Here is a 72089-nt window from a genome sequence, read left to right as displayed (position 1 = left end):
TACTCAGGGGCAGCGGCAGCTGTGCCAGGCCTGGGAGAAGAAGGGGGCATGGCCTAATTGCAGGAGGCATGGCCATGCCCATTCAAATAAATAAACAAAACATTTTTTCAGTGCCACAAAGGGGGGTGCTGTGAGCCCCTCAGCCCAGCGCATAACCAGTGGGGGCATTATCAGTGTGATTGCTCTCCCCACAGGCACAGGAGACTGCTGCAAGCAGTCTCCCAGTGCAGTCCAGCACACAGCAGCATGTGCTGGGCTGCTTTGATGTAAGAGGGAGGGGGGCAGCACCAGACCCAGGCCCCCGCCAGGCCCCTCCATCAAGCCCACACCCGGGTAATTACCCTCTCGGCACCCCTGGCCATACTCTATCCATCCACTGCTGTATTATTAACCGCTGTAGTGGAGCACTGGCCACCCAGTGGTGAAGCTGTGTATTGCATGCCATGGATGTTGTCAAATCTCACTGCTCCTTACCACGTCATTCTCATGCCGTGACTAAGATGCCTGTATGGCATGCTATGAACAAAGATGTAGCCAGACACATCTCTACTCCTGTTTCCAGATCTACCTATTAAACACCTAAATCTAAACCTAACTGCTCCTAACCTAATGCTAATGGCACCCTAAGGATTTTTTTTAACAAAGTGGGATTGCCTCACAGTGCTCCAGCCCACAGTCCTACGGCCTCTCCCTCCACTCTCCTATGTGAAATGGTGCCTGATCACAAGAGAGGGACTTTTATATGTAATCAAAAACATGTGAGATCCGATGCTGGGAAAATGATGTTTTGGGATCTGAACTTGGTGGGAAGACCCAAGCTAGGACTCAGAACTTCTAAGTTTGGTTGTGTTCAGTCTTTAGGAAATTGAATCCATACATCTCTAAAAATATTTTTTATACACACAATGATAAGAAAATGTCTTCTGTGCAATAATAATTTTAGTAAAAATGGAATCAGTATGGTATACTGATGGATGAGATGCCGGTGGTCAAAACACCGATGCTGGCATCCTGATTGTGAAGGTGCCGGTGGTCAAAACACAGATGCTGGCATCCTGATTGTGAAGAATCCCAACAAGGGCCGGTGAGTACTCTAATCAGTGGCATCACAAGGGGGGTGCGGGGGGTGTGGGCCACACGCAGGTGTCACCCGCAGAAGGGTGACACCAAGGTGCAGACTGACACTCCCCCACAGTGACAGGAGCCAGGTGCTGCACTGTAGTATGAAGTGCAGCACCCAGCTCCTGACACTGTGAGGTAGCCAGCACACGCATCCCCTGCATCTCCCAATAAAGAGCAGGTCCACAGGGAATCGGGCCATGAGACCACGCCCCCATACCACAAGGCCACACCCCTGGCCAGCAAGATCATGCCCCTTTTCAGGATGCACGCTGCTTCACCGCACTTACGTCCCTCCATGCACTGGGTGACACCGCAGGGAGGGACGCCACTGATCCTAATACTCACCTCTTCCTCCCTAACCCTCCCTTAGTGGTGCCTAACTCTAGCCTCCCCCCACTGGTGCCTAACCCTAACCTCCCCCTTCCTGCACCCTAAACTTAGGGTGCTGGTGGGGTGCCTAACCTTAACCTCCCCCCAGTGGTGCCTAACCCTATCCCCCCTCCTCGTAGCCTAACCCTAATCCTCCTTGAGGGGTGCCTAACCCTAATCTCCCCCAGGGTGCCTAAAGCTAACCCTCTCCCCGCAGCTAAAACCTAACAGCACCCGCTAACCTTCATTCGGCATGGCAGCTGTCAGGATTTTGGCATCAGGATAAAGAAAGGCATTAGGATTTTGATGCCTTTCTTTAGCCCCGTGTTGGGCTTCTGACATCAGGATTATGACAGCCGGCATTCCAGCTGACTGTAACGTGACTGCATCCCAGTAAAAATTACAGGCATACCACTGCACACAGTAAGAACAGTAATAAATGCGGCATCTCAAAAACACACTGTACAAATTATAAAATTATTTTAGAAAAGACTGGAATTACTTACAACGATAATAAAATGGATTCTATGCAATCATTATTTTGGGGTAAAGATGACATGGATACTACCACACACAGTAAGAACAGTAATATGTTGCGTCTTGAAAACATACTTCTTGAAAAATTTTAATTAAATTAAAAAAGACTGTAGGGATTTTTATAACAGGAAAATATGTCTTGTTTGTGTTGTAGCTCACTCAGACAGACACAACACAGTATTTTTTGGACAAATAATCCTTACTGAAACTACACTGTCACATCCCTTATACACAGTAGCAGAATATACCGTAATATACTGTAGTGTAGATAGATACTAGATACCCTTGTGAAAAAAAGTGCAAGTTCACTTTTTAACAAATTATCATGCACAAAAGCCCATTTGCAGCACCACACAGTAGCCTGATTGTAGTTTATAGAGAACTGGATTGCAGTTGCTAGCTAGTGTGTCTGAAAAACACACATACTGTACAAAGATGCCTTCAGTCATTCTTACTACCCACCTATAGTTTTATTTATATATATATATATGTATATATATATATATATATATAATAGGGGTGTGCACCGGCCACTTTTCGTGTTTTGTGTTTTGGTTTTGGATCTGGATCATTCTTCGTGTTTTGGATCTGAATTGGTTTGCCAAAACCACCATTCTGTTTTGGGTTTTGTGTTTTGGATCTGCATTTTTTTTTAAAAACAGCTAAAATCACAGAATTTGTGGGTTTTTCTGCTCCTATGCTATTATTAGCCTCAATAACATTAATTTCCACTCATTTCCAGTCTATTATGAACACCTCACAATATTGTTTTTAGCCCAAAAGGTTGCACTGAGGTAGCTGGATGACTATGCTAAGCGACACGAGTGGGCAGCACAAACATATGGCCCATCTAGGAGTGACACTGCAGTGGCGGACAGGATGGAAGTTTGAAAATCTAGGCTCCAAACAGTACATAATGCAAAGAAAAAAAAAGAAGTGCTAGATGGAATTGTCCTTGGGCCCTCCCATCCACCCTTATGTTGTATAAAAAGAACATGCACGCTTTATCAAACCAATTATTTCAGCGCCAGGGTCTGCCACATGACTGTGGCTGAAATGATTGGTTCATTTGGGCCCCCACAAAACAAGCTGGCAATTAATCTGTCCCTGCACAAACTGGCTCTATGGAGGCAAGATGTCATCCTCATACACCGATTCCTCACCCTCTTCAGTGTTGTGTACATCTTCATCCTCACAGAGTATTAATTCATCCCCGCTGGAATCCACCACCACAGGTCCCTCTGTACGTTCTGGAGGCTGGTCTCCCTGGAAGAGTTAATAATTCATTTTTATGAACATCATAACATTATGAAGCAACCTCCTACGCCTTTCGCTGACAAGGTTCCCGGCTGCACTAAACACTCTTTCGGAGTACACACTGAAGGGGAGGGGGGAAACTCAGGTAAAATAGAGCCAGTTTGTACAGGGACCTCCAAATTGCCTCTTTTTCCTGCCAGTACAGGTACGGACTGTCTGACATGCCTACTTGGATGCTGTCACCAATGTAATCCTCCACCATTCTGTCAGTGATGACTGTATCATATGCAGTGACAGTAGACTTGTCAGAAATTGTTGCCAGGTCCTTCAGTCCAGACCATATGTCCCAACTTGGTCCTGCCTGCCCTGCATCACTGCCAGCAGGTTGCTTAGGATACCTAAGTTGTTTCCTGGCAGCCCCAGTTGCGGGAGAAAATGAAGAAGGAGCTGTTGACATGTCACGTTCCACTTCAGCTGACAGTGTTTTCACCAGCAGGTCTTTGCACCTCTGCAGGCTTGTGTCGGCCGGAAAGAGAGACACCACATAGGCTTTAAACCTAGGATAGAGCACTGTGGCCAAAATGTAGTGGTCTGATTTCAACAGATTGACCACCCTGGAATCCTGGCAAAGCAAATGAAGGGCTTCATCCACAAGTCCCACATGCCAAGTGGAATTGCTCCGCCTTAGCTCCGCCTTAGCTCCTCCTTCACTTTTCTCCAGCTGCTTCTGCAAAAGCCTGATGAGGGGAATGACCTGACTCAAGCTGGCAGCATCTGAACTGACTTCACATGTGGCAAGTTCGAAGGGCTGCAGAACCTTGCACAACATGGAAATCATTCTCCACTGCACTTGAGTCCCTCCTTTTGCCTATGTCATAGGTGGATGTATAGGCTTGAATGGCCTTTTGCTACTCCTCCATCATCTGAAGCATATAGAGGGTTGAGTTCCAACGCGACACAACCTCTTGCTTCAGGTGATGGTGGGGCAGGTTCAAGAGTGTTTGCTGGAGATCTTGTCTTCGGCATGTAGTCGCTGAATGGCGAAAGTGGCCAGAAATTTTTCGGCGTCTCCTGCACGCACCTGTCATTTTCTAGAAAATTCTGCACCACCAAATTTATTGTGTGAGGAAAACATGGGATGAGCTGGAATTTGCCCAGATGTAATGCCCGCACAATATTGGTGGCATTGTCAGATATCACAAATCCTCAGGAGAGTCTAAGTGGGGTAAGCCACTGGGCTATGATTTCCCTCAGTTTCTCTAAGAGGTTGTTGGCGGTGTGCCTCTTACTGAAACTGGTGATACACCATGCAGGGAATGAGCTGGCGTTTCTGAGATGCTGCTACTGGTGACGCTGCTGTTGTTGCTGCGTAAGGTGATACATCTACCCAGTGGGCTGTCAGTCATATATTCCTTAGTCTGACCTGTTCCACTTGTCCACATGTCCATGGTTAAGTGGACATTGGGTGCAACCACATTTTTTAGGACACTGAGGACACTTTTTCTGACTTTTCTGTACAGTCTCGGTATCGCCTGCCTAGTGAAGTGGAATCTAGATGGGATTTGGAACCAGGGACACACTACATCCATCAATTGTCTAAATCCCACTGCACTAATGGTGGATACCGGATGCACGTCTAACACCAACATAGCAGTCAAGGCCTCAGTTATATGTTTTGCTTCAGGATGACTGCTGTCGTACTTCATCCTCCTCGCTAAGGACTGTTGGAGGGTCAATTGTTTAGTAAAAGTAGTGGTGTTCCTACTTCCTCTCTGGGATGATGAACGACTCCCAGCAGCAACAGCAGCAGTAGGCGTAGCAATGCAGGATCCTCTGGAGGAATCCCGGATAGGTGAGTCAGTCATGCCAGTGACATGGCCTGCAGGACTACTTCCGATCCTGACTAAGGAGGAAATTGACAAGAATGGAGTTGATGGTGTGGTTTGCAGGCGCTTGGATACAACAGGACAAAGGGATTTAGGTGTCCCTGGACTTCTTATGGTCTTAGCCAAAGTTTCTGAACTTGACAGTAACTTTTTATGAACGCGCTGCAGGTGATGTATAAGGGAGGATGTTCCTAGGTGGTTAATGTCCCTACCCCTACTTATTTCACCTTTACATATGGTACATATGGCAAGACAGTTGTTGTCTGGATTTGGATAGAAATATTGCCAGACCAAAGAGGTGGAATGTTTGGTCTTCTGCCCAGGCATGACTGTGATGGGCTTTTTCATCCCACAGACAGCAACTGTCTCCCACGGAGCCTGATTTAAACAAACCACATTACCATCAGAATCCTCCTCGCCAACTTCCTCCTCAGCGCCAGCTACACCAGTATCCTCATCCTGTTGTACTTCAACAGTGACATCTTCAATTTGCATATCAGCAAGTGGACTGTGCGTGCTCCTTCCAGCACTTGCAGAGGGCATGCAAATGGTGGAAAGAGCCTCTTCCCATCCAGTGCTGGGAAGGTCAGGCATCGCAACCGCCACCATACTTGGACTCTCCTTGGGGATTTGTGATATCTTCTTAGAACACACAGTTCTTCGCTGTGCTTTTGCCAGCTTAACTCGTTTGATTTTTGTAGTGGGAGGAGGGCTTCCATCATCATGTGAGGCTGAACCACTAGTCATGAATATAGGGAAAGACCTTAGCTGTTCCTTGCCACTCCATGTCTTAAATGGCATATTGGCAAGTTTATGTTTCTCCTCAGATGATTTAAATGTTTTTTTAAAGGTCATTCTCCTGAACATTGTCATTTGGGATTTTATGTGCCCTCTACTATGACATTGGGCATTGACCTTGGCAGACAATGTTGATGGCATTTTATCGTCTATGTCATGACTAGTGGCAGCAGCTTATGCACTAGGAGGAAGTGGTTCTTGATCTTTCCCTATTTTATTTTTATCAGAGAAAGTTTTGTCCTCCATTTATGTTATATTGATATATACGTGCAGCTAAGGCACACACAAACGCAGAAAAGAAGAATTTTTCATATTTTTGGGAGTGCACTTTGAAGGTTACACCACCCTTTAACAAACTTATGACACACACGCACACTTGGCGCAGATCCTTTGTTGATGCACGTGCAGCTACTGCGCATACATTTCACACACAAACACAGAAAAAAAGAACTGTTTATTTTTTGTGGAACGCACTTTGGGGGTTACACCACCCTTTAACAGACTTATGACACAGGCGCACGCTTGGCACTGCTCCTTTGTTGATGCACGTGTGGCTACAGTGCACACAATTCACAACACTGAAATTAAGAATTTTTTAATTTTTTTTAAGGGCACTTTGGGGAGATGAGCCAGCTGGTACTTTACTTATGACACAGGCACACGCTTGGCGCTGTTCCTTTGTTGATGCTTGTGCAGCTACAGTGCACACAATTCACAAACAGATATAATTGTTTTTTTTGCACTTTGGGGGAGCACCCCTGATGGACAGATCACCCCCTGGCCAACACTACAGCACCCCTTTTAGGACTACAGCCTTTATGAGACACTGCACAGCCCAGCCAGCCCCTATAGACTTTGGAGGAGTGGACACAGCCCCTATGGACAACAGCAGCACAACACAGCCCAGCCAGCCCCTATGGACTTTGGAGGAGTGGACACAGCCCCTATGGACAACAGCAACACAACACAGCCCAGCCAGCCCTAACTCCCACCCTCCCTCTTCACTGTCCACAGCCGGAGTGAGAAATGGCACCGACGCGGGGACCTTTTAAAGAATCCAAAACCCGAGAGTTCCGGAAAGGCGGGATGATGATGTTTTGCCTCGATTTCAGTTTCAAGTCAGGCGGGAAAATCCGAGCTGGACTCGGTTCCCTACTCTGATCGGGGGAGTTCGGATTTCAGAGATTCGAACCTGCTCATCCCTAATATAGATATAGATATATATATGTAGCTTTATGCTATGAGCACCAACAGTCCACACCCTTCCTCTACACTCTCCTGTGTGAAATGGTGCCTAATCATGAGGGAGGGACTCTTATATGCAGTCTAAAACATGTGATATCCTATTTTTGGGAAAATTATGTTTTGCATCGTTCTGAGATCTGAACTTGGCAGGAAGACCCTAGTCGGGAATTGTATTCACTCAGAAACCTCAAGTTACAATAATCAATGAGGGTATCCATACTACAAGCCTCAACAAACTGTGCCAGCTGAATGTAGTAGGGAGAGTCTAATATATGAAATGCTTTGTCAGCATGTCAAGATAATGTAGGGTGTGTGTGTGATATATATATATATATGTGTCACATTTTCATCTAGAAGAAAATAATTCCTTAAAGTGCACTAGGATCAAAAATATTGCTAAAAGAATTTATCTTTATTGGTATACATTAAAAGATATTTATTTGATATCATGATTAGGTGAAATATATATTTTTTAAAATTATGGAGTGTGAATAAAGTTAGAGTAATTGTGTTTTAAAAAATAATACATTTAAATCTTTCGATACTGTGGCTACTGTCTTTAATTGTTCTTTCTTCTCATTGTATTAAGTTGTGCTCAATGGCCTTGTTCCATTATAAGAATCTCAGGGCCTGATTCAGAGCCAGACGCAGTGACAGAGGGCTCGCTCTGAATCAGGGCCGGCCCTCTGGTTTTTCTGAACGGCCTCCTGGCCACTTGCAAAGCTGTGGGTGACCACCCACAACTTATGCGAGCGGCCATGATAATGGTTGCAATGGTCAAGACCATCACAACCATCGGGCTTGCGAAGAGACCCTTGTGGTAGGGTCTCGTTGCCGCAAGCCCAAGAGTCCTTTCGGCTCTACCAGAGCCGAAAGCACTCCCACTGACATCACTTGTGATGTCAGTGGGGCCGGCCCAAGACGGTAGGCGTTCCCATGGGAACGAATCCGACTTCTCAGCCACGCTTCTGGCCCGCCCACCAAAGGGGGCGTGCTGTCACTCAACATCGACAGCACCCCCCCTTTGGTACGAGACCTGGAGCGACGGTTTACCCGTCGCTATCTGGGTCTCGCGCATGCACACGAAGGAGCCGGCTCCATCGTGCGCATGCACACTGGGCCACCATCCGCTCACGAGCGCATAGCGCTCGCTAGCGGGTCTGAATCAGGTCCTCAGTGTGTATTATCCCTATATATTCAGTATACTTAGCTCTCATACTACAAATGTGTGTCTCAGTATATTTAGTTCCTTTAACCTATGGGAAAGGATGACCCATTTATTTAGTGTCATATACTGTGTGTGTATATGTGTGTGTGTGTATATGTATATGTATATATATATATGTATATATATATATATATCTGACCCGGACGCTAAGAAGCATTCGCTTGTAGCTGGCCGATGTTTGCATTCTGCGCATACATCGCAGTGCATGTGCGCGAACCAGTGCGAAAGGTCGGGATGCATTTGCTCAACTTTGCGTAGACAGCCCAGCAGAGTGACTGACAGGAGAAGCCGTTTGTGGGTGGTGACAGGGGCAGGCCACTAGAAACAGGGGAGTGGAGGTGCAAACGCAGGCATGCCTGAGCATCTCAACGCTGTTTCAGAGGCGTAAAAGGAGAAGTAAAAGGAAGCGTCATTGTACATGTCACCTGGCTGTTTTTTACACTCAAGTGATCGCAGTCCTTGTGGTAGGGTATAGTCTACCTCAAGCGCTGCGTTTGCTTCAGATGGTACCGATGGTTGTATACACTTTCGGGAGATGATGTGCATTAGTGGGTGTCTTAAGACAGGCTCGTGTGCATCTGCATACACAAAGTGATCGCACACCAAGACATAGTGCCGTGTGATCGCCTGCCGTGACATCACTTTGCCAAATCTGCATATTCTAAGTGCAAAAGAATGCATCTAGTGAGCGGGTCTGAATGATCTCCTGGGTGTTCTAGCCACACATTCTTTCACCTCATATTAAGATACCTGTCTCTACTTACCGACAGTTGGTGTCTGGTCTCTCTGGCTTGGTTCTTGATTTCTCAGATCCACATATACATGCATTATACCTGGTAGAAGAAGCTGCTGCCACTGGGCATGTGCATCAATTCCGTTCGAACCGTTATATTGTCTGTTTTGGTGGAGCTATTATAAAATAATTTACATATGTACTACTACTATAATTGTCATGATTTGAGCTGCTGGCCATACCAGTGGTGTTTCTGGGCAACTGAACCCCCACATATGTTTGCGAATGCAAACCGTACCTGATATTACAGTAAGACAGCAGCAGGAAGTGAATCCTGAAATGATTCTGGTGAGGGAAATCCTATCAGTATTGCATGCAACATTCTCTGTGTATTTCAGAATGGGAAGGCTTTGGAAATAAGCTTAACACTGGCTAAATTGAGAGCTGTGCTCCTTGCAAGTTACTGTATATATAAAACTGGCTAAAATCAGAGCTATTCTCCTTACCTCCTTACTATATATTATAAGGGCATGGTCATGTACTTATATTAAGGCTGAATAGAAAAAAACAGAAAACTCCATATAGAATTCTGAAGGGGGGGGGGTGGGGGGCAGGGTATTTAAGGGGATACACCTCTAATGCTATTGGTACCAGGCTGAAATTTGGCACGGACAGTTGCTCGGCCGCTCGGTGCTGCATGCAAAATCTCAGCGCAAAAACATAAAAAAATAGGATTTGGGAGTAATCTAGAGCTCCAACTGTCACTTTTTTCTGACATTCTTAATTAGTACAACTTTTCTGCTTTTTCTATGGGGGATTTTTGGGAAGGCATAACTCAAGGTAGGTGGGAAATTTTGAGGGTTTGTTTTATTAGGTAGCTATTGTTCCAGAATAGGTCCTTTTGGGGTTCAGTTAATTGAGAAAGTTACAGTTTTAAACAATTACCTCACAAATCCGCCATTATACAGATAGGAAGTTCCAATTCCTTGCGTAGCCGCAGTAGAAGCCTTCAGCAGGTGTATTCACTGTGGCTTCACTTGGGTGCAGCAAGATGGCTGCCTTTTGCAGGCAGTAGTGGGAGCCGGGTCCGGAGTAAGGAAACCAGCATTTGCTGTGGCCAGAATGTGGGGGAGAGGGGGTGGGATTTAATGGGTGCTAGCTGCGGCCGGGAACCAGAGATGGTAGTGTGTGTTAGTGGCAGTGGTGCAGCGGCAGTGCAGGCAGTGGTGCAGCAGGCGTTAGGACCCGGGGGAAGTAGCAGCACACAGATGCAGGCTCAGATCTGTAATATCCATAATACCTGCATCTGTGTTTAAAAAAACAAATACAGAAGCATGGATGGGTCAGTGAGACCCATCTGTGCTTCTTTGTTTAATTAGAAAAAAAAACTGTTTAAAAAACAAAATGGCGTGGCCCCCTTTTCAAAATAACCAGCACCAGGCTTTGGAAAGCCAGTACTGGTTGTGCTAAATACAGGGGACAAATGATGTAGGGGTCCCCATATGAAGCACAACCAGCACCAGGCTTTTCAGAACCAGTCCTGGTTGCCAAAATACGGTGGACAAATGACGTCCCCCGTATTCATTGCAACCAGCACTGAGCTCTCAGCCAGCCCTGGTTCTGGAAATACAGGGGGAAAAATGCATAGGGTCCCCCTGTATTTACCAGAACCAGCACCAGACTCTTTCTAGCTGGAGGGGTGATGCCACAGCCAGGGGCCCTTTCACCAGGCCCCCCAGTTGAAGCATAACCCCTCACCACTAGTCAGCCCAGTCCGGGGAGCCCTGGGGAGCTGGGGACCCCCCTATAAAGGGGTCCCCTCTTCAGGGCACCCCAGGCCCAGGCTGATAGCCCGGGGCTATCCCCGGCACCCCTGGGTGGTGTGTGCCAAGTTGATTGTGTAAAGTGTGGTGCAAGTACAGTTAAAATATAGGCTTTTGCTGTGGAACTACAGTTCCCAGCAAGCCTCCCCCACATGCTGGTATTGGAGAACCACAAGTATCAGCATGTGGGGCATTATGGGCCTGCTGTTACCTGCAGTTCCACAGCAAAAGTAATATTAAAAAACACATAACACACACACTGTAGAAATGTACAATTTTATTAAAACATACATGCACTTACACATGTACTCACACATGCATACACTATCTCACATACTCATCTAGTATTCCTATAGCCAATCTGTCCTCTTCTCCAAGTAGATAATCCAATGGAGTACCTGTAATAAAAATTCCATACTCACCTCCTCCTATGCGTGGATCTGTCCTCTTCAGACAATCCAGGGATTTGGCAAAAAATAAAGGAAATATGCGGTCCTTCGTACATTAGTAGTATTCTTAGAGAACAACACTACCCAATTATCAGCTCCGCCCGGGATTCAAAGATGGCCGCCATGAGCCAATCATGGCTCGTGACATCATCGCCCTGCCCCCTCAGCTATATACAGCCAGCACGAGGCGCCATGCTGTCAGTCATCAGCCGGAGAGCTGGAAAGAAAACCAGCTGAAGCTAGAAGATGCCAGGTAGTCCTGGATGGGCGGCAGCCATGAAAAAGAGCTGAAGGGCTGCCGCCCTCCAGGTGAAGAAGCCATAGAAGTCCTGGGGGAAGCGACAGCCATGTAAAATAGCTTAAAGGGTGGCTCCCCCAGGTGAAGGTGTGGCTAAATAAAATACTTTAAAAATGTCTTTTTTTATTTTAATATTTATTTTGCAGGGGTACTATAGTTGCCAGCAGGCTAGTACTTGTGGTTCTCCAACTGCCAGTATACGGGCATGCCTGCTGGGACCTGTAGTACTACTGCAAAAGACAATATTTATATTTTCATATGCACCACACAATACAATCAACCCAGCACCTACCAGCCTGGGCCTGGGGTGCCCTGGAGAGGGGGACCTCTTTATTGGGGGAGTCCCCAGCTCCCCAGGGATCCTCGGCCTGGGTTGACTAGTGGTCAGAGGTGATGCTTCAGTTGGGGGGCCCAGTGAAAGGGCTCCCATGGCTGTGGCATCACCCCCCTGCTAGAAAGACCCCGGTGCTGGTTCTGGTAAATACAGCGGGGGGCCCTATGCATTTTTCCCCCTGTATTTCCAGAACCAGGGCCAACTCAGAGCCCAGTGCTGGTTGCACTGAATACGGGGGACCCCTACATCATTTGTCCCCCATATTTTGGAAACCAGGACTGGTTCTGAAAAGCCTGGTGCTGGTTGTGCTTCATACAGGGGACCCCTATGTCATTTGTCCCCTGTATTTAGCACAATCAGTACTGACTTTCCAAAGCCCGGTGCTGGTTGTTGTTTTTGGGGAGGGGGCCAAGAATTTATTTTTTTTTACACAGGAGCATAGATGGGTCTCACTGACCTATCCCTGCTTCTGTGTTTATTTAAATACAGGTATCACAGATCATTTAGATCCAAGCCTGCATCAGTCTGCTGCTACCTCCCATGGGTCCTAACACCTGCACCACCGCCACCACTAACACCCATTGGTCCCAGCCGCAGCTAACACCTGCTATCCCTCAGGTCCAGCAGCAGCTTACGGCTGCTTCCTTCCCCTGAGCCCACCACCACTACCACCCACACTCACCTGCCATTTTGGTACACCCAAGTGAATCCACAGTGAGTACACGTGATGGAGGCTCCTACTGAGGCTGCGTTTCAAGTTGAAACTTAAAATCTCTACAATTGCGGATTCGTGAGGTAATAGTTTAAAAACTATAACTTTCTCAATTACCTAACCCCCAAAAGTACCTACCCTGGAACAATATCTACCTAATAAAACAAACACAAAGTGTAAATTTACCCCCTACCCTGAGTGTCAGAAAATACTGACAGTTGGAAATTAATATTACTCCCAAGTCTTAATTTTTTATGTTTTTGCCCTGAAATTTGGAAAGCAGCACCGAGTGACAGTTCTACCAGCCCATGCCAAATTTCAGCACCATACCTGAAATAGGCTTTGAGGTGTATCCCCTTAAACACCATGCCCTCTCTATGGGAAAATTTCATTTTTATTTTAGCGGACCCCTACGTCACTCATCCCCTTTATTTTGCCAACCAAGACTGGTTCTGATTAGCCTGGTGCTGGTTGTGCTTAATACAGGGAACCCCTACATCATTTGTCCCCTGTGCTTAGCACAACCAGCACTGGGGCTCCAGTGCTGTGGAGGCATATATATATTTTTTATATTACACATTCATGTTTTAAAACAATACATGGATGGATCTCACTGATACGTCCATGCATCTGTGTCTTATTGATTTGATTTTCTCAGGTGCATGCCCAGCACCAGTGAGTCCCTCTGTCACCTGCTGATGCTTCTGTGCATAACCGTTGCTGCCACTGCTCAGCACCTCCACTGCTGCCACTGCCCCATATACCTGCAGCCGGCCCCCACAGCCATCTCTCCCTCTGCACCCTTAAAACACCTCCTGTGTGCTGTCTGCTCCTCCACCCGTGTTAGTGTACCTATTTGTTATCATTCTGCCCTGCAGGTGGCCCGGTTTGCTTGTCAAAACCCTGATGGTTAATAAATTATAAAAAATGCAATGAAATTCCATAGACAAAAAACCTTACAGTTTTACATGTCCCAGTAAGGCTTCTTAGACATGATCTGAAATTTAACAAAACATACTGAATTTGTGCCACTCAAACTAAAAAAAGCAATGAAATTATGATCATTAAGGCTGACTTCTTAATGGACGTGTTCCTTACGCAATACAGATATGGAATGCCATCACACCCTGTGGTTAACTGCAGATTAAGCACTCTCACAGAATGAGACTGCTGGCACTCACAAAGTGGTGGTGCTGCTAATTCACAGAATTGTCTATTCTCAAAATGAATGCCCATGATAATCGGAAGACCCTTGTCCTACATAGACAAACCTCAAATAGTGATATGAAAATGCAATAATATGCTAATAAAGAACAGGTTAATAAGGGCTCATATACATATTGTCACACAGGAAATATGTGCTCTACAATCAAAGGGAGAGAGACATAGAAGTAACAATATTAAAAAAAATTACCATGTTCAAAATGGTTATTCTACAAACACCAATAATGTAGCAACTACAGTATTAATATATCACAGCAATGCTGAAAAGGTGAGATGAACATTTAAACCTTACGGTTTAACTGTATCTAGTAGAAAAATCCTCTTAGTTTCCAATTGTAGGAGTGGTTTATGTCTATCACACTCCTCGTGGGGGTGATGCTCCTCCTGGAGGTGATAATATGTATATGAGCCCATATTGACCTGTTCCTTATTAGCATATTATTGTATTTTCGTATCACTATATTTGATATTTGTCTATGTAGTACTAGTGTCTTCCGATTATCATGAGCATTATTTTTGAGACTAGAATATACTGCAAACTCTAAATGCATAATTGTACTATTATTACATAAGTATATTGAGACATTATATTGATGTATCAAAATAGTACGTTTTTAATTCACTTTCTATTTATATGTATGGGTTAGGTAATGGAAATTTGCAAGTACTCATGCTTCTCCATTTCACTGGTGCTGTGCATCCAGTTGCCTGGGCAACACGGTGACTCCCATGACATCATAAGCAGTAGCTGTGCCGTGTGGGAGCCGGAAGCTGAGCCAGCATGCAACGGACACCCGGGGGGAGATTTGGGGTATATAAGGTAAGATCAGTTTTGTACATCTTTATGTCCTGATGACAAGTGTTCTATAAACTCGAAATGATGATTTAGATGTGATATTGATTTTGTGCTACTAAAGACCGGAGAGTGACACCATTCTGCTAATAAATATATATATATGTATATATATATATATATATATATATATATATATATATATAAAAACTATATAACCATTATCATTACTAACTGTACTTATATAGTGGCTGCATATTCCCTTGTGCTTCACAATTGGAAAATATATAAGTAGAATATATAAAGCTATCTATCTGTCTATCTATCTATCTATCTATCTATCTATCTATCTATCTATCTATCTATCTATCTATCTATCTGATACCAATAAGAATATTTCAATATTAATCTGTTTTTATCATGACATTTATCTTTTTTATTTATACTTGCCTTAATGTAATGTTTACTTAGTGTCAGAGGGTTGTATTTATATATTGATGGGGAGTGGTTAGAAAAATGCAGGCATGTCGGGTCCAGTGAGCTTCTGTGCTTTAGTGAGCTTCTGTGAAATCAATCACAGCTGTAGAGGTCCCGATGTCTGAGACAGCATAGGCTTACTCAGAGGTTTGATGTGTGGCCGATGTTTCTGATGTTCCTGATTTTGTACGTGAGTGGCGGATGTCAGATGTCAGAGGAGGACAAGGCGGCAGCTGAGACATTAGCATATTTTCTCAAGTCCACTGTATATGGAATCACAAACGCGTCTGGATTTGCGTCCATCTCTGATCAGACCCAGAATGCAGAGTGCTTGAGATTAGACAACATACTATACTGTAGCTTCTTTAATTGGAGATTCTCTACCTTGACACAGACGACTGTACATTTCTAGGTTAAAATACTAGTGCCGAGATATTTTATAGTACATATACTAGTGCATAGATAATATATAGATAATATATAGTACATTAATATCTGTAAAGTTTTTCTTTTATCAAGAAAAATGTGACATTATTTATATAAATACACTAGTATTACAGATTTTGCCCAGGTAATTTAGAGCCCTCTGGTGGTGCTTGTAAATTATATCATTCAATGTTAGAAGAAATGGGTGATGAGAAGGAGGAAAGGAGGAGTCAGAAGCTCAGTACCAGTGCTGTTGCTGCAAGAAGGTATAAAACTAACAGCTGCACGCTGTGTATCTACAGATAAGGCTCAGTGGATTAAAACATGTGACATCCATCATCTGTTCATTCTGAAAACCAGACATTTGTCTGATCTGAGCCAGCTCCTCACTGCTATACTGTACAACTAGAATGATGGAACATTCTGCAAAAAGTGTGAAAGCAGCAAGATCAAGAATTTGACATCAATACCATCAAATGTCATGAGGATTCCTACAGAGCTCCAGGTAAAGGAGGGAGAGATTGTAACATTTAGCTGGAAAAGTAATGAAGTAACGTTGCAATTTGTTATTCAGTGCATTTACCAATATCAGCAACACTTAACCTTTTTGTTACATAATTACATGTAAACTGAAAACACTTTAACAGTTTATTGATTACTAAGTACTATGCACACTTTGCATTAAATCAAGCTGTGAAATAGTGTGTGTGTGTGCTGGGAAAACAAAGCTATCTCATTATATTCTATTTGCTTGAATGATAGGTAATTAAAAATCTGTATTACAACAAATACTACTTAAATACATATCTGTGTCTCTTTCACACATTTACTGCAACTTTAAGGGGCAATGATTTTTTTAAAAAGAGATTATTAATTTATTTAGCATACACAGTATTTTCACAAAAAGTCATATAAATGCTGCTTTTAATTTCCTAATGCTCATATTATATTGTTCATATTCTGGGGAGTGTTCCCTTTGTTTTTGCCATATTATAAAAAATAATAATTTGTACTTTATGCCTGCAGGGTATAATCTAATTGTGTAGAGTTCGGGCATGTCAGTCCTAAGCAGTAACATGTACGTCTCACTGAAATGTTGTTTGTTATTACAGATGCTATATTTACTTAAAATCTCATATCTGTACCATCTCTCCATTCCAGTTAGATTCCCACAAATCTTATTGCAATAAATAATAGTTGGCTGATGTAGTTAAATATTTAAGATTTGGGTTAATACCTGTAAGAATGTTATTTTTTTAAAAAAAACTACCACCTTACCCCCAACTCTAACTTCCCGCATATAAATATTTGTTGAAAGCCTATTCAGTGTAATATGATTATTGTGACTATGAAAGGAAACACAGTGTGTTGCTGAGCATCTGCTGTTAAGTTACAATGCCAGTATGATCTCTGTACCATTGTCGACAATAGTTGTAGAGAGCTATGTTATTCACCAGTGAACCAGCAAAATGTAAGTATTGTATTGTAAATAAAAAAGGAGCTGGTTGTTATATTATGTCTCTTTTTTGGCAGTAATTTTGCAATATCGTAAATTAGATTTAAGTCTTTTAAAATTCAGTCTGACAGCGCACAATGACAAGTACTTATTGTTTATCCGCAGTTCTATTCCTCCAGATAAATTGGGGTGCATGAATAACCCTTTTTATAAAAATATACATTAATATTTGTAAGTACCCTCATTATATGTTGGTTCACTTTTCTATATGTTCCATATTTTATTGATATTTAGGTTACAAGCTAAACTAAGTGATATCATTTAAATTATTTTATATATTGGTATATATTAAAGTTGTAGAAAGCTTGCAGATAAAATAGTTATGCTGCTAACCGAAAAAGGGTAACCTTCATTTATTAAAATTGCCCTGCTTGTGTCATTAACTATTGTGTGTACATATACACACATACACACACAGATATCTACTGTATATATAAAAGTTTGTGATTTGTGTATCCAGTTACTGTATAATGTATTTTTATAGTCCTCCTTCATACAGTTTGACAGTTAGAAACCCTGAGTATCCAGTATTGAGGTCAGAGATTGTCTTATTAAGTTCCCTGTCACCCAGTCATTATATACAATGCATGCTGTATGTTTAAGGCATCATACCCCCTGGAATTTTTTACAAATACATTTTACATTTATTTCTAAGGTCTGTAAAATGCATATAAACAGGTGTTGCACTAAATATCATTGAGCTTTGCTGTTCCCATTGACTTTTTTTTTACTGGAGTTAGTTAATTGTGTCTTTATAAATGCATTTTATTCCATTTCTTGTGGTTACATGTTGTAAAGTATCACAAAGTCTAAAAAGTCTTTGAAAAATTCAAGTAAAAATACATATTAATTGCAAATTGCTCATGGTTTTAGCGTTGAATACACTAGTAAAACCAAAATAGATTTGGGAGCCTTAAGTTGCTGAATATTTTACTTTTAAATTCAATTGAGGTTTTCCAGCTTTTTTCCAACCAGCAATGAATTTCCTGCGAGTATCAGCATTCAAAGGCATTTTAACTTAGAGTAATATGTAATGTGTTCATCAAAGAAATGCCAGTTATCTGTAAGCTGAAGTTTTACTCAAAGCACTGATGTACTGTATCAGAACTTCTAAAGAGTACAGCTTCTAGCTATCATTTTAGAATGTACTTGATAACTGATAGAAAGAAGCTGATTGGTCATAATGGTCAACTTTTCTACTTGTCCTCTTTAGAAGGTATGATACAGTATAGATCCCCCTAAGGAACCTACTGTAGGTTTCTAGGCAAATAAAGAAGAAAGTGCGTGGCTGGGGGAGAAGTTGGGTGATGCAAGGGTACAAATCAATGACATGAAATTAATCATTCTCAAAGCTCCACATGTGGCATGTTGTGCTCCTCCCTCCCCTTTTTCTTGTGGTTTAATTCTCTGTTGGCCCTCAGCTTGTGGAAGTCAACTCTGCTCCATAAGCATATTGAGACTGATGTTTAATGCCAGGCTTCACTTTAACACTGAAGGGAACCTGAAAGCAAATGAAGTATGAAAACAATGAATTCCAAACATGGTCTGTACCAAAGAGAAGTTTAAATAAATATAGAAGGACATATTCTAGAGATATAATTAATGCAATAGATCTTAATTGGGGAGGAGGTATGATGAACAATCAATATTAGTGAAGTCTTTATTTTGTATTTGGTTTCCATCTGTAACATGATGCAAAAAAAAAAAAAATTCCCAGGGCCAAGCTGTCCATATTAAAATGGCTGTCTACTATTCATGGTGCCCACTTGAAAAAGCATTGTTTTTCTTGAGTCTAACACACCAGAGGCTTTTGTGCAGTGCAAGTCAGCAGCGGGAGCTCTTAGCTCTAATTCCTGGGGTAATCTACTGCTCTGCTCTCTGAAATGTGAAGCTGGCTTGTGCTCATGAGCACAAATTGACAAGTAACTCAGGCTTCTAAGGACTTCATCACCAGCAGCCCCTACAAGCCAGATAGGACTGCTGTTATAGCAATGGAGTGGCTTCCCATTGGAAGCACTCTCTCTGATCATTGCAGTCCAGTCTGGCAGTCCCAGTGGCAGAAAACAACTCCCCCTGAGACTGCTTGTCCGGCTGTGATTATCAGAAAGTGCTTCCAATAGGAAGCCACTGCCACTACTATGCAGTCCCTGCAGGTGTTGGATTTTATAGTCCTGCAGCCCCTAGGTGAAATCTGCCACTGCTAGTTAGTACATTGCTACTTTCTGATCCTACTCTTAATAATTTCAATGTACAAGAAAGTGAGCCAATGAGCAAGAATGATCAGCTCAATTCTGTGAGTTCCACAGAAAAGATCAGCGACAATGGATTTATATTTCTTACGAAAACCATCATCCTTTGTAAATAGTTTACATCGTCTTTATGCAGTTACTTATAGACAAATAGGATAAGCTCTAGAACCAATGGACTGCATAACTAAGCAATAGTTACCAAACAAGTTAAATAAAATATCCATCTAAATTCCAACTGTATTACAATTAAAGTGGTTTTGATGAAACAACTTGGGGTCACCCATCTTTCTAAATATGGATATACAAGCAATAATGGAAGCTGCAAGAGTTAATAAGAAACAATGGTAATTGGAGCCACAGTACAAAACATTCTAAAGAGTTTAATCACATAAAGTAGGGCAAATAGTCAATGGAGTAAACTGGAGAAAATTCATCCAGTTTAAAGGATAATTTTAATAAATCATCATTCACTTCCATACTTAGTGAATACTTCATTAATCAATACTGCCTAGTCAAATTATACCCACCAATGCCTCAGTTACTGTAATGCTGTCTTAAATGTGTGATGGTCAATAAGATGTTATCTTTACTATTTAAAGGTCACATGGATGCTGTCTGCATTGTATGGTGATCATGTGGATGCTGTCAGTATTGTATTGAGACTAGGGCTGTCTGTTTCCTAACTTCAACTCAATTTTTGTTAGGATCCACCTACATTAGATTTGGTAATCTGGGAATCACCAGACAATAACTTCTAGGTAGCTACACAATTTTAAAGAGGGGTCTACCCTTTTTCATATGTGGTTGCCCCAATGGTTTCAGGTTTCATTATGGAGGATGCCCACCCACCCTTATATGGAAAACTTATATTTCCATAATGCTGGGTAATAAAGTATGGTGATCACATATGATCAACCATGATAGTAAGTACTAAGGGGCACAATTTTTCAAATGTGGGCACTGCCTATATCTGGAAACCATGGTTTTTCTGTAGTGTATGATTTATAGTGTGGTGATCACATTGATCACCAACCAATTACTTCTATAGTTCTTCCTTGTTTCAAAAAGTGCTCCTCTTTTTTTTAAAATGAAGGTACCCCCATCTTTCTAAGTGCCATGATGGTGGAAATATAGGGCTTTCAAATTTCTCCCCTCATTCTTCACCATTATAATTATTTTCACAATGTCAATTACTGATTCTTCTTTCCAGACAAGGGCATAACTAGTACTTTGTGAGCTCCAAAGCAACATTTTGTATGCCCAGGTTAATTATATGCCCCATAGTAGTGCCCTGGTTAATTTTACAGTATGTTCCATAGTAATACCCTAGTTCCACACAGTGCCCCCAATTCATACTATGACACAATGTAGTTTCTTCAGTTCACATTATACCACAAAGTGCCCCCACTTCACTTTATGGTACAGTGGCCCAGTTCAAATTATGCCACATTGTTGCACCCCCAGTTCAGATAATGTCACATTAGAGTTCACTACGTTCACATTATGCCTTAGTGCCTCCAGTTCACCTTTTTGGGTTCCTGCTTACTGCACTCCTTAAACCTCAGCTTTCTCCTTATTTAACATATGCTCTGCATGCTGAATCTGCTGCTTGCAATCCAATACAAGGTGTCAAGCTGATAGAAATGTTTGCCTAATGGGCAAGCAAAAAGCCCATGAACTGCTGTCCATCTTTGAGAAGTGGTTTTTACTATAGAATATTTGCTGTTTTATCAAAGGATGAAAATACATTTAGCTGGAAAAAGACAGTTGTTTTCTCTGGCAAGAACACTTTTTTTGCATTACCTTATAAACTAATGGTTTGAGTGAGACTAAATATCAAGCATCAAGGCAGCATTACCTGTTCTGTTAACACAGATGGCATAACTAGAAAATAAGCAATTCTTCATTCTTAATTTAAAGGGGTCAATCCAATTGATTGCAAAGGGTGCGGATTGACATTGACATGGCGTTGAAACGCCGGCAACAACACTGCAGTTCACATCCCTCACGGCCTGCTCCAAGCTCGAATTCGCATACTTTTACACTGAGCCCTATGGGCCGTCAAGTGCGGCCATTGTCGCGATGACTTGCACACATGGGTACATCGCGTTTAATTGGATTGAGCCCAAAGTATTTTGATGCAGCACTTTTTATAATTTTGTATTGATTTATGATTAAAAGAAGTTCATTATACCAGCATAATTATAGCTCATCAGTGTCTTCCACATGGCTCAGGTCAGTGAATAAGGCATCAGGTCAGCCAGTTGGTGGTAGATTTTTAAAACAGCAGTTTAAGTGGAAGTAAAATTGTCCTGGCAATCTCCAGTGACATTCATATAATTAAAAAGTATATATTAATTTATTCATTTAAATAAGTTTTATTTAACAAAACAACAATTTATTAAGGTATATAACTATATATTATATATACTGATGTTCTTTCCTGGGCTTCAGCTAGGGAAGAGAGTGGGTTAGTAAAATGTATCATGTATGTTGTAGTGCAGCTTTAAGTCAACTTATTATTCATTACCTTACTGTATGTTTTTAATGTTGTTGAAAGAATGACATTTTATTTCTTTACACTCTGCTTGTGGGTTTCAAGAGTCATGCTCAGTATTGAATCTGAGTGAGCCAAGCAAATTGATATTGTCCTCCCTTTACCCATATCATATCCCTACTCATTCCTCTTCATATTCCTTCATCAACCTTGTATCCACTTTTGTCATTTTTCTTTTTTTCTTCTTAATAAGTAACCACTAATAACAATTAAAACCAATAATCATTTACCCAACCGTCAATTGATTATTTCATCCCCAGTCATCTACTCAGAATCCGTATATCTTGCACCCTCTTCATTATAATCTCTTCATCTACATCAACCTTCCCATCCTTAATTAACCCCATATAATTAACTTGTTTGTTATCGCCCTAATCAATAATTACCCTCTCTTCAAATGTATCTCACTTACAACTCCCACCATTAATTAAGCACCAATTAGCTTACCTAACTCCCTCAGCATTAACTTCCAACAATTATATTAATTCCTCCCACACAGCGTCTGACTTGTTGCTGATCTGTTTGATAATCAGTTCCTCAATGGTTGTCTCGCCCTGGTTAATGAGGTGATTGGGGGAAATATTATAGGATGACAGAAAAAATAGTTACTTCCATGTGTTACACTTACTGTGGACTTGCACAAGTCCACTTGTAGCACTTGTAATGTGAAGAAGGAGAGTGAGAGTGAGAAAACTGTGTAATGTGCCAATAGGCTGCCTGGATAATACTATTAAAGCAAGAGAGAAGGGGATGGATTAACTTTGCTCTGATCACATCTCTTGGATTCCCCTTGCCTGCTATTCTACTCACTATAAATTAAACTGTACAAAACCTTGCTCATGTTCTCTGACCACGCATCCTGGATTTCTATTGCTCTGCAATGTGAGCAGGAGAAAAACTGTGTACTGACCTCTGTTCAACCTACTAATCCTGTGTTCATCCTGGCTGACATCCTGTCCTGAGCTACTATGCTTTAAACACTGTAAATTCATTATTCCTATACCCTGCAATTGGAATCCTACTCCACCTGCTTCATGTGCTAAGACCTTCACCTTGTGACAGAATATTCAAGCCCAATAAAATGGATTCTGTTTGAGCAAATTTACAGACCATTGAGGTTGCACTGATCCAAGCAAAACAGTCCTTGCTGACTCAGCTTATGCTTATGCAAGGGTGGCTCGTTGAGCTTAAAGTGGAATAGGCCACTTTGCCTCAGGCTATGGCTATGCAAGCCATCAGCATTCCTCTGGCTCCTACTCCAGACACAAAAACTGTCATTAAGTTATCTGAGAGTATTGATGGACAAAAATGTACAGTATGGCCATGTACAAAATTCCTAAAGCTCAATCAAACATCACAAAAACTGGCAGATCAATTTATTGGACCATTCCTTGTGGCATCTATTCCAAATTTTACTAACTTACCAAGCAATATGCAACAGGTTCATTTAGTATTACATGTTTCTCAAGTGAAGATGACACTGTCAAGTTCTCGAACCGAAACCACTACTTACATGGATGTGGTTTAGTTGGAAGGAACATTCATGGCAACCTTTTTGAGATTCTTGCCTCCAGAGTATTGCAAAGTTCCATTCAACAATATCCTGACAAGCCTTCTGTGCCTGATAGTTGTCATCATAGATGTCTCTTTTGATCATTGTTGCTCATACCTGGTGTGGAAGACTTGGTTCATGCAGCTGGGCAGCTGACATGGTTGCAGCTATTACCATTTTTGTCCACTAGTGTGATTAGAAACTCAACCTACAAACTGGTTGTCAGTTGCTACAGTGCATGTTTGAAACTTTCTCTGATCACGCCTCCTGGATTATACTTGCTTGCCATTCAGTCCAATATAGAAACATTTTATACTGATCTTTGCTCACATTCACTGAAGCCTTTTGGATTCCCCCTGTCTGCTGTTCTGCCTTGTGAGGATAACCATGTACTCACCTCTTCTCAAGTTAATAATCATGCCTCTGGTGTTCAGCCCAATTGCCATCCTGTTCTGAGCTACCATGCCTCTCATATTTTATAGTTCATTTGTATATTAAGCTATAGAAGTTCCACTCTGAATATAACAGGTGCTGAGACCTTCATCTTGTGGCAAGCAGTACCTTGGTAGGGTAATTATCTGCAGATCTCCACTCCACAGTAGTCTTGTCCAGTAACACACTCCAGCTAAGAGGGAAGGATTCCCCAGACAGATTTTTTTTATACAAATAAAATGCAGAGAAGGCTCAGGATAAATGAGTTACTGTATTAATTACACAGCCCATAATATGTTTAAGTGGTCATGATTTTGAAAGTAACCATCAGGGGCGGATTGGCCATAGACTTCACCGGGGACTTTCCCAGTGGGCCGATGGCTCAGGGGGCTGCTGTCTGCAGATTTAACATTTTTACATAAATATAACAATTATTTCCCTCATCCGGGCCTGGCTTCGGCTTACTAATACACTTCCTGGTGGCTGGCTCCGCCCCAGCGACCAGGCACCTCACTACAAAAGCAGCCCATCCCCGTTCTGCCTCCTGGACCTGCTATTGGCCGATTCATAGTGATGCGCACGCCCACCACCAACCCGATCTCAGTTCGCGGCCTTTACTACTGCTGCCAGGAACAAGAGAACGCGTCTCACAGAAGTTGAAGAATTACAGCAGCGCAGCTTAGTATCCTGTGGAAGCTCCGCAGTTACTGAGGACGTACAGCCAGGGGTGGACCGACCCAACTGCAACAGGTAAGCAGCACATAAGCACCCCTACCCCTTTCACCTCCCTCTCACCTCCAAAACATCACAAAAGCAGAGTGGATGGGTGCTGTTGCTCAGTGTAGAGTGCACGGCGGGGGATGCTGGCGGCCGGCTGGCCGGGCAGCTTGAGTGGGGAACATGTTGCCATGTCACCATGGCCTGGCATGGCCTGGCAGGGTCTCGCTGTGATGTTACTCATGGTGATGGAGTAGGGAGATGACCTCCCACCCCACTAATCAATAAAATCCAGCTACTGAACACGCCATTCCTGATCACTCACCTGGACAAACTGCTTCTTTAGAGCCCCGGACTGATAGCACAGGTACTGATGCCCACACTGGAAGACATAAATATCAGGGGTCACCACCAAACCCTAATACACCCCTCTAGCTGTAAGGACCAGTTCATAATTCATTGTCCCCCTAATCTGACATCAAGCCCCCCAGTAACCTCCTTACTCACACTACTCCTTCCCATAACTCTTACCCCCCAAGTAATCCCTAACTCACTCTGCTCCCCCATCACTGTTAGGAGTAATGGGGGAGCAGAGAGAGTGAGGGGGTTATGGAGGGGCTAGGAGTGATGGGGGGAGCAGAGTGAGTCAGGGGGTTAGATGGGGACATAACACCCTCACTCCCTCTGATCACTGCTAAGCCCCATATAACCCCCTGACTCACTCTGCTCCCCACATCACTCCTAACCCCCCCTATATCCCTGTGACTCAATATGTATATATAATTTACTTATTTATTTATTACCAGCTATATATATAGTGTACACAAATTCTGCAGTGCTTTACAGAGAATATTCAAAATCAGTTTGCATTGTGAGGTCCCTGTAATGGGCTGTGCTTGCTGGACGCTGTCTGTACTTTATGGTGCCCCGTGGGTTGCGGTCTGTCCTATATGGCAGTTGCCGGATGGTGCCTGTACTGTATGGTGGACATTGGTATGCTGTCTGCATTTTATGGCTGTCATTAAAATGTTTTTATTTTATAGCAGTCCCTTGGATACTTTATGTCCTGTATGACAGTCACTGGGTTGTTGTGTGTTTTGTATTTTAGTCACTAAGATGCTTTTTGTCCTGTATGGCGGCCACTGGGATGCTGTCTGTCCTGCATTGCAGCAATGTGGATGCCATCTGTCCAGTACTGGAGTTACACGGATGCTGCCTTTTTTGTATTGTAGTCACATGGATAATATCTTAATCTCTGTATTGTATTGTTGCATACCTCCCAACTGTCCCGAATCCAGCTGGACAGTCCCATTTTTCTGTGGCTGTCCCACCCGCGGGCCGCAGTGTCCCGCGTTAAGGGGGAAGTTGGGGAGAGCACATACCGCTGCTCTGCATAGCAGAGTAGCGGGTGTGCAGGAGGATGACAGATGCCATGCACATGCGCAAGGCATCTGTTCTCATGTCTTAGGACTGCCTGGGGGCTGCCCAGCATCTCAGAGAGTGCTCGGCACGCCCCCATAGTGACAAAAACGTGGGAATCTGCAAGGCTTCACCCTGGTTTCAAAATACTCCACCCCTTTTTCACAAGCCACATCCCTTTTTGGCAGCGCGCACCTTCGGTGTGCGGCCTGTCCCTCCTTGGGAGGATGAAAAGTTGGGAGGTATATTGTTGTTAGGGCAAAGGATTTGATAATTCACGTAGGTTTCAATATGGACCCGCCTACAGTTTTTTTGGCTCTGCCTACGTGAGGCCACTTTCAGAAAATTTTCCAGGGCCACTTTAAGTTCCCAATCCGCCCTTGGTATCCATTGATCTCTCAAAAGAACTGTATACATATTCATTATCACATAATGAACCTCAAGGCTTGCTAACATCTTAATTCAGTAGTGCATTATATCTAAACAATATTATGAATCTCAGCAGATACCTACATACAGTACAGTAGTCTTTCTTCAACATCATTTTACATCTAGTAAGACTTATATATAATAACAGTAATGTACTTCTGTAACTTTTTTAATAATAATAGTAACAACCATTTTTAAGGAATAACTTCATTTTAGTTCATGTCCAACAGACAAAATTCATAATTCTGTTCATTTTATAGAGGTCCGAATTTATGTAGGTACAGTAACTCAGGTTACAAAGGGGGACCATTTATCCTGGTGGCTAACAAATAAAATGTGAAGTCTTTTTCCACAAGTAAATAGAAGATTGCTGCATTGTATATAATATGTGGCTTTTAAGAGTAATGTATGTCCTCTAACTGTCCATGTATTACAGAGTATTGTCCATAACCATAGCAGTAGAATCTCTCTCTCTGTTTTTTCTCTCATACTCTAACACACACCTATATATATATATATATATATATATATATATATATACACTTGGTAGTGGGATCTTTCTCGCCCATACCAGGGAATCGCTCCAGAGTAGCTTCCACTTAGAATCTCTAAAACACCTTTGTTCTCCCTGAATTCTCAAGCTGCATACACACACAACGATTTAGTTATTGAACGATTTTAGTAAACGATTTTTTCCCTTGAAAAAATTTACTAAAATCGTTTACTAAAGTTGTTCATTTACTAAATGTAATGAACGATTTTTATGAACTACAAACGATATCGTTTAACGATAATCATTAAAAAAATCGTTGTGTGTGTATGCAGCTTAAGTCCTCTGTCTTTTTCTCTGAATGTTGCTACCATAACTCAGTATAAAAGCCTGGTAAACTGCAATGCTCTTTTTCTCTCTTGCTTCCCTATTTATCTCTTTTGCTTTGTCTCTATCTCTGCAGCTCTTTTATATGTATCAAGTTGTTTCTTCATCTCACTCTTAGGGGTAAATTTACTAAGAATTGTGTCTGGCCTGAGTTTAAACATGTTCAGCATCGCAGGACATAGGAGAGTTTTGTCAGCTAAAACACTAAAAATTACCAAGAATTGTGTTTTGCTGAATCATGCTTTCCGATGGTGTATGAGATTGTGTTTTCTCCTCGTATTCCCTGTGTCTGCCCGCAGCCAAACACACCTGAACATACAGCCTACACAGATCAGTGAAATCCATGCAGGCTTGTGTGTCTATAGTGTAAAAAAGAAATGCAATAAAAAAGAAAAATTTTTATGTGGGATCCCCCTCCCAAGCATAATCAGCACTGGGCTTTTAGAGCACTTCTGTGTCCGGATTGAATCGGGATAGCATTTTCTTTATTCTTAATGGTCCAGAGATGCTACTGAAGAAATGGACTGTCCTGTGGCAAGGATTAGGTGTGTATGTTATTTTTTTTAACCATATAGCTGGATTCTACTGGAAAAAAGGACAGTATGGAATACAATTTTACTTTTTTACTTTGTGTGTGTACTGGCTTTATTTTAATATTTATTTTACAGGGGTACTATAGGCACCAATGTGCCCTTAATGTCCTGCATGCTGGTACATGTGGTTCTTCAAGTACCAGCATGCAGGGTAGGCTTGCTTGGACCTACTGTTCCCATGTAAAAGACCATATTTTTTAAATCTAGTCTTTACTACTATCAACCCTGCACCCACCACCCAGGGGAGCAGGGGAGAGCTCATGGCTTTAGCCCTGGCCTGGGGTTACCCTTTATTTGGGGGTAGCCACTTCCACAGAAATCTCTGTCTTGGGTTGACCAGTTGGGGGGGGGGAATGCTTTGGTTGGGGAACCCCATGAAGCAGGTCCCCTGGCTGTGGCATTACTCCCTGCTAGTAAGAGCCTATTGCTGGTTGATGGTAACACAGGGCAACCCTATGCATTTTTTCCCCAAATTTCCTCAATCAGGATTGGCTCAGGAGCCTGGTGCTGGTTCATTGAAATACGGGGGACCCCCGTGCCATTTCCCTCCCTTATTTCCTGAACCAGATCAAAAGGCCTGATGCTGGTTATGCTTGGGAAGGGGGACCCCACATCATTTTGTTTTTTAATATTAACCATTTATTTGCTTTAATTATTCTAAACACACTACTATTTTGGACCGAGTTTGCTTAATTTACACCCGTGTTTGCAATTACAATTCTTGGTGAATGCCTGTGTTGTATTCCTGTCTGTAGAAAGTACTTGTGAATTTGGCCGATGGTGTATTTATTATTATTTGTGTTTTCACCAATGTTTTGCAGAGAGAATCATGATTTTAGACACGTTTGCCTTTACTAAATCTAAAAACTGGCCAAACAAACCATGAATGGCATTTCACACCTAATAGGATTGCTCTAATGGTTATTTAAGTTACTGTAATCTTACTGTCAGCTTGAACCAGTCTTGCTATACTCTGCTGACCCCTTTCATTTCGAAGGGATTATTGCACACAGAACTGAAATTCTCTAAATGTTTTTTGTTTTGTGTAGCATTCACCTTAAATTCAAGACCAATAAATCCCAACCTTTTTGGGCCACTGCCCACTTGGTTTCATAAATTTATTCTAGCTCCCCCAACCGTGAAGGCCATTCCTCAACAATTTATTTGACATTTTTAATAAATTTTTTAATTAATAACATAAAACAGTATTGGATAATGATATTAATAATGGAATTCAAATTTATATATGATATATAACAAAAAGCAAATCACATTTTTCAAAAAACAATTTTTGAATGCAAATTATTTGTATTGATTTTAAAATCAAAATACAATCAAGTAGCAGAACATGAGCAAGCACCCACAAGCAGTAGGCAAAAAAACCCCAAGAGACGCCCATTTGAAACCGCAAAATACACATAAACATATGATAACCAGCACATGAACATAACATTAATGTATAAGGTGTTAGGGTACCTGTTATAGGAGAGAAGCCTCACAAACTGAAATGTACTGTAAAAGTATAGGGTAAACTCATGAGCAACTAAAATCAAAAGAAAGTACAAGTTATATACTGTATATAAATGAGTTTGCATAAATTATGGGAATGAAAGTAAAGGTGAGGAGAAGGGTGGGGGAGTGGTGATAGGGGAAGTCCACAAAAAAAGAAAAGAAGGTTTATAAGAGCCATAGGCAGACATAATACTTATGACTTAGGTAATAAATAATAGATGGCATGTATATATAACATGCAGAGGTGGACAGGAAAGGGGGAGGGATAAGGGGGACCCCTAGGAGAAGGCTAAACAATCACTAGCTTAACACAATATGTAAAAAATAGCATGTGAAATATATGTAATTTGAGAAACCACTCTAAAACTATATCATGGCCCTTAAGGGATCATATCTTGAGTAGGAATGAGCAGTAGGGTGGGGGGGTCTACTGGGGTTATTGACTCTGCTAGACCAAAAAAAGCATACAATGCAAAAATAAAGAACATTGGGCCTGATTCAGAGCCGCTCGTAAGCGGCCGCTCATTTGTTCTGAGCGATGTTTGCACAACTGCACATGCGTACGGATCGTAATACGCATGCGTGATCCGGTCAATGCGGCCGAAAATCGTTTGTTCGCTAAATAGCGAATGCCTGCTATTTTCAGTGACAGGAGGAGGCGTATGTGGGTGGTAACAGGGGAAGGTGCTTGAAAACGGGGAGTGGAGATCAGAACGCAGGCGTGCTTAAAGGTCAAAACGGGCGTTTTATGGGTGTGCATAATTAATACAGCAGCGTCATTGACCACGTCACTGGGTTATTTTATAGTCAGAACTGCTCGCAAGATTGTGGTAGGAAAAACCAACCACAAGAATAGCGAGCAGTTCATACGCTGGTCGATGTACTCGATTAATCTAATAAATAGCAGACATGACGTAGGATGCGAGTGGCCAGGGGGCGTAGTTTTCCCAAAAATGACCGCTAGTTTTGTTCGCTCGTTCAGACCTAGAGGCGTGAACAGACCGCAAAGAGCGAACGGTTAATTTGAATAGCCACCCCTTTTTTCTGAACGAGCGAGCGCAAATAGCGTCCAACTCTGAATCAGGCCCATTGTTCAAACAAAATTCAATAACAACTATAAGTGAAAGCCACATCAGCAAAAGAGAGAATATATATTTAACAGGAACAAACATACAGTCAGGTGCATAAATATTGGGACATTGACAGAATTTTCATATTTTGGCCTCTATTCACCACCACAATGGCTTTGAAATGAAACAAACAAGATGTGCTTTAACTGCAGACTTTCAGATTTAATATGAGGGTAATTACATCCAAATCAGGTGAACGGTGTTGGAATTACAACGGTTTCTATATGTGCCTCCCAATTTTTAAGGGGCCAAAAGTAATGGGACAAACTAAACAATAATAAATCTAACTTTCACTTTTTAATACTTTGTTGCAAATCCTTTGCAGGCAATTACAGCCTGAAGTCTGGAACGCTTAGACATCACCAGACGCTGGGTTTCATCCCTGGTGATGCTCTGCCAGGCCTCTACTGCAAATGTCTTCAGTTCGTGCTTGTTCTTGGGGCATTTTCCCTTCAGTTTTGTCTTCATCAAGTGAAATGCGTGCTCAATCGGATTCAGGTCAGGGGATTGACTTGGCCATTGCATAACATTCCACTTTTTAGCCTTAAAAAACTCTTTGGTTGCTTTTGCAGTATGCTTCGGGTCATTGTCCATCTGCACTGTGAAGCGCCGTCCAATGAGTTCTGAAACATTTGACTGAAATATGAGCATATAATATTGCCTGAAACACTTCAGAATTCATTCTGCTGCTTTTGTCAGCAGTCACATCATCAATAAATACAGGGGAACCAGTTCCATTGGCAGCCATACATGCCCACGCCATGACACTACCACCACCATGAGGTGGTATGTTTCGGATCATGAGCAGTTCCTTTCCTTCTCCATACTCTTCTCTTCCCATCACTCTGGTACAAGTTGATCTTTGTCTCATCTGTCCTTAGGATGTTGTTCCAGAACTGTAATGGCTTTTTTAGATGTTGTTTGGCAAACTCTAATCTGGTCTCCCAGTTTTTGAGGCTCACCAATGGTTTACATCTTGTGGTGAACCCTCTATATTCACTTTTGTGAAGTCTTCTCTTGATTGTTGACTTTGACACATATACACCTACCTCCTGGAGAGTGTTCTTGATTTGGCCAACTGTTGTGAAGGGGTTTTTCTTCACCAGGGAAATAATTCTTCTGTCATCCACCACAGTTGTTTTCTGTGGTCTTCCGGGTCTTTTGGTGTTGCTGAGCTCTCCGGTGCGTTCTTTCTTTTTAACAATGTTCCAAACAGTTGATTTGGCCACACCTAATGTTTTTGCTATCTCTCTGATGGGTTTGTTTTGATTTTTCAGCCTAATGATGGCTTGCTTCACTGATAGTGACAGCTCTTTGAATCTTATATTGAGAGTCGACAGCAACTGATTCCAAATGCAAATGTCATACCTAGAATCAACTCCAGACCTTTTACCTGCTTATTTGATAATGAAATAATGAGGGAATAGCCCACAAATGTCCATGAAATAGCTTTTGAGTTGATAGTCACATTACTTTTGGCCCCTTAAAAAGTGGAAGGCACATATAGAAACCGTTGTAATTCCTACACCGTTCACCTGATTTGGATGCAATTACCCTCAAAGTAAATCTGAAAGTCTGCAGTTAAAGCACATCTTGTTTGTTTCATTTCAAAGCCATTGTGGTGGTGAATAGAGGCCAAAATATGAAAATTCTGTCAATGTCCCAATATTTATGCACCTGACTGTATGTCAGGAAAGGGGTCTCACACTAAATCATGGAGTGACAGGACCAACTTGGTTTACTTTAGCGCTGATTAGCTAAGAGTCAGACCTCTCTCAGCCTATCAGTGGCCACTGCCATTGAAACCGCCTGCTGATTTCCAAGAGCCACCATGCCGGCTTGCTATGACCTGTAGTCGCACTGTAAATAGCAATTTTTTTTACTGTTTATCACTCACTAACCATGCATCTACAACCACCAGGGATGCAGGGAATAGCCCCGGGTTTCACCTCAGCCCTGGAATATCCTTGGGAGGTGGAGTCCCCTTTATTGGGAGAGTCCCTACTTTCCCAAGGAATCCCAGGGCTGGTGTGACCAGTTAATGTGGTGAAATGGGTGTCCTCCTGCTATGGCATTACACCCCATCTGGTTGAGTCATGTGCTGGTTACTGGAAATATGGGGGAACCCCATACCATTTTCCCCCCAAATTTCCAGTACTAGAACAGGCTGGGAGGTCCACGACTGGTCATGCTTTTTTTCTTGCGGTAGGGGAACAGGTAAATTGTTTTACAATTTTTAACCCTTTATTTATATTTACACAGTAACACACAAAAGCACTGCACAGATCTGAATAATCTGTGACGTGCTTCTTTACAACATGCAGCATGCAGGTGATTTGAAACATGATTCTTAGTAAATCTGTGAGTTGTACTCACGTGTTTGTTCGATGGTCTATTGACTTCTACTGTATTTACGTGTTTGGTTGTCTGTTTAGCTCTGGGATCATGTTTTTGCACTTGTTTTTGCCTTTAGTAAAGCTCTGAGTTACAAAATCAGGGGAAATTTGCAAGAGAATTCAATCTCAGCCAAACATGATTCTTAGTAAATTTAACCCAAGGTCTGGTTTAGAGGAGAGTGCTGTGATGTAAGCGAGGATTTCTCCGAATTCACTCCTAAGTTGGACAACCTGGAATTGAGAATCGCCAAGTTGAAGGGACTGATCCATTTCAAACAGAGAGGATCAAACAGCAATTAATGAGTCAGCTTGCACATAACAATGGGGTGGGCGTAAATTTGAATGAAATAGAACAATCACAAAGCTTCCTAAAGTTTTTCTTCATAGGCCTTTTCAATCCTTTCCCAGTGAAGAGCTCAAGTATGTCTCTAAAATAATAGTACTTGGTCTCATTAACAATTTTTTGTGTGATGGATATGCTCGATGACAGTCTCTCAATATCTGGTTTAATGTTACTAAGTAGGAAAGTTGGTGGCTTTTGATTTTATTCTAATAATGAATGAATAAGTCAGGCTACCACATTGATAAAATGGTAAAACAAAATAAATAAATGCGGCTGGTATGTGTTGTCTGCTCATAGCTACACTTGAAATCTTAATGAGGAGGCAACGTTTATCCTACTGACTTCACATGTGACACAACGTTCTTTTTATTTGCACTTACCTGTTGCAGTTCAAACATATGCTTATATATCCATATGCGCATATATAATATATGCACAATGTGTATAATTTTATTACTTGCCATTTTAGTGGGAGGGCATTGGGGGTTCATTGCATACACATGTCAGCATTCGATATTTAACTTCCATTGGGAGGCTGCTGGTGCATAATATTAATAAGTGTATCATTTCACAAGTGCACTTTAACCATATTTTGGCGTTAGACCGGCATTAAACTGAAGTCAAACAGAAGGAGACCACTCTAAACTCAAACCATCCATAAAACCTGAACATCTGGACAAAGAATAAACAAGATATGTAAATTCACAATCTCTTCTCTACAAACAACTGCTGTCTGCTTAACCTGGACAATAATCACTGGACTCTGTTTGCTTACTCTAAAAACGTAACACTTTACTTGCTAATATTTGTGCTGGTTCTCTGATTTCACAAATATTTGATAGCATAATATACTGTGTCTGTGCCAATTTCAGTTTATCTCTACCTTAATTATTTGCCAAGCCTGTCATCTGTCTTCTAACACAGTTTACTTTAATATTCCATTTCTTCCCCACTAAATCTCCATTTTTCCTTCACTCAATTATAACCTTTTATCATTACACAGATACACCTTCTTCCACTGTACTTTTACTTGCTTCTCTGCAAATCTCCGGCACTTTCTCTTACATTCATACTCTATTCCTACATCTAGATTTCCACCCCAAACTCTACCCAGCCACACCATGACCATGTTTTCATCCAATTCCTCCTACACTCAGTGTATACCTGATCCACTGCTTTGCCCCCTTCTTCCACCTTTATCATTTCCCCCTTATCTCCTCCTTCCTTTCTCTCCCCTCCTCTGTCAGCCTATCTCCCTCTCCTCTCTCATTACTCCACATTTGTTCTCTTCTACCCCACCTGGGTAATACTACCCCAATCCTATCCTTCCTCCAAGTCTCCTCTCTACGCCATGCCACTCCACCTCCACCCACATCTCATTAAACTCCATCCCTACCCACCACCTCCAGGTTCCCTTCCCAACACTGGTGCCTGCACAATCTCTCCACTACATGCCACAATCTCTCCACTACATTCATCTCGGTCACCCAAATTAATCTCACCTTCTCGTCACAGCAACCCTGATAATCTCATTCACATCTCTCCCATAAACACTGTCCCTCTATCTTGTGCCCTCTGGGATGCCAGATCAGTCTGTAATAAACTGGTTCCCATTCATGACCTTTTAATTTCCAAAAACTTGCATCTCCTAGCCATTACTGAAACCTGGATTTTACCCTCTGACACCACTTCCCCTGCAGCTCTCTCGTCTGGTGGCCTCACCTTCTCTCACAACCCTCGGCCCAGGGGTCACCATGGTGGTGGTGTGGGGGTCCTTCTATCCCCAGGTTACTCCTACCAACTCCTACCCTCTGAACCATCCCTTACATTCTCTACATTTGAGGTTCATGCTATACGCCTCTTCCAACCAGTACACCTATGAGTAGCTGTCCCTCTAAGTTCCGTGACAACTCTGCTTCCTGACTTGCTCACTTTCTCTCCTCTGCCTCCAAAGGCCTCCTCCATTATCCTTGGTGACTTCAATATTCCAATTGATATCCCCACAGAATCCTCTGCCTCCAAACTCCTTACCCTCACATCTTCATTTGGTCTCTCCCAATGGACCTCCTCACTTGATCTAGTCTTCACTCACCGCTGTAATATTGCTAATTATTCCAACTCCCCATTCCCCCTCTCTGATCATCACCTTCTCTCTTTCAACCTATCTCTCTCTCCCTCCTCTCATCTGCCTCCAAAGGCCACCATCACTAAGCGTAACATTGAGGCTATCAATGCCGTTTCTTTATCTTCTCTGCTTGACTCGCTACTCTCCCCCATTCTCTTGCCCTGAACAAGCTGCTTCCCTATACATTGCCTCCCTTATTTCTGCTCTGGACTCAGCACTGGCAATCACTACTCACCCTCGCAGATCCACACTACAACCCTGGCATTCCAAATGCACCAGATATCTGCAAAAGTGTTCAAGAACTGCCAAGCGACAGTGGAGAAGATCCTGTTCTAAGGCAGATTTTCTCCACTTCAAATTTATGCTCTCATCCTACAATGTTGCCCTTTCCCTATCAAAACAGTCCTATTTCAAGAACCTCATTTCCTCCCAGTCCTCATATCCCCAGCATCTCTTCAAAACCTTCAACTCCCTCCTCTGTCCACCCCCTCCCTGCCTCCCCTCCTCACTCACTGCCATTGACTTTGCTACCTACTTTACATTCAAAATCAATTCCATACATCAGGACATCACATCCCACCAGTCTCCCTGCTCTACACCTCCTTCTTTCCCTGATCACCCATCTCCATCCATTTCACCAACTCTGACAGCCTTCTTCCCTGTATCTAGAGAGGAAGTCTTGGCTCTCATCCGGTCCTCTCCCCTTTCTACCTCCCCCCTTGACCCTATCCCTTCATGTCTCCTCCGCTACCTCTCCCCTTGTGCCTGTTTCCATCTTGCCCACCTCCTCAATCTCTCCCTCTAACCTGGCACTGTCCCTTCTGCATTCAAACATGCGATAGTCTCCCCCATTCTTAAAAAACCTACCCTTGATCCCAACACTCTCTCCAACTACCGTCCCATCTCTCTCCTCCCTTTTGCCTCCAAGCTCCTTGAGCATGTTGTTTACAAATGCCTTACCACCTTTCTTTCCTCCCACTCCCTCCTTGATCCTTTTCAGTCTGGCTTCCATTCTCTCCACTCCACTGAAACTGCCCTCACAAAAGTCAGCAATGACCTCCTTGCCACCAAATCCAAGGGCCACTACTCTCTGCTTATTCTCCTTGACCTCTCTGCTGCCTTTGACACCCTCTCTTGCTGCAAATCCTTCACTCCCTTGGTTTACGTGACACTGCTCTCTCCTGGCTGTCGTCCTACCTCTCAGACCGGTCCTTCTCTGTCTCTTCTCATGACTCCTCTTCACCACAGCCTCTTACAGTAGGTGTTCCCCAAGGTTCCATTTTTGGACCTCTACTATTCTCCCTCTATACGTCCTTTCTAGGTGAACTCATCAGCTCTTTTGACCTCCATTATCATCTCTATGCTGATGATACTCTGATCTACCTTTCCTCCCCTGACCTCTCCCCCTCTCTCCTCACTCGTATCTCCAACTGTCTCTCTGCTATTTCTTTCTGGATGTCTCAGCAATTTCTTAAACTTAATATGTCTAAGACTGAGCTGATGATTTTCCCACCCTCCAACATAACCTCACTTCCGACTGTTTCTTTAACAATTGATGGCACAACTATCTCTTCTAGCCCCAAAGTGCGCTGTCTTGGAGTTATCCTGGACTCCTCCTTCTCCTACAAACCACATATCCAGAGCCTCTCACAGTCCGTCGTTTTCATCTCTTAAATATTTCCAAGATTAGACCCTTCCTCACCCAGGATGCCACCAAAAACCTCATACACTCACTGGTCATATCCAGATTGGACTACTGTAACCTTCTCCTATATGGCCTCCCCAACTCCCATCTCTCTCCTCTACAGTCTGTCCTCAATGCTGATGCTCAACTCATCTTCCTCTCCAAACACTCTACATCTGCCTCCTCTCTCCTACAAGCCCTACACTGGCCCCCCTTCCCTTTAGAACCCAATTCAAATTTCTCACACTTGCTTACAATGCCCTCACCCATTCCTCCCCCATTTACATCTCTGACCTCATCTCCCTCCACTCTCCTGACCGCCCCCTTCGCTCAACTAATGCACTCCGCCTCTCATGCCAACTGAACTCCCACTCCCGCCTGCAAGATTTTGCCCGTGCTGCTCCCGACCTTTGAAGGATTGTAAAGAGGAGGAGAGTCTGTTAGGGAGAGGGAGAGAGTTCCAAACGGGCTCTCAAGACCCACTACTTCATCGAAGACTTCCAGCTCCCATCCTAACTTGCTGCAACATGCTCCTTCCTCCGTTTACCCCATCTGTGTCACACCTGTTTGTCTGCCCCTCCCCTTTAGAATGTAAGCTCTTATGAGCAGGGCCTCTACCCTCTTGTGCTTCTCCTTACTTTACTTTCACCTACTTCTTAAACCCCACCAGGGCACCTAACACCTGGTTGCTTACGCCCTGTTGCATACCTAGGTGTTATGGTCACTTATGTATCAATGTATATTATCCATGTCCTTGTCCTATTTTGTACTGTAAGTCATTTGTCAAATTATTTCTTCATGTACTTTGTAAGGTGCTGAGGAACACTTGTAGTGCCATATAAATAAAGGAAAATAATAATACTTTTTTTTCTTGGTTGTTTAAACCATTGTATTGTGTTTTTTCACTTCAGAATTTTGTTTATGATGCCAAAAACCTTTACGTATGTGTGTACAGGTATATACACACACAAGGCCATTAAGACATAAGGTGGGTGGATACTGAGGGGAAACCGCCAAATAAGGGAGCGGTGGCTGCACTCCCCTCTGATATAATAATGAAAAATTTTACTCTGCAAAGAGAAGCATTTGTCACCCTCAACAGCTGGGCCCTTTGAAAAAGTAATTAGTACATGCTCACCCCCTCTCATATACAGTATAAATAATAAATTGTAGTCCAAGAAAAGGTGAACTATTGATAGGGTAATGGGCGCCCAAGACTCATTGGTGCACAAGGGGAGCAAAGGCTAGCACGTCTCCTACTATCCCACAGAAGAGCAACTGTAGCACAAAATTGCTGCAAAAGCTAATGTTGGCAATGATAGAAAGGTGACAGAACATATAGTATATGACAGCTTGCTGCATATAGGGCTGTGTAGCTGCAGACTGGTCACAGTACCCATGCTGTCCCCCTGTCCACTGCCGAAAGCACCTACAATGGACACATGAGTATCAAACCTGGACAATGGAGCAATGGAAGAGATGGCCTGGTCTGATGAGTTATGTATTCTTTTACATCATGTGGACAGCTGGGTGCATGTGAATCATTTACCTGGGGAAAAGATGCACCTGGATGCACTATAGGAAGCAGCCAAGCCTGTGGAGGCAGTGTGATGCTCTGGGCAATGTTCTGCTGGGAACTCTTGGGTCCTGCCAGTCCTGAGGATGTTACTTTGGCACTTACCACCTATCTACACATTGCTGCAGACACCTTCACGGCAAAGGTATTCCCTGATGGCAGAGGCCTCTTTCAGCAGTGCTGCCACACTGCAAAAATCATTAAAGATTGTTTTCTGGAACATACTGTTTCTCTATATACAGTCGTGCTGTGCATGCAACACATCTCAAAAGAACACGGAATGTTCATTAGTTTCCATTTGAAATAAAGAAACTGTGTTAAATATCTTTCTGTAGATTCAGATTTTACAGCTCAAAATGAAACTCCCTACTGCTAATACCTGCTGCAATTGTATTTAAAGTATATGGCTAATCATCATAAAATTCACATAGCATCAACAATATATACAGTATGCTTCAGTAATTACAAACAGCTTTTATTTTCACTGCACTATATGTGTCCGTAGTATAAGTGCATCTACATTAATTTTAAAGCATTAATGTAAATGAAAATACGTATTCTTGCCGGTTTTCATTACTGGTCTATATTATGTTTTGTTAACTTAATTCTAGCTAGAGGTTTTTTATATGCAGCTATCAAAATGTGCACATTTATTCAAAGACATATACATAATACATGTAAAAAAAAAGTACTAAGTATGGTAAATAATTCCTCGCGTGTTTAGATTTCCTTATTACATGAGAAACTAAGTAACATAAATTGTTTCGTAATCAGAAGATATATTTATAGAAAGGTTGAAGATTTTTTATAATAATGTCATCTGTATTATAATTGAGTTGAATTATAATTGTGACTTGACTAGTAGCAGGTATGATTTAATAATGTAAATCAAACATTAAAATAATTACTCACCATGCTTACGTTCTTTTTTGTAAGATCCCATACCCACTGGCGCATAAATAAACGTTTTTACTGTGTTTTTTTTATAATGCAAGTAAAATCGTATATACAACAGTTATGAGAATGAAAACCTTTGCATTCAGCCCAAGTGAACACTTGGGGGTTATTGGAATTTCTCAACCAAAAGTGCAAGTGCAAAATACGAGTGCGTTTAACTCATATTGATGCAATACTAGTGAGTAGCAGCTATACAATGAGCTGCATCTTTCCAGTCATGTTTGTTACTTTAGTATAAATTCACAAATAACAGTTATTTTAGTATAAAATGAGCATATTTTCTTTTCTGATATTTAGACATTTGTCTCAAATTGTATCTTTTTGTTATTTAAGTTATATTGCTTATTGCATAGCTATTTTTAATACATCTTTATTATTATTAAATGGCCTTTAACCTGGCAGAATCAGATTAGTTTTTATTGTTTGCACAGCTGTAGCACAGATGGAACAAATTTATTACTTGTTGAGGAGGGGAAAAATTTCCAAGTTGTAAATTATTAACATACTTAGTCCACTCAATATGATACTTTGTAATACATAGATAGATGTAAAAGGGATGGGTCTGGGATTCTGGCGCTCGGGATCCCAGCGATCAAAATCCCAACGCTAACATGCCGACAGGGTTAGGATACTGACACCTGTCGATAGGTATCCTAACCCTCCCCATGTCCTAAACCTAACCCTCCATCCCCCACCCTAAACCTAACCCTCCCCACTAGTGTCTAATCTTAACCCTCCCCCTTGTGCCTAACCCTAATCCCTAACCCTAACCTTCCTCCCAACCCCGCTACTTACCTTTGGGATGCCAGCAGGTGGGATCATGGACTGGGATTCTAACAAGTGTCAGGATTCCAGCGAAGGTATTATAAGCACCAGCATCCCCTGCACTGGGATACAGGGCATATCCCATGTAAAATAATACATCAGAATATGCATTGTGATTATCTATCTATCTAACCCCAGATTCCTGGCACTCACTGTTTATATTGCTTTTACTTGTGCTGGTGCACTCCTAGGAGTCCTATTTCAACATATACTAATATAGAATGGCGGCACTCAGTGTCTCCGTAGAAATATTCTTTATTTACTGCTCCAACATTTTGGGTCTCTGCCCATTATCAAGGATTCCTATTGGAGTGGTTGGGGTCCTGGTTGAACCTCACAACAGAGTGCACCGGGCAGAATTTTTACCCAGGGAAGATGTTCTGTGCCTTCCACTGGATGAATTTGGATGACATCACATAATTTAGATGAAGACTTCAGAGTGGTAACATTAGATCACAGAAGACTTACTAGGGGGTTGAGGTCCCAGTTGGACCTCCTGTTGGTTTATGTGTTGCAGAACTTTGACTCAGGGAGCCTGGCCTGTTCTCAGACTTCCACTGGATGGATTTGGATAAAAACTTCACAGAGTGGTTACAATGGATCCCAGTAGATATACTAGGTCCCAGTTGGACTCCCCATTGGTGTATGCTGGGTAGAACTTTGACCCAAAGATGCTGGGCAGAACATTGACCCAGCAAGCCTGAGCTCCTGTTCTGGGCCTTCCAATAGCCAGATTTGAATTAAAACTTAACAGAGGGGTGGCAATTGGTCTGCGATGCCTAATGGAATGGTAGGGGTCCTGGTTGGACCTCATGGCAGAGTGCATCAGGAAGAACTTTGACCCAGAGAGCCTGCTGTGGGCCTTTCTCTGAAATTATTTTCACAGAGTGGTAACATTGGATTCCATAATGCATACGAGGGGTTGAGATCTCAGTAAGACCTCCCATTGGTGTACACTGGGGAGGACTTTTACCTGGTGATTATGTTCTGGGCTTTCTGCTGGATGGATTGGGATAAAAACTTCACAGTGGGGTGGCAAATGGTCTAGGATGCATAATGGAGTGGTTGGGGTCCCAGATGAACATCACAATGGAGTGTGCCAAGCAGAACTTTGACCCAAGGCATCTGTTCTGGGCCTTCCACTGGATGGATTTGGACGACATCACATAATAAAACTTAATAAGATTTAAACCTGGGCAACTCCAGGTACTTCAGCTAATATATATATTAGGGGTGTGCACCAGCCACTTTTCGTGTTTTGTGTTTTGGTTTTGGATCAGGATCTTTCTTCATGTTTTGGATCTGGATTGGTTTTGCCAAAACCACCCTTCGGTGTTTTGGGTTCTGGGTTTTGTGTTTTGGATCTGTATTTTAAAAAAAAAAAAGCATAAAAACAGCTAAAATCACAGAATGTGTTGATTTTTCTGCTCCTATGCTATTATTAACCTCAAAAACCTTAATTTCCACTCATTTCCAGTCTACACATCACACCTCACAATAGTGTTTTTATATCCAAAAGGTTGCACTGAGGTAGATGGATGACTATGCTAAGCGACACGAGTGGGCGGCACAAACACGTGGCCCATCTAGGAGTGACACTGCAGTGGCAGACAGGATGGCAGTTTGAAAAACTAGGCCCCAAACAGTACATAATGCAAAGAAAAAAAAGAGGTGCAAGATGGAATTGTCCTTGGGCCCTCCCACCCACCCTTATGTTGTATAAACAGGACATGCACACTTTAACAAACCAATCATTTCAGCGCCAGGGTCTGCCACACGACTGTGGCTGAAATGATTTGTTTGTTTGGGCCCCCACAAAACAAGCTGGCAATTAATCTGGCCCTGCACAAACTGGCTCTACGGAGGCAAGATGTCATCCTCATCCTCCTCATTCTCTGATTCCTCACCCTCTTCAGTGTTGTGTACATCCTCATCCTCACAGAGTATTAATTCGTCCCCACTGGAAGCCACCACCACAGGTCCCTCTGTACGTTCTGGAGGCTGGTCTCCTTGGAAGCGTTGATAATTCATTTTGATGAACATCATCTTCTCCACATTTTGTGGAAGCAACCTCCTACGCCTTTTGCTGACAAGGTTCCCGGCTGCACTAAACACTCTTTCAGACAACTCAGGTAAAATAGAGCCAGTTTGTACAGGGGCCTCCAAATTGCGTCTTTTTCCTGCCTGTACATGTACGGACTGTCTTAAATGCCTACTTGGATGCTGTCACCGATTTAATCCTTTAACAGACAGATGCATGCTTGTCGCTGCAGCTTTGAGGATGCAGGTGCGGCTACAGCACACACATTTCACAAAGACAGAAAAAAGAAGAAGAATTTTTTTATTGTTTGTGGAGCGCACTTTGAGGGTTACACCACCCTTTAACAGAGAGATGCACGCTTGTCGCTGCTGCTTTAAGGATGCAGGTGCGGCTACAGCCCACACATTTCACAAAGACAGAAAAAAGAAGAAGAATTTTTTTATTGTTTGTGGAGCGCACTTTGAGGGTTACACCACCCTTTAACAGAGAGATGCACGCTTGTCGCTGCTGCTTTGAGGACAATATCATATGCAGTGACAGTAGACTTGTCAGAAATTGTTGGCACATCCTTCAGTCCGGACCAGATGTCCAAACTGGCCCTTGACTTATGACACAGGCGCACGCTTGGCGCTGCTACTGTGTTGATGCACGTGCGGCTACATCGCACACAAGTCACAAACACATAAAAAATATAGTTTTTTATTTTTTTGAGCACTTTGGGGGTTACACCACCCTTTAATAGACAGACGCACGCTTGTCGCTGCTGTTTTGAGGATGCTGGTGCGGCTACAGCCCACACAATTCACAAAGACAGGAAAAAAAATAATTTTTCATTTTTTGTGGAGCGCACATTGAGGGTTACACCACCCTTTAACAGACAAACGCACGCTTGTCGCTGCTGCTTTGAGGATGCAGGTGGAATCCAGATGGGATTAGGAACCAGGGACACACTACCTCCATCAATTGTCTAAATCCCACTGCACCAATGGCAGATACCGGACGCACGTCTAACACCAACATAGCAGTCAAGGCCTCAGTTATACATTTTGCTTCTTTATGACTGCTGTCGTACTTCATCCTCCTTGCTAGGGACTGTTGGAGGGTCAATTGTTTAGTAAAAGTAGTGGTGTTCCTACTTCCTCTCTAGGATGATGAACAACTCGCAGCAACAGCACTAGGAGGAAGTGGTTCTTGATCTTTCCCTATTTTATTTTTATCTGAGAAAGTTTGGTCCTCCATTTATGTTATATTGATATATGCATGCGGCTAAGGCGCACACAAACACAGAAAATATTTTTTTATTTTTGCTGGAGAGTAGTGCACTTTGTGGGTTACACCACCCTTTAAGAAATGAGCCAGCCGGCTCTTTACTTATGGGACACAGGCGCACGCTTGGCGCTGCTCCTTTGTTGATGCACGTGCAGCCACAGTGCACACAATTCACAAACACAGAAAATATTTTTTATTTTGTTTGGAGTGCACTTTGGGGGTTACAGCAGCCTTTAACGGACAAGCCAGCTGGCCCTTTACTTATGACACAGATGCACGCTTGGCAATACTTTGTTGATGCACGTGCGGCTACAGTGCACAAAATTCACAAACACAGAAAATATTTTTTTGTTTTGTTTGGAGTGTACTTTGGGGGTTACTGCACCCTTTAACAGACAAGCCAGCTGGCCCTTTACATATGGGACACAGGCGCACGCTTGGCGCTGCTCCTTTGTTGATGCACGTGCAGCCACAGTGCACACAATTCACAAACACAGAAAATATTTTTTTATTTTGTTTGGAGTGTACTTTGGGGATTACAGCAGCCTTTAATGGACAAGCCAGCCGGCCCATTACTAATGGGATACAGGTGCACGCTTGGTGCTGCTCCTTTGTTGATGCACGTGCAGCCACAGTGTACACAATTCACAAACACAGAAAAAATATATATTTTTTTGCACTTGGGGGGAGCACCCCTGATGGACAGAGCACCCCCTGGACAACACTACAGCACCCCTTTAGGACTGGGACACTGCACAGGACTTTGGAGTGGACACAGCCCCTATGGACAACAGCAGCACAGCACAACACTACACTGCACTACACTACACTACACTACACAGCCCAGCCAGCCTAAATCCCACCCTCCCTCTTCACTGTCCACAGCTGAGTGAGAAAATGGCGCCGACGCGTGTACCTTATAAAGGATCCAAAACCAGCGAGACCCGGAAGGCGGGATGATGATGTTTTGCCTCGATTTCAGATCCGAGTCAGGCGGGAAAAGTCGAGCCTGACTCGGATCGGCCTCAGATCAGGGGGCTCGGGGGGGTTCGGATTTCAGAAATCCGAACCCGCTCACCCCTAATATATATATATATATATATATATATATATATATATATACACAGTCAGGTGTATAAATATTTGGACATTGACAGAATTTTCATATTTTGGCCTCTATTCACCACCACAATGGCTTTGAAATGAAACAAACAAGATGTGCTTTAACTGCAGACTTTCAGATTTAATATGAGGGTAATTACATCCAAATCAGGTGAACGGTGTTGGAATTACAATGGTTTCTATATGTGCCTCCCAATTTTTAAGGGGTCAAAAGCAATGGGACAAACTAAACAATCCTAAATCTAACTTTCACTTTTTAATACTTTGTTGCAAATCCTTTGCAGGCAATTACAGCCTGAAGTCTGGAGCGCTTAGACATCACCAGATGCTGGGTTTCATCCCTGGTGATGCTCTGCCAGGCCTCTACTGCAAATGTCTTCAGTTCCTGCTTGTTCTTGGGGCATTTTCCCTTCAGTTTTGTCTTCATCAAGTGAAATGCATGCTCAATCAGATTCAGGTCAGGGGATTGACTTGGCCATTGCATAACATTCCACTTTTTAGCCTTAAAAAACTCTTTGGTTGCTTTTGCAGTATGCTTCGGGTCATTGTCCATCTGCACTGTGAAGCGCCGTCCAATGAGTTCTGAAACATCTGACTGAATATGAGCATATAATATTGCCCGAAACACTTCAGAATTCATTCTGCTGCTTTTGTCAGCAGTCACATCATCAATAAATACAAGGGAACCAGTTCCATTGGCAGCCATACATGCCCACGCCATGACACTGCCACCGCCATGCTTCACTGATGAGGTGGTATGTTTCGGATCATGAGCAGTTCCTTTCCTTCTCCATACTCTTCTATTCCCATCACTCTGGTACAAGTTGATCTTTGTCTCATCTGTCCATAGGATGTTGTTCCAGAACTGCAATGGCTTTTTTAGATGTTGTTTGGCAAACTGTAACCTGGTCTTCCTGTTTCTGTGGCTCACTAATGGTTTACATCTTGTGGTGAACCCTCTATATTCACTCTTGTGAAGTCTTCTATTGATTGTTGACTTTGACACATATACACCTACCTCCTGGAGAGTGTTCTTGATTTGGCCAACTGTTGTGAAGGGGTTTTTCTTCACCAGGGAAATAATTCTTCTGTCATCAACCACAGTTGTTTTCCATGGTCTTCCGAGTCTTTTGGTATTTGCTGAGCTCTCCGGTGCATTCTTTCTTTTTAAGAATGTTCCAAACAGTTGATTTGGCCACACCTAATGTTTTTTCTATCTCTCTGATGGGTTTGTTTTGATTTTTCAGCCTAATGATGGCTTGCTTTACTGATAGTGACAGCTCTTTGGATCTCATATTGAGAGTCGACAGCAACTGATTCCAAATGCAAATGCCACATCTAGAATCAACTCCAGACCTTTTACCTGCTAAATTGATAATGAAATAACGAGGGAATAGCCCACACCTGTCCATGAAATAGCTTTTGAGTTGATAGTCCCATTACTTTTGGCCCCTTAAAAAGTGGGAGGCACATATAGAAACCGTTGTAATTCCTACACCGTTCACCTGATTTGGATGTAATTACCCTCAAATGAAATCTGAAAGTCTGCAGTTAAAGCACATCTTGCTTGTTTCATTTCAAAGCCATTGTGGTGGTGAATAGAGGCCAAAATATGAAAATTCTGTCAATGGCCCTCATTCAGAGCCACTCGCTAGCGGCAGTACGCTCGTTCCGAGCGATGTTCGCACATCTGCGCATGCGTACGGATCGTTATACGCATGCGCGAACCAGTCAGTGCGGCCAAAATTCATGTGCTCGCAATATAGCGAATGCCTGCTATTTTGAGTGACAGAAGGAGGCGTATGTGGGTGGTAACAGGGGAAGGTGCTTGAAAATGGGGAGTGGAGATCCGAACGCAGGCGTGCTTAAAGGTCAAAACGGGCGTTTTATGGGTGTGCATAATTAATACAGCAGCGTCATTGACCACGTCACTGGGTTATTTTATAGCCAGAACTGCTCGCAAGATTGTGGTAGCAAAAACCAACCACAAGAATAGCGAGCAGTTCATACGCTGGTCGATGTACTCGATTAATCTAATAAATAGCGGACATGACGTATGGTGCGAGCGGCCAGGGGGCGTTTTTAACAAATAAACGAGCGTATGTTTTGCTTGCTCGTTCAGACTTAGAAGTGTGAACAGACTGCAATTTGCGAACGGATCATTTGAATAGCCACCCCTTGTTTTTGAACAAACGACCGCAAATAGCGAACGGCTCTGAATCAGGCCCAATGTCCCAATATTTATACACCTGACTGTGTATGTGTATATGTATATGTATACATATATATATATATAGCATTTGCAGTTTGGCACTCAAGAATTCCAACTTCTTTGTAGATGACTGGTGCCCTCCTGTAAATTATTGGATATATATACTGTGTATACTTGCACTTAGCCTTCAATTATCAACATGCGGGATGCATACACAATAATCCACCTTGACAACTGTCCAAGGGGATTAATTTAAAGACAATTGGATAGTGGGCACTCTCCAAACAAAACACCAACTTGGCTTTATAATTTGTATTTATTGGTGATATAACACCCAGCAAATCAGTCAAATTTCTTCTAAAACAGGCATACATTGATCTCCCACAGATATTATTCAGTTTTAATGGTGTCAATGGCTCTTTAAATATCCATGTTAGAATTTCTTATAGCACACAGACAACAGCTTGTGATGTCCATAACACCAACATAATGCTCAGATGTATAAATTAATAAAACATCCTGTAATCTCCATCCACATCAAAACTATATTTTTGTGCAAGCAATATTCACTTCTCTTCAGTGCAAAAAGAATATTCATAATGTCCTTTGGACAAAAGCCATGATCAAAGCCTGCTGTGGCTAATAAGGCTCAATGCCAAATGTGCAATTTGGAAAGCTTCAGTACTTATACCAATGCTGTCAATGCTGTCCCTCACAGACCATTCAAGACACGCCAAATAACCTCATCATACATCGCAAAAGTGCCACCAGAAAATTCTTACCATCATAGCGCAGTCACCAGATCTCAACCCGATTGAGCTGTTGTAGGAGCAGCTTCACCGTATGGTAAGCAAGAAGTGCCCATCAAGCAAATCCAACTTGTGGGAGGTGTTTCAAAATACAATGAAATTACAATCATTAAGGCTGACACCTTAATAGATGTGTTCCTTGCATAATCCAGATATGGTATGCCATGACACCATGTGGTTAACTGCAGATTCAGCACTCTCCTATCACTCACAAAATGGTTGAGCTGCTAATTCACAGAATTGTGTGCTCATTGGAATACACACATGCAGTCTATGCAACTGACTTCTGAGCAGAACATAGAGCTGCGCAGATGGGATAACAGAAAGGCATGGAGAGGGGAAGATTAAGCAGTACAGATGGGGGGAGCCAAAGTGATGCAGTTTGGTGCAAAACAGTGGTGCACATGGGGGGAAGACAGAGTGGCACAGTTTGGGGGAACAGATCAACATGAATGGGGGTACAGAGTGGCATAAATGTGGGAAGACAGAGAGGCACAGATGGGTAAAGACAGATTGGTGTGGATGAGGAATACAGACTAGCACAATGGGAGAACACACAACAGTAGGGATTGAGGAAGACAGATTAGTGCGGATGGGTTGGAAGACAGAGTGGTGCGGGTGGGAGGGGAAAGACAGAGTGTCACAGTTGGGGGGGGACAGAGCAGTGCAGATGGAGTAAGAAAGAGTGGCAGAGATAAGGAGAAGACAGAGTGATGTGGCTGGGGGCAAGGCAGTGGTGCAGATGGAAGGAAACACAGTGGCATGGATGCAGGAAGACAGGGCAGTGCACATGGGGAAAGACATTGGTGTGGATGAGGGCATGCAGACTAGCACAGTTGGGAGAACACACAGCATGGAGGCGAAGATGGTGTACATGCATAAACAAAGTTTGATAGTTTTAGCAATTAGGGAGCTGAATGTGTATAATGAATGAGATGGATGTATTGAGTGAGAAGGATGTTGGAACCCAGAGAGACTATTTTGGTGACTGAATGGGAAGATTGTGGGCACTGAATGAGATGTGTGTGTCACATATCTGCTTAGTCCTCAGTTGCATAGACTGCATGTGTGTATTCCAATGAGCACACAATTCTGTGAATTAGCAGCTCCACCATTTTGTAAGTGACAGAAATCATACTATGGTGTCTATGTACTAAGCAGTGATAAGTGACAGAGTGAAAAGTAATAAGTCTGTGATAAGTGCCAGCCAATCAGCTTCCAACTGTCATCTCACAGGCTGTGTTTGAAAAATTACAGTTGGGAGCTGACTGGCTGGCACTTATCACAGACTTATCACTTTTCACTCTGTCACTTATCACTGCTTAGTACATAGACCCCTATGTGAGAGTACTGAATCTGCGGTTAACCACATGGTGTCATGGCATACCATATCTATATTACCAAGGAACACGCAATGCGCCAGCCTTAATGATTGTAATTTCATTGCTTTTTGAAGTCTGAGTGGCATATATATACTGGGATTGGCAGCCTCCTTAAAGAGAACACCCCTGTTGAGTGTTTGTTGATGTATCTAGTAAACAACTGAAAAAGAACAAGGGGTGCATAAATTATATACATTGGGCAGAATTTATGAAGCAGCGGTTTCTGTAAGCCGCTGCTTCCCGGCGGGTTTCAGGTACATATTTAAAATGGCACCTAGAGCCAGTGTAAAGCCCGGCGTGCTTTACACTGACTCTGGGTGCCATTTAAAATATTCACCTGCAACCCACCGGGAAGCAGCGGCTTACAGAAGCCACTGCTTTGTAAATTCTGCCCATAGAATTTAGGTAAATGACATCTGCACATGTGCGTACCAAAAATAAATAATAAATGTGCTCTTCATATAAATCTTGCTTCCCTTTACAGGTTTGTCCTCATACACCTATCCTTTAAGTGCCAGTTGCTGTGAGATGCGTGGCATGACTTAGACACACCACCATGGGTAGCTATTTGGGACTTTCTGACTTTTTTCATACATTTTACGTCTTATGTGCTTATAGTGCAATAGGCAATTAGGATTAGTTTTTTGTTGCAAAGGAATTTGTATAGATTAGAAGAGTAAGCACAACAATATGTGGAGTGAAGTATAGCTCACTCAAATCAGACCTACATCTCAGGTGTGCACAGTAGCTGCATGCAATGCCAACACCTTTGTCCAGGGTACCCGTGCATTGTAACTTTGTTGTATTAGTGATGCAATCAAGATGCATATTTAGTGAAAAAGTCTGTAGAGGCACATGACGTGGCAAATTTGCAAAGTCTGTGACACTCCAAAAAGCCCCATTTGAGGATAGGTGTTTGTGGACATATCTTTATATCAGTAGGTCAAGGTTGGTAAGTAATAATTAATGAAAATCATATTAGGCTCATGCTTAAATATGGTTCTTCTTAATTCACATATATCTCAAAGACAGAAAAAGTTGCATAATAGTGTAGTGTGGCCCTGATTCAGAGCCGCACGCTCTGACAGAGCGCTAGCTCTGAATCAGGGCTGGTCTTTTTTTTTCTTTAGAACGGCCTCCTGGCCGCTCGCATAGTGGTGGGTGACCACCAACAGCTATAGTGAGTGGCCAGGGAGATGGTCGCGATGGTCAAGACCACCGCGACCATCGAGCTTGTGATGAGACCCTTGTGGTAGGGTCTCATTGCCGCAAGCCCCAGAGAGATTTCGGCTCTAACAGAGCTGAAATCTCTCCCACTGACATCACATGATGTCAGTGGGGCCGCCCCCAAATGGAGGCATTCACATGGGAATGCCTCCGTTTGGGCAGCCACTCCCCCGGCCCGCCCACCAAAGGGGGCGAGCTGTCACTCAACATCTACAGCTCGCCCCCTTTTTTGCGAGACCCAGAGCGACGGAGTGCTATCCGGGTCTCGCGCATGCCCATCGACCTGGTTGCGAGCGCTCAGCGCTGGCGACCGGTTCTGAATCGGGCCCTGTGTTCAAGCTGGTTACAAATAAATCAATCAGTTTGTGAGTCTGCGTAATTATACACAGGCCTCTAAAAACATATTTACATGAGTATTCCATATATCATACTGGAAGCAGACCTTTTCTCCAAGCATACAGTATTCCCTGCCATCTACAAATAGTAAATTGGCAATAGTTTTATTCTGTAAAACAAATTTAATTTATAAACATAAACCAGAATCGGTATTTAATGCCAGCGGCTGAATAGCCGCTGGATCAAATACCGGCAACGGAACACAAATGGACCTAATTCCTGATTGGGGCTTCTAAGTATCCTAACCCACCCCTCTCCCCCCTGAAACCTCCCTTAGTGGTGCCTAACCCTAACCTCCCTCCTTAGTGTCTAATCTCCCCCCGTTAGTGCCTAAACCTATCCTCCCCTCCCTTCCCTGCACCTTAATCCTCCCGGGGGGGTGTCTAACCCTAACCCTTCTAGTGGTGCCTAACCCTAACCCTCCCGGGGGTGCCTAATCCTTAGTACCCCTGGGGGTAATTAAATCTAACTCTTCCCCCCCTCCCGCGTCTAGATGCTAAGACACCCGGCTTACTGTACCTTCATTTGGATATGCCAGGTGTCGGAATTTTGTAGTGGGGCTAATGATAGGGGTCGGGATTTCACCGCTTATCTTTAGTCCCCTGTCAGGCTGCCAGTGTCGGGATATCGGTGGGAGGGATAGCGCCCGGCGGTATCCTGACTGCATCTCCAAAAATTATATACAATTCTTGTACATGAAAAATAATGTATATGAGCTTATTTGAGATCTTTTTGGATGAAGATCAGAGGGTAAATTTATCAAAGGTTGATTTGCTGGTCGATTTGAAGAGTAGAAAGAATGTAGAAAAACCAGTGATTTTGCCAGATTTACTATTATTCGATTTGGTGTTCGATTTGCAAATCGAATTCAATTTTAGGTTGATTTGTGAAAGTGATTTGTTGTTCTATTTGGCATGTTCATGTACAAATCAAATGCAAATCACACTTCAAACTGAACTGCAAATCCCCGAGAGCAGTTTGTTCTCACACAGATACATGCAGACTTCAGTGAGATGCCTGCATGTATCTGACTGTAAAAACCAAATAAAGAGTTAAAAGTAAAAAAAAAATTGACGTGAGGTCCCCCCCCAAAACAGAACCAGCCCCGGACTTTGCAAACCCAGGTCTGGTTGACTAAGTACAGGGAATAAATTGCGTAGGGTCTCCCTCTCCTTAGTACAACCAGCACTGGGCTATGGGAATCAGTGCTGGTTCTGGAATTATAGGGAAAAAATTTGTGTACGGTCTCCCTGTAATTCACAGAACCAGCCCTGGACCCTTTCTAATGAGGGACTGATGCCACAGCCAGGGGAGCCCTATCACTGGGCCCCCCAGCCACAGCATCAGCCCTGACCACTAGTCAGCCCAGGCCTGGGGAGTTGGAGATCCCTCCAATAAAGGGGTCTCCCTCGCCAGGGCACCCCTAGCCTAGGCTGATAGCCCGGGGCTATCCCTGCCACCCCTGGGCAGTGGGTGGCAGGTTGATTGTGTTAGTGTAGTGTAAAAATAGAAGAATAAAAACATTGGGGGTCATTCAGACCCACTCGCGAGCGGCAGTACGCTCGCAAGTGGGTCGATGTTCCCCACTGTGCATGCGCATGATGGAGGGAGCTCCGTCGTGCGCATGCACGAGACCCAGCGAGCGACAGGTTTTCCATCGCTCGGGGTCTCGCACCAAAGGGGGCGTGCTGTCAATGTTGATTGACAGCATGCCCCCTTTGGTGGGCGTGCCGGGGGCGTGCTTGCCAGACGGAGGCGCTCCCATGGGAACGCCTACCGTCTGAAGCAGGCCCCACTGACATCACTAGATAGAGCCAAAATCACTCCTGGCCTTGCAGCTGGGAAACCCGACCGCAGGGTTTCCCTCGCAAGTCCGATGGTCGCGATGGTCAAGACCATCGCGACCATCTTTTTGCACGCTCGTATATGCTGTGGGTGGTGACCCATAGCTATACGAGCGTCCAGGAGGACGCTCCATTTTAATGGAGGAGGGTCCTGATTCAGAGCGAGCGCTCTGGTCAGAGCGTCCGGCTCTGAATCAGGGCCATTGTCTTTACAGTAGATCTGCAGGTCCCAGCAAGCCTGTCCAGCATGCTGGTACTTGGAGAACCACAAGTACCAGCTTGCGGGGCATTAAGGGCCCACTGGGACCTGTAGTTCACTTGTAAAGAAATGTTGAAAGAAACACACACACACCTTACACAGTATAAGTTTAATACATACATACATACACACTCATACATACTCACCTATATTACCTCAAGTGGTCCCCTTGTCTAGTAGACATCCATGGGTCTTCTTAAAATAACGAAATGATAAATGTAACCCTCGTACTAAGCAATAACCATCCTAACAAGGATGATTATTTCTTCCTGAATGAAGAGCTCAGATGCGGCATCCTCCTTTGAAGGTCCATGTCTGAGAATTCATCTGCTGAGGGAGGTCAGGCCCCGCCTCTCTGCCAATAAACAGCTCCCTCCATTGAACTCAATGGAGAGCCATAGTTTAATTAAAGTTTATCCTGCGGTTCCCATCACTGAGTTCAATGGAAGGAGCCGTTCATTGGCTGAGAGGCGGGGCCTGACCTCTCAAAGCTAATGAACGCTCAGACCCGGATCTTCAAAGGAGGAATCTGCATCTGAGCTCTTCATTCGGGAAGGAATAATCATCCTTGTTAGGATGGTTATTTCTTAGTATGAGTGTCACATTTATAATTTTGTTATTTTTAAGAAGACCTATGGATGCCTACTGGACAAGGGGACCACTCGAGGTAATATAGGTGAGTATGTGTGAGTGTGTATGTATGTATGTATGTATTAAACTTATACTGTGTAAGGTCTGTGTGTTTTTCTTTCAACATTTCATTACAGGTGAACTACAGATCCCAGTGGGCCCTTAATGCCCTGCATGCTGGTACTTGTGGTTCTCTAAGTACCAGCATGCAGGGGAGGCTTGCTGGGACCTGCAGTTCTACTGTAAAGACAATGTTTTTATTCTTCTATTTTTACACTACACTAACACAAACAAACTGCCACCCACCACCCAGGGGTGGTGGGGATAGCCCTGGGCTATCAGCCTAGGCTAGGGGTGCCCTAGAGAGGGAGATCCCTTTATTAGAGGGGTCTCCAACTCCCCAGGGATCACTGGCCTGGGCTGACTAGCGGTCAGGGCTGATGCTGCGGCTGGGGGGGCCAGGTGATAGGGCTCCCCTGGCTGTGGCATCAGTCCCCCATTAGAAAGGGTCCAGGGCTGGTTGTGTGAATTACAGGGAGACCCTACACAAATTTTTCCCCATAATTCCAGAACCAGAACTGGTTCCCAAAGCCCAGTTCTGGTTGAACTAAGTAGAGGGAGACCCTACGCAATTTTTTCCCTGTACTTAGTCAACCAGACCTAGGTTTGCAAAGTCCGGGCCTGGTTCTGTTTTGTGGGGGGACCTCATGTCAATTTTTTTTACATTTAAGTTTTTAACTCTTTATTTGGATTTTACAGTCTGATACATGCAGGCAGGGCCAGAATAAAAATGGGGCGGATGGAGCTACAGCTCCTGGCCTCCAAATAAAAATAGGCCCATCATAATGACAGCATGATGTTGACTGACAATCTGCTGTCCACACGGTCAGCCATAAATCATAAGTAGTATAATTGTATTTCTATTTACCTCACAAAATAAAGCATTTTTTTTTCTTTTACATATTTACGGAGACAATGGTGTTGAGATTATAGAGGGTGTATATGCCCATGTGGCTCTGGCCACACCACACAGCACTGGTCATACCTCATCTGCTTCTCATAATAGGCCCTTGATCATTTTCAGCTCCATGCCCATGTGGCTCTCAATCCGACCCTGCATGCAGGCATCTCACTGATGTCTGCATGTATATGTGTCAATCCGACCTGCTCATGCTCAAATCGAAAGCATGAAGCAGCTCTATTCATTCGATGATTTGAAGTTCGATTTGAAGTCCGATTTTGAGGTTGATTTCAAATCGAATGATAGTAAATAAGGGTTTTGTGTGTTGGGCTATGTAAAAGTACCAATGTTTAACTGATGTTCGATTTGAGGCTGATTTGACTAAAATTTGATTTGAAATTCGATTTTACATTTGATTTGGCCTTTATTAAATACCCAAAAGCTAAATCGAATACAAATCGAATGAAAATCGCACCTCAAATCACTCAAAATGCCAAATCGAACTACAGCAAATTTACCCCCAGGAATGGAACAACCTTGGCAACAGGAAAGTCCATATAAGCTGTGGATATCTACACTCCCTGAGGAAGTCTGAGGAGCAGACAAAATGCTTCTTACTTATGTTTTGAACTTACAGCTGGATACTTTAAGATGGACATCTTATGTGGACTGTTCTGTGCCCTAGGTTGCTCCATTCCTGGTGCTAGATGCTAGTTTATTATTTGTTTAAATACTCATATCTTAACGTAAAGCTAAGCATGAGTAAAGTCTTTTGAATTGATTTAACTGACATGAAAATATACTTCTAGTTGCCCTCCCAAGCTTTATACTGTAACACTGATATGAGTATAAAACATGCTTTTGTTACTTTCCCCAAGCTTAGAGAAACAAATTAAGCATGGAAGCTCAGGGCTGCCTGCTGTTGCTACCTATTGATTACAACAAAACATTGAGTTCATGGGGAGTCCTTACTAAAGAGGGGAGGTTATTCAAATGTTTACAGCTCCTTAGTTAAACACTTGTTAATATTTTGTTTCTAAACAGATTACTAACCCATTTTGCTCCCATACTTCCATCTTCCTGAAGCACTTCATAATAGCAGAGAATCACATTGTTATGTTACTTTAATTTACTAAATGGTAAACCCATTCCTGCAAATTACACTACATACTTTATATGGGTTGGGTAAGGGATGCTGGCACTCGGGATGCCGGTGGTCAGAATCCCGACAGGGTTAGGATACCAACACCGTCAGTCTGTCTCCCCTCCCTACTCCTAACCCTCCCCCCCAGTGCCTAAACTTAACCTCCCCCTTTCCAAACCCTAAACCTATCCCTTCCTCTTAGTGCCTAACCCTAACCCTCAGCCTAGTGCCTAACCCTAACCCCACTACTTACCTTCTGGATGCCGGCGCCGGGATTCTAAGTGACGGAATCCCTGCGGTCAGTATTATGACCGCATCCCACTGTATATAGCTGTGTCTTCTTTTTGTTTAAATATTTCTGTACTTTCAAGGAAAGCTTGTGTTGGATAAAGTAGTTTATTGTTTGCATATGGACATTATACAGAGATACTGTATTAATATCAACGTGATTGTATAACTCAGTCCTGTGTCTTGTCCTTTGGTAATCCAAAATGCTTGGATTATGTACTCAATTACTTGATAGCAGAGCCAGATTAAGACACCACAGGTCCCTAGGCAATATACTGCCTCATGTCCCAATATTAATATATATAAATACATACAGTATATATATCCCTCACACAGCTCTCTCCCCTAACACAGTTCCCCCCACACACAGCCCTACCTCTTCTCACAGCCCTACCCCTCATTCAGAACTCCCCCCCCACAGCCATACCCCTCATTCAAATGTCCCCCTTACACAGCTCCCCCCACACACAGCCCTAACCCTCATTCAGAACTCCCCCTTACACAGCTCCCCCCACACCCAGCCATACCCCTCATTCAGATGTCCCCCTTACACAGCTCCCCCCACACACAGCCCTACCCCTCATATAGATCTCCCCTCTCACACAGCTCTCCTTCCTCACACAGTTCTTCCCCCATACACAGCACCCCCCTCACACAGATCTCTCACACACTGCCCTCCACATCTCACAGCCCTCTCCCCTCATACAACTCTCCCCCCCTCACACTGATCTCCCCACACACACAGTGCTCCTCCTTGCACAGACACACAGATTCCCCGCACACACAGAGTCTGTCCCCCCTTCGCACAGATCTTCACCCCATTTCACACTGATTTCCATTCCTAATAGCCACAGATCTCACCCTGCCTTGGGGGGGATCAGTTTCTATGCCTGAAGCACATTGATAAATTGGTGCCTGCAAGCAGGTGTGGGTGGAGTAGGAGCCATGAGTGTCACTCCACCCACACCATGCCCCTTCCCTGGAAGCACTGATGCTATTGTGATTTTGGTTCAGCAAGTGATCCCCGTGCCAACCCACTGGGTAGCTGTGCATCTGCCCAATACACCAAATACTAGGGTTTGGGTTAATGCTGTAATTGAGAACAGGTCCCCCTGGGGTACACTGTGCTCAGCTGTTTGCCTCTACAGCCTTGTGGATATTCTGGCTCTGCGTGATAGCAAAGACGCTTGTTTGAAAGATGGAAAAAATGTATATGGAAAGAGTTGCTGGGGAGCTTATACAAACCTTTAAACTAAAATGATCTAATGTTGGACAACCACTTTTATAAATTTTAAACGTCTTTCATTATGTTAAGTATACTGCACGTGCAACTTCCTAAGCAACACTGTAGGGGAGATAGATCAAACCTTAAAGAGAGATAAAGTAAAAATAAATAAAGTACCAACAAATTAGCTTTTAACTGTCATTTTTCAAAATAGTCTGTAAAATAGCAGTTAGAAGCTGACTGGAGAGAGAAAAAGTGGAAAGAGATCAAGTGCCAACCAAAGTTTGATACATTTCCACTCCACAGATACTTTATTGCAAATAAGAACACAATTGTATGAAAACTGCAACTGCATTAAAAAATTGATTATATAACTGCATCTGTATTATTCTTAACAGACAATTCAGCTGTCGTGACAATGGGCTCAGAGCAAACAATTGCAGAACAAGTATTTGAAGAAAGGAACTTCACATTATTTTAGTGATGAACTCATCAGTGCAGCAAAGTATATTGGAACTGAACATCAGCAACTTGGATGGCAATAACACAATGCCAACAAGCAAGACTAAATTATCATCATGTGATCAAGTGGCAATAGCTGCCGAGGTATTTTTAACTCTTGGCATTGTAAGTCTCCTTGAAAATATACTCGTAATCACTGCAATTATCAAGAACAAGAATCTTCATTCCCCTATGTATTTCTTTGTATGTAGCTTAGCAGTGGCCGATATGTTGGTTAGCGTGTCCAATGCTTGGGAGACAATTGCAATAAACCTTATCAATAATAAACATCTAGTTATGGAAGATGCTTTTGTACGTCATATTGACAACGCTTTTGACTCCATGATCTGTATATCAGTGGTGGCTTCGATGTGCAGCTTGCTTGCTATAGCAGTTGATAGGTACATCACCATTTTTTATGCTTTACGATACCATAACATCATGACTGTGAAGAGAGCTGGAACCATTATTGCATGCATTTGGACATTCTGCACTGGATGTGGTATTGTTTTTATTAACTACTATGAATCAACATATGTCATAATATGTCTTATTGCTATGTTTTTCACTATGCTTTTTCTCATGGTATCTCTATATATCCATATGTTCTTGTTGGCCCGCACTCATGTAAAGAGGATAGCTGCTTTGCCAGGCTATAACTCAGTCCACCAGAGGACAAGTATGAAAGGAGCTATTACTTTAACAATATTGATTGGTATATTTATTGTATGTTGGGCTCCATTCTTTCTCCACCTCATTCTGATGATTTCATGTCCACAGAATCTTTACTGTGTCTGTTTCATGTCCCACTTTAATATGTACCTTATCCTAATAATGTGTAATTCTGTCATTGATCCTCTAATATATGCATTCCGCAGTCAAGAAATGCGAAAGACATTCAAGGAAATCATTTGTTATTGCAATCTGAGATTCATTTGTGAACTACCTAGTAAATATTAATAAAGTATTTAATGAAGTCACATTTTGCTTGTCTCTAATAAAAATATTTTTCAAGATATGTGATCATTTGTACAGATGTTACACTTAGCAAACGAACTGTATAACAAAAAAATAAATTATTTTTAAATTCATTTAAGGAGATGTTCATCTTTAGATTGCCTTAATGTATTGATTTGTGCAATTTATACAAATATAACACTATATATTCATAACTTCCTTTAGCCATGTACAAACGTGTTCTCATACACTTAAGAGTAAATTTACTAAAGTGTGGGTTTATAGAAGTGGAGATGTTGACCAAAACAACCAATCATTCTAGATATTATCTTCTATAAGGTGCTAGATAAATGATAAATATAATCTGATTGGTTGCTATGGGCAACAACTCCACTTCTATAAACCCGCACTTAAGTAATTACTGTATGCCTCTTAGTGTCAATATGGCAATACGGCGAGAGACCCTTGGCTTGACTTAGACATTCGGACATGGGTAGCGTAGCGTACCTTTTACCTAAATGTTGCATCTAGTCACATCATGGGTACCTGCAAAGGTGCTCACAATGTACAAGAGATGCTAGGCTGCGACTTTTGTTGCAAAACATATTGGTACAACCTTTATGGAAAGTCTCAGATTAAGGGGTAGATTCAATTCACCGTGGGATTTATCTCACGGCTAATTGACGTGCTGGACCTATTCAGTTAGCTGGGATTCCCTGAGACCCCACGCGCGAGTCCCTGCAGTCGGACTTTACCTCGCACCTCATATAGGTGCGAGGTAAAATCCATGTCAAATGACCAAATCGGCCTCGCGCGCAAGGAAAAAAGCACATTGATTCCGCAGTTTACACGGAATCAGTGTGTTTCCTCGCACGAGTCCCGATTTTACGGTACGGGAAAAAGGCTATTTAATTGAATAGCTTTTCCCCACGATGTCGGAATTTAGGCCAGCAATTAGTCACGGGGTAAATCCCATGGCTAATTGAATCTAACATAATGTGGTGGGAGGAATAGCTGCAGTCTTTTTTTTTTTTTACAAATTTTTGCAACTTCCAGTAGTCGCACACAGATGTACAAGTACCGCAATCCACAGTTATCAGTGTACGTTAATAAAGTGGTTTTGTGGATTCTTGTCATTTTAGTGGTGTGAATAAGACGCACATTTTGAGAACAAAAAAAAGATGCTTGTCGTGGTTAAGTTGTAGCACTCTGGTCCACCAAGAGGGACTATATGACAATTCAGTGAAAAAATGTGTATAAGTATACATCTATAATTAAATAATCAGGCATACAGTAGTTGTTTATTTCCCCTGAGGTACAGTTAGTTGTAACAACTGAACAGTATTTTATAGTAATGGACTACGAAAAAAAATTATTAGCATGGCTGATAGCTGCAGAAAGAGGCTACAAATAAAGAAACGGAAACATTTATGGAAACTGTTGCAACTGGAAATTGTTCTGGTGCCTATAGCAAATAAACAAATTGTAACTGTAATTATTCTACTGCTAATCAGAAATGTAAAGCAATATTCTGACTAGATGCCATGGGAAAGAGGATTTTTCCTTTACAGCAATTTTAATAATGTCCGTCAAACAATTAGATAAAAGTTACAATAAGGCATTTACAATTCAATAAATATAACTCCCCTCTAAATGTAAATATTATTTAATAAAGAAATAAACTAACCAAGGCTGTTTAGATGTTGGTGAATAATGTTTGTGAATTAGAGAATCAATAAATGCTGACATTTGATATTGTGGAAAACTAAAAAAAAAAAAGCAGCAAGGAAGCATCTAATTAAATAGTGGTGTCTGATTGTTCATTACACCAAATGATCTGAATGCCCCAAAGGATAAGGGCAGTGCAAGTGTCTGCATTGTACATAGCTGCGTTATGTCTAGGACCAGCTGCCTACATCCAAATTGTATTCTATCTTCATCAACTTAATTACTATGTTATGTCAGTAGCACTTGTCACTTGCTGTAAATGTAGTTCTTATATTAAACATATAATTTTAGTAAGCACACAAAGTGATTTTTCTAAAGAGAAACCCCCCTGAGGGTACTGATATATTTCTGGTATGCTGTATGTTTGTGCTCTGACACATGCTGCACAGGTTACAGAAACAGCCTTTCAGAATGTTCAAACAAGAATTAGGAGAAGAAACGCTGCTCAAATATATATAATTAATAAGACTTTACAACATTAATAATTTATATTAAAAAGATTTTTATTCTATTCCTTTATAATTTCTTTATTCCAAAAAAGGCCATAAAAAATGATTAATAAACATACACACGAATGAATTATCATACAATATATAAATCAAATGATATCTCGAAAGCAATGCATTTGATAAATAGCCACTTGATTAGTTTTGACCACAATCTCTTATTGTCGATAATTAGTATTCCAATTAGAAGTGGTTAGTAGTCTCAGTCCAATCCAACAGGGTTAATAAGTTTTAGTAACTAAGCATGCTTATTACTTTTTAACTTTTATAGTTACCACATGTGGTGTATCCCACGCTGTTTCTATGGCATTCCTTATGATATCCAAGAGACGACACTCCTTTTATTTATTCACTTTCCAAATTATGGAATATGCAATTTACATCCACATTAAATCAACATCCTCTCAATCCGCTGCCAGGATCTCCACATTGCAGTCTGGAGAGGGAATAGTTTAGATAGTCCACACCTCCTTAGAGAGTGATCTCTCACCTTTCTCTCAAGGCAGACAGTATAATGGCTATGAATAAGCATATGCTTTTCGTCTGAGGAAGCCGCCGATACTCTGGCAAAAGGCGGAGAAACGTGTTACAAACAGGACATTATTCTTAGGCTATACACAGCCATTATACCATCTACCTTGAGGAAAAGGTGAGAGATTTATTCTCAAAGAGGTGGGGACTATTTAACTGAATTTCTCTCTGGACTACATTGTGGAGACCCTGGCAGCGGATTGAGAATAAGCATATTAAGCTATTCATAGCCATACAATAGTAAATAGTGTATTGACAATTTTATTGAAAATATGAAAGTCGAATGACTAAATTTACTAAATTTACTAAAGCCATTGAAAATCCATTGAGTAAATAAATCCCAGAATTTTTCTCAGTCTATAAAATCTCCCTTAAATGTCCTTACATACAGAACCTAAGTAATTTAAGACCATTATAGTAATCTATATTCTTTTATTTTGTTAATTTGGCCATAATTTTGGTATAATTATGCGGTATCACTATAAACAGTTATACTACAGTAGCATTGTAAATAATGTCAGTAAACAATCACTACTAAATTCTGTCATCTAGACAGATAACAAGATATACAGATAGTCATTTCGATATGGATAAGATGCCCCAGATGTTGTGGACCCATAAGTCCCAGAATTGTAGTTGCACAACAGTGGTTGCCCAGGTCTGCAATGGTAGGAATACACAAGCCAGGCATACATACATGCTAGGCTGTCAACGCGGCTGGGTAGTGAGGGAGCATAGTCAAAACAGGAGATGAGGTCTCTCTGAAAAAAAAATCACTATAATAAAATATGTGCTGTGCCACACGCTGCAAGCAGCTGGCCCAGGCCCCTGCCGGCTCAATCCTATAGGCCCGGGAAGGGGTAATTAGTACTCACTCTCCCCCCTCTTGGCACCCTTGGATACATACTGGGAGTTAAAGCTCTACAGGAGCCAGGAAATCAGCTGCAGAAATTAGCAATGCTTAGCACTCAAAACAAATCAGTGATATACAGAGGTTTCCTCATATACTGGCTCATTCTGCACACATTTGAGCAGTTGGATCACTAGAGATGGAGGCCACTCCATACTGTACAAGCCAGGAAAGGAGACTGTTGTTAAAATCAACCTGACATTGGGCCAGATTCAGTATTGCATGTAAGTGCAATTCTGAACGCAGAGTCCTGATTATCAGGAATCTGTGCATGCGTACGACCATGTGCAGAATGGGTCCTGCATGATCGCACGCAGCCCCTGCTATGCCTCTGCCTGATTGAAGGTGCGGGGACGGCCGGCATTTCCGGAATGGGGACTTGTCGCCCTCATTTTCCGGGATCTGCGTCCAAGGATGCAGTTTCCCGGCCTCGCTAGCTAGCCATTCTGCATAAGCTGATACTTACTCATCTGGCTGGTGCCGTCCACCATCACAACTGATGTTCGCAATGGTTATCCTAGCCTGCTCGCAGTGCTGGGATCGCAATTGCAGCAGGGGGTGTCAGACACCACCTGCTGCATTTGCATATTTGCAAGGACAGAATTACAAAGCAGCTTTTGTGCAGCTTAGCAATTCTGTCCTCTACTGAATCAACCCCATTATACATAATAATTTTCTGCTTTTCCCTTTTACATTTGCAATAAAGTAAATTAACCAAATTGATTGGCGTTAAAAACAGCTACAGTATATGAATAGTTTTTTAATTCAGCCAGTATGGGCAGATATTAGTAAATACGAATTATTTAGTCTAGCCAGTGTTTTTCTATGAAAAAGGTGCTAGTGATCAGAAAAAAAGGTACCGATGATCACATAAAGTTGCAAGTTGATACGAGATTCATAGTAGCTTCAACACACTAAATAAGTGCGCAGATGCTTTTCTTGTTCATTTCTAATATTATTTAGTTGATTTCTGTTTGTTTCTGGAATCAGTTGTAAGAAAATTAAAACAAAATAAAAAAGGTTTCTACAAGTGCCAGCATTCTCGCTGAGCACTCGCAACCAGGTCGATGGTGGCCCACAGTGCATGTGCACAACGGAGCCGGCTCCGTTGTGCACATGCACGAGACACGGCTAGCGATGGGCACTCTGTCACTCCAGGTCTCGCACCAAAGGGGGTGAGCTGTCGATGTTGAGTGACAGCTCGCCCCATTTGGTGGGCAGGCCGGGGGGGTGGCTGCCCAATCGGAGGCATTCCCATGAGAACTCCTGCCATTTGGGGTGGCCCCACTGACATCATGAGTGATGTCAGTGGAGAGATTCCGGCTCTGTTAGAGCTGAAATCTCTCTAGGGCTTGCGGCCGCGAGACCCTACCACAAGGGTCTCGTCGTAAGCCCGATGGTCGCGATGGTCTTGACCATTGCGATCATCAACCTGGCCACTCGCTATAGCTGTTGGTGGACACCCACAGCTATGCAAGTGGCCTTGAGGCCGCACAAAAAACATCCGGCTCTGAATCAGGGCCAGTGAAACTTAGCACTGCCAAGTCTGACTTGGGAGTGCTACTGCATCTGCGTGAACTAGAGTTCACGCAAGTACACAAAGCCCCAGTGTCCAGTGGAATGAGCCGGACAGGGGCGAAGGGATCCAAATGGATCCTTCTTTGCAACACAGGACTTCTCATAGGGAAGGATTGGGGTGAGCATTGAGTGTGGGAGCAAATGCCATCTGAACATGGCGAATTCTCCCACAGTCAAGCTCCATAAATATTGTATTTTTGTAGCTTGATGAATTTCTGTCCCCATTCTAGTGAATGGGGATAGCAGACGATATCGGAAGTGAAAGGTAAGCAGGAGATATCTGTAATCTCACCTGCATTACCTTTTTGCTGAATGGCCCCAAAACCTAATTTCTACAAAAGCAGGTGAAAATTAACATTTTCACATTCTTTTGTAGAAATTAAATGATAATGAATAAATACATATTTGCGCTGAGATGTAAAAATATCTCCAGAGGTACACTGTGCAAAGCATGAAATGTCACATCAGACCTCCTACATTTCTATTGGGACTGGCTCTATTTATGTGAAAATTACCTGTGTGTTGAATTTTTTTTAACATTCCTCAGAGTCTTCATAAATGCTCTCTGCTGAAGTGAAACATAAAGGTACTAATAGATCAAACTGAATACATAGTGCCTGATTAAATTAGTACACAATCCCGACAGGGGCTGGTAAGTAACCTAACCCTCCCCCTTTCCCCCCTAACTCTAACCCTCCCCCGGTGGTGTCTAACCCATACCTCCCCCGATGGAGCCTAACCCTAACCCTCCCTTCCCTCACCCTAAAACCTAACCCTCCTCAGGTGGTGCCTAAATCTAATCTCCTCCCTGTAGTTCCTAACACTAACCCCCTCTACCCACAGCCTAACCCTAACCCTCTCCGGTTGGTGCCTATCCCTATCCCCCCAGGGAGATCTGTAAAAATAACCCCCCCATCCCTAGCCTACCCCTAACTGTTACCCGCATAATTACCATCGGGATGCTAATGGGCGTCGGGATTCCGGGGTCAGTATACGGACGTCTGGCATCCATTTCTCCAGCATCCTGATCACATCCTGTCCCAACTACATACACATGTTAACTACAGAAGGTAGATTCTGCTCTGAGCAGAAACTGAGCAGAAACTGCCTACTGTAATAGACAGCTAACTGAAGCCACCACATATAATGAGACAAAAAAAATGGTCAGCTATTTACAGCCACAAAACTGAAATCCTTGGGGGGTGAAGAGACTGGATGACCCTCCACACTGCAAAACAATGTCCCCTATTATGTACCTTTACTGACCCTTTGTCTCATTTTACTAATATCACTAAGCAAAGTGGAATGTTGTTTCTAGACTAGGGGTGTGCACCGGCCACTTTTCGTGTTTTGTGTTTTGGTTTTGGATCTGGATCTTTCTTCGTGTTTTGGATCTGGACTGGTTTTGCCAAAACCACCCTTCCGTGTTTTGGGTTCTGGGTTTTGTGTTTTGGATCTGTTTTTTTTTTAAAACAAGCATAAAAACAGCTAAAATCACAGAATGTGTTGGTTTTTCTGCTCCTATGCTATTATTAACCTCAATAACCTTAATTTCCAGTAATTTCCAGTCTATTCTGAACACCTCACACCTCACAATAGTGTTTTTATGTCCAAAAGGCTACACCGAGGTAGCTGGATGACTATGCTAAGCGACACGAGTGGGCGGCACAAACACGTGACCCATCTAGGAGTGACACTGCAGTGGCAGACAGGATGGCAGTTTGAAAAACTAGGCCCCAAACTGTACATAATGCAAAGAAAAAAAAGAGGTGCAAGATGGAATTGTCCTTGGGCCCTCCCACCCACCCTTATGTTGTATAAACAGGACATGCACACTTTAACAAAGCAATCATTTCAGCGCCAGGGTCTGCCACACGACTGTGGCTGAAATGATTGGTTCGTTTGGACCCCCACAAAACAAGCTGGCAATTAATCTGTCCCTGCACAAACTGGCTCTACGGAGGCAAGTTGTCATCCTCATCCTCCTCATCCACCGATTCCTCACCCTCTTCAGTGTTGTGTACATCCTCATCCTCACAGAGTATTAACTCGTCCCCACTGGAATCCACCACCACAGGTCCCTCTGTACGTTCTGGAGGCTGGTCTCCCTGGAAGAGTTGATAATTCATTTTGATGAACATCATCTTCTCCACATTTTGTGGAAGCAACCTCCTATGCCTTTCGCTGACAAGGTTCCCGGCTGCACTAAACACTCTTTCGGAGTACACACTTGAGGGGGGCAACTCAGGTAAAATAGAGCCAGTTTGTACAGGGGCCTCCAAATTGCCTCTTTTTCCTGCCAGTACAGGTATGGACTGTCTGACATGCCTACTTGGATGCTGTCACCAATGTAATCCTCCACCATTCTATCAATGGTGACAGTATCATATGCAGTGACATTAGACATGTCAGAAATTGTAGCCAGGTCCTTCAGTCCGGACCAGATGTCCAAACTTGGTCCTGCCTGCCCTGCATCACCGCCAGCGGGTTGCTTAGGATATCTAAGTTTCTTCCTGGCAGCCCCAGTTGCGGGAGAAAATGAAGAAGGAGCTGTTGACGTGTCACGTTCCGCTTCAGCTGACAGTGTGTTCACCAGCAGGTCTTTGCACCTCTGCAGGCTTGTGTCGGCCAGAAAGAGAGACACCACATAGGCTTTAAACCTAGGATCGAGCACGGTGGCCAAAATGTAGTGGTCTGATTTCAACAGATTGACCACCCTGGAATCCTGGCAAAGCGAATGAAGGGCTTCATCCACAAGTCCCACATGCCGAGCGTAATCACTCTGTCTTAGCTCCTCCTTCACTTTCTCCAGCTGCTTCTGCAAAAGCCTGATGAGGGGAATGACCTGACTCAAGCTGGCAGTGTCTGAACTGACTTCACGTGTGGCAAGTTCGAAGGGCTGGAGAACCTTGCACAACACGGAAATCATTCTCCTCTGTACTTGAGTCAGGTGCATACCCCCTCCTTTGCCTATGTCATAGGTGGATGTATAGGCTTGTATTGCCTTTTGCTGCTCCTCCATCCTCTGAAGCATATAGAGGGTTGAGTTGCACCGCATCACAACCTCTTGCTTCAGGTGATGGCGGGGCAGGTTCAAGAGTGTTTGCTGGTGCTCCAGTCTTCGGCACGCAGTTGCTGAATGGTGAAAGTGGCCAGAAATATTTCGGGCCACCCAAAGCGTCTCCTGCACGCCCCTGTCGCTTTTCAGAAAATTCTGCACCACCAAGTTTATTGTGTGAGCAAAACATGGGACGTGCTGGAAATTGCCCAGATGTAATGCCCGCACAATATTGGTGGCATTGTCAGATATCACAAATACCCAGGAGAGTCTAAGTGGGGTAAGCCACTGGGCGATGATTTCCCTCAGTTTCTCTAAGAGGTTGTCGGCGGTGTGCCTCTTACTGAAACTGGTGATACACAGCGTAGCCTGCCTTGGAATGAGCTGGCGTTTCTGAGATGCTGCTACTGGTGACGCTGCTGTTGTTGCTGCATAAGGTGATACATCTACCCAGTGGGCTGTCACAGTCATATAGTCCTTAGTCTGCCCTGTTCCACTTGTCCACATGTCCGTGGTTAAGTGGACATTGGGTACAATGGCATTTTTCAGGACACTTAGGACACTTTTTCTGACGTTTCTGTACTGTCTCGGTATCGCCTGCCTAGTGAAGTGGAATCTAGACGGGATTTGGAACTGGGGACACACTACCTCCATCAATTGTCTAAATCCCACTGCACTAATGGCGGATACCGGACGCACGTCTAACACCAACATAGCAGTCAAGGCCTCAGTTATACGTTTTGCTTCAGGATGACTGCTGTCATACTTCATCCTCCTCGCTAAGGACTGTTGGAGGGTCAATTGTTTAGTAAAAGTAGTGGTGTTCCTACTTCCTCTCTGGGATGATGAATGACTCCCAGCAGCAGCAACAGCAGCAGCGGTAGCAGGAGGCGTAGCAATGCAGGATCCTCCGGAGGAATCCCGGATAGGAGAGTCAGTCATTCCAGTGACATGGCCTGCAGAACTACTTCCGATCCTGACTAAGGAGGAAATTGACGAGGAGGGAGTTGACGGTGTGGTTTGCAGGCGTTTGGATACAACAGGAAAACGGGATTTAGGTGTCCCTGGACTGCTTACGGTCTTAGCCAAAGTTTCTGAACTTGTAACTTTTTATGAGCGCACTGCAGGTGCCATATAAGGGAGGATGTTCCTAGGTGGTTGACATCCCTACCCCTACTTATTTCACCTTTACATATGGTACATATGGCAAGACAGTTGTTGTCCGGATTTGGATAGAAATATTGCCAGACCAAAGAGGTGGAATGTTTGGTCTTCTGCCCAGGCATGACCGTCATGGGCTTTTTCATCCAACGGACAACAACTGTCTCCCCCAGAGCCTGATTTAAACAAACCACATCACCATCAGAATCCTCCTCGCCAACTACCTCCTCAGCGCCAGCTACACCAGTATCCTCATCCTGTTGTACTTCAACAGTGACATCTTCAATTTGCATATCAGCAAGTGGACTGTGGGTGCTCCTTTCAGCACTTGCAGGGGGCGTGCAAATGGTGGAAATAGCCACCTCTTCCCGTCCAGTGCTGGGAAGGTCAGGCATCGCAACCACCACCATACTTGGACTCTCCTTGGGGATTCGTGATATCTTCTTAGAAAGCACAGTTCTTTCCTGTGCTTTTGCCAGCTTAACTCTTTTGATTTTTTTAGTGGGAGGAGGGCTTCCATCGTCATGTGAAGCTGAACCACTAGTCATGAACATACTAGGGATCGACCTTAGCCGTTCCTTGCCACTCCGTGTCGTAAATGGCATATTGGCAAGTTTACGTTTCTCTTCAGCTGATTTAAATGTTTTTTTCAAGGTCATTTTCCTGAACTTTGTCATTTGGGATTGCATGTGCCCTCTACTATGACATTGGGCATCGGCCTTGGCAGACGACGTTGATGGCATGTTATCGTCTATGTCATGACTAGTGGCAGCAGCTTCAGCACTAGGAGGAAGTGGTTCTTGATCTTTCTCTATTTTATTTTTATCGGAGAAAGTTTGGTCCTCCATTTATGTTATATCGATTTGATATATACGTGCGGCTAAACACAGAAAATATTTTTTTATTTTTGCTGGAGAGTAGTGCACTTTGTGGGTTTCACCACCCTTTAAGAAATGAGCCAGCCGGCTCTTTACTTATGGGACACAGGCGCACACTTGGCGCTGCTCCTTTGTTGATGCATGTGCGGCTACTGCGCACACAATTCACAAACACAGAAAATATTTTGTTATTTGGTTTTGAGTGTACTTTGGGGGTTACAGCACCCTTTAATGGTCAAGCCAGCTGGCCCTTTACTTATGACACAGGCGCATGCTTGGCACTACTTTGTTGATGCACGTGCGGCTACTGCGCACACAATTCACAAACACAGAAAAAATATTTTGTTATTTGGTTTGGAGTGTACTTTGGGGGTTACAGCACCCTTTAACAGTCAAGCCAGCTGGCCCTTTACTTATGACACAGGCGCACGCTTGGCACTACTTTGTTGATGCACGTGCGGCTACTGCGCACACAATTCACAAACACAGAAAATATATTTTTTTTGGTTTGGACTGGAGTGTACTTTGGGGGTTACAGCACCCTTTCACTTTGAAGCCTGCCGGCCCTTTACTTATGACACAGGCGCACGCTTGGCACTACTTTGTTGATGCACGTGCGGCTACTGCGCACACAATTCACAAACACAGAAAATATTTTGTTATTTCATTTGGAGTGTACTTTGCGGGTTACAGCACCCTTTAACGGTCAAGCCAGCCGGCCCTTTACTTATGACACAGGCGCACGCTTGGCACTACTTTGTTGATGCACGTGCGGCTACTGCGCACACAATTCACAAACACAGAAAATATTTTGTTATTTGGTTTGGAGTGTACTTTGGGGGTTACAGCACCCTTTAACGGTCAAGCCAGCTGGCCCTTTACTTATGACACAGGCGCACGTTTGGCACTACTTTGTTGATGCACGTGCGGCTACTGCGCACACAATTCACAAACACAGAAAAAATATTTTGTTATTTGGTTTGGAGTGTACTTTGGGGGTTACAGCACCCTTTAATGGTCAAGCCAGCTGGCCCTTTACTTATGACACAGGCGCACGCTTGGCACTTCTTTGTTGATGCACATGCGGCTACTGCGCACACAATTCACAAACACAGAAAACATTTTTTTTTTTGGTTTGGACTGGAGTGTACTTTGGGGGTTACAGCACCCTTTAACGGTCAAGCCAGCCGGCCCTTTACTTATGACACAGGCGCACGCTTGACACTACTTTGTTGATGCACGTGCGGCTACTGCGCACACAATTCACAAACACAGAAAAAATATTATTTTTTTAGCACTTGGGGGGAGCACCCCTGATGGACAGAGCACCCCCTGGACAACACTACAGCACCCCTTTAGGACTGGGACACTGCACAGGACTTTGGAGTGGACACAGCCCCTATGGAGAACTGACTGCACAACACAGTCCAGCCAGCCCCTATGGACTTTGAAGTAGTGGACACAGCCCCTATTAACAACAGCAGCACAGCACAACACAGCCAGCCCCTATGGACTTTGAAGTAGTGGACGCAGCCCCTATGGACAACAGCAGCACAGCGCAGCACAGCACAACACTACTCTGCACTACACTACACTACACAGCCCAGCCAGCCCTAACTCCCACCCTCCCTCTTCACTGTCCACAGCCGAGTGAGAAAATGGCGCTGACGCGGGTACCTTATATAGGATCCAAAACCCGCGAGACCCGGAAGGCGGGATGATGACGTTTTGCCTCGATTTCAGATCCGAGTCAGGTGGGAAAAGTCGAGCCTGACTCGGATCTGCCTCGGATCGGGGGGGCTCGGGGGGGTTCGGATTTCAGAAATCCGAACCCGCTCACCCCTATTCTAGACTGCTATGAAACTGAGGTGCATTGTTGATCTTACTATCACGGGGGCAACTAGATATTTTTAGACTACATAGCAATATTTTGTAGTGTTAGTAGTGCCAAGGGGGAAAAAACACATAGATACAGGAGTGGAGAGCCCCGCAACAATTAGTATTTTCACTTTTGGCTACTTTATACTTCACATCTACACTCTCCTCAACTCCTTCCTTTGGCCTGTGCAAACTGCAGCTCTTTTGCAAATGTGAACAATCATGGCTCCATAAACCATGCTCCATAATCCATGCTCTGCAGTGGCCATTTTGCACTCCATAAGTATCCACCACTGTAACATAGCACATCACATTCTAGAAAAATGGCATTTTAACTTTATGAACACTACACGTGGTTAATACCAATGACTAGAATTTTTCAGAGTAAACACTTAAATTCAGACTTATCTGCAATCACATATAATTACAGATGAAGCACAGCTGACTGTGTATTAATACGTCAATAGCTCCATTCCAAAATTTGATGCAGATGTTGATGGCCTTTGGAATTAGCAATTATATTATACTTAATGCATTTGCACTGTAGAAGAAATGTCAAATAACTAGCATGGCAAATTATTAGATTAATGATTATGTTGCCCTAGTTACAGCTTGCAGATGATAATTATCTTTTACAGTAAATTAAGAAATGACTAAAATCAAGTTTGGATGTCTTGTGATTTATATTGTCTATATCAGGGGTGGCCAAACTCGGACCTCGAGAGCTACCAACAGTTCACGTTTTCCAGGTCTCCTCACAGAATCACAAGTGAAATAATTAGCTTCACTTGTGGATCTTTCAAAATGTGTCAGTGAGTAATGACTACACCTGTGCACCTGCTGGGTGACCTGGAAAACATGAACTGTTGGTAGATCGCGAGGACCGAGTTTGGCCACCCCTGGTCTATATTGATCATTCAGTGGAGGATACAAATAGATTATGCCATAATTTTCTATTTTAGTACATTATGGCTATTAATATGAATTACTTTCT

At 43.0% G+C, this 72089-nt stretch overlaps 1 protein-coding gene across 1 annotated transcript; it reads left to right on the top strand.

Annotated features, from left to right (window-relative positions):
• The first annotated feature begins 16003 nt into the window (after positions 1-16003).
• On the top strand, positions 16004-58890 carry MC5R (melanocortin 5 receptor). Its single transcript, XM_088475998.1, has 2 exons — positions 16004-16216; positions 57808-58890. Exon 2 carries the CDS (start codon positions 57893-57895, stop codon positions 58868-58870), a length of 978 nt encoding a protein of 325 aa, XP_088332124.1. The 5' UTR covers positions 16004-16216; positions 57808-57892; the 3' UTR covers positions 58871-58890.
• Positions 58891-72089: the final 13199 nt, after the last annotated feature.

This window comes from Taudactylus pleione, unplaced genomic scaffold, assembly GCF_031769625.1.
Source record: "Taudactylus pleione unplaced genomic scaffold, aTauple2 ptg000179l, whole genome shotgun sequence".
Lineage (NCBI taxonomy): Eukaryota > Metazoa > Chordata > Amphibia > Anura > Myobatrachidae > Taudactylus > Taudactylus pleione.
This window is presented reverse-complemented; position numbering and strand designations above follow the sequence as displayed.

What these genes read in the sequence shown, in the direction of transcription:
- MC5R (XM_088475998.1), top strand. Translation starts at nt 57,893, where the DNA reads ATGAACTCATCAGTGCAGCAAAGTATATTGGAACTGAACATCAGCAAC.